This window comes from Lolium perenne, chromosome 4, assembly GCF_019359855.2.
Source record: "Lolium perenne isolate Kyuss_39 chromosome 4, Kyuss_2.0, whole genome shotgun sequence".
In the NCBI taxonomy this organism is placed as follows: domain Eukaryota; kingdom Viridiplantae; phylum Streptophyta; class Magnoliopsida; order Poales; family Poaceae; genus Lolium; species Lolium perenne.
The window spans coordinates 369,878,395-369,950,483 of NC_067247.2; the positions used below are offsets into that span (position 1 = coordinate 369,878,395).

The window sequence follows — 72,089 nt, forward strand, 5'->3', positions numbered from 1 at the left end:
GAGTTGACAATAACAAATGATATTATGATGAGAACATTAGATTTGCAAAAACTCGACGGAGCTCCCCCTACACATGTGCATATCATGAGTATGTATTTGAATACAAATACACATGTTATAGAGACATCACTCCCCCTAGTTTTTTTACAAACCAAGCACATATGCAACATAGATAGATGACATGTTCAAGAGGCATATGCACAATATGGAGGCAACATAAGATCATATGCGGAGATTTGGGTGAAGTTATCATATCATAGCCTTGAGAATACCCAAACTCACAATAGGATGCCTCCATAGGGTTGTTGATGTAGCCATAAGACAAGATAAGCCACTAGAACCAAACGACTACAAACAACAAAGGTCTCCATCCACCTAGGAACTTCTCCCCCTTTGGCATCGGAACACCAAAAAGGAGGGTACCGAAACTAGAGAGATGGAGAAAAAGAACATACAACCAAGCTTGCAAAAATCACGAGAAAACAAGCTTGATGGAGGTTCTTAAAACAAGAAGAAGAAAGCAAAGAAGAAAGACAAAACAAGGTCATGAAGAACCGAAAAACCCTCAAAGAGGGGGTGTTGGTGGCCGAAGCCACCGTGTAAGAGTAAAGTAGTTGTGAGGTCGCGTAGATGTATCTAGGACTCACGGACTACAACTCAACATGAAGCTCATAAGTCACTTAATTGACAAATAGCAAATGTTTTGGATTTCTTTATGCATTACGGGGGGAGTAATAGCTCAATGGATTTAAACCGCACTCCCCCTATGTCCATGCGTGCCTTTCATCTAGATATGACGGTAAGATTGGTATGTGCGCACGACGGTCAAGCAAAGTTCGACGGATCAATGATATTTAGCTCATGCCTCAACTCAATAAAGCGCTTCTCATCCAAGGGCTTCGTAAAGATGTCCGCCAATTGCTCCTTGGTGCCAATATAGGATAGTACAATATCTCCGCGAGCAATGTGGTCCCGGATGAAGTGGTTCCGTATCTCAATGTGCTTCATCTTGTCATGAAGAACCGGATTGTAGGCGATCTTGATTGCGCTCTCATTGTCACACAAAAGAGGCACCTTGCTATACTCGAGTCCATAATCCCGCAAGGTTTGCTTCATCCATAAGATTTGAGCACAACTACTTGCCGCGGCAATATACTCGGCTTCCGCGGTGGAGACGGAGACACAATTTTGCTTCTTCGAGGACCAACACACCAAAGATCTTCCAAGAAAGTGACATGCTCCGGAGGTAGACTTCCTATCAATCTTGTCACCCGCCCAATCGGAGTCGGTGAAACCAACCAAAGCAAAGTCCGTGTCCCTTGGGTACCATAGTCCGAAGTGTGGGGTATCAACTAAATATCGAAAGATCCTCTTGACCGCCACAAGGTGGCTTTCCTTCGGACTTGCTTGAAATCGTGCACACATACCAACGCTCAACATTATATCCGGGCGAGAGGCACAAAGGTAGAGAAGCGAACCTATCATCGAACGGTAGAGCTTGGTATCCACCGCCTTGCCGCCCTCGTCAAGAGTGAGTTGACACTTGAGTTGCATCGGAGTTCCAATCCCCTTGGCGTCCTTCATATCAAAGCGCTTGAGCATGTCTTGGAGGTACTTTGCTTGATTGATGAAGGTGCATTGTCGCATTTGCTTGACCTCGAACCCAAGAAAGTACTTGAGTTCACCCATCATTGACATCTCAAACCTATTTGTCATCAACATAGCAAACTCATCATTGAATTTTGTGTTAGTAGAGCCAAATATGATGTCATCTACATAGAGTTGGCATATGAAAAGCTCCCCATTGACCTTCCTTAGTAAAAAGAGTGGGATCGATTTTCCCCACTTCGAAACCATGGTCTTCAAGCAACTCCTTGAGATGCTCATACCAAGCTCTAGGAGCTTGTTTGAGACCATATAGGGCCTTTTTGAGCTTGAAGACATGGTCCGGGAAATGGGGGTCCTTGAACCCCGGGGGTTGCTTCACATATACTTCCTCATGTAGAGGACCATTAAGAAAAGCACTCTTAACATCCATTTGTTGCAACTTAAAGCCATGATGTGAGGCAAAGGACAAAAGGATACGGATGGACTCAAGCCTTGCAACGGGTGCAAAGGTTTCACCAAAGTCCACGCCTTCGACTTGAGAATAGCCTTGTGCCACCAATCTTGCTTTGTTGCGGATGACCGTGCCACTTTCATCTTGCTTGTTCTTGAAGATCCACTTGGTGCCGATAACATTGCGGCAACGATCGGGTCGCTTCATGAGAGTCCATACATCATTCCTCTTGAAGTTTTTGAGTTCCTCTTGCATTGCATTCAACCAATCGGGATCATTGAGAGCATCATCAACTTTGAGTGGTTCCACCCTAGAGACAAAGGCATGGTGCGCACAAAAGTTTGCGAGTTGCCTCCGAGTGGTGACATTTCTCTTTAGATCACCAATGATGTTTTGTAAGGAATGAGACTTGAGACGCAAGTGTCTTGTAGTAGGATCTTCACGGCGAGTGTCGGCTTGAGTAGATGGTTCTTGTGAGTCCTCTTGGCCTTCATCACGGTTTAGGTCCTCGCCTTGACCTCCATTGTCGTTGAAAGAGGCAACTTTGTCATGAGATCCGGACGGCTCGGGGGTATAGGGAATATCATTGTCCATGAAGATTGTCCCCGAACCATTCGGAGAAGAGCTTGAAGCTTGACCTTGGTCACTTGATGTTGGGTGTTGAGGTAGACGAGCTTGCGGTGTATGTTGTTCTTGAGCTTGTTGAGGTAAACTTGAACTTGATTGTTGTTGTAGATGTCGAGGTTGATCTTGAGGTTGAGGTTGAACTTGAGGTTGTTGTAGAGGTTGACTTGCATTTGTTAGATCATCGGAAGAAGCTTGGCCTTGTGGTGTAGATGGCTCCACTTGGGTGGAACTTGGTCCTTCCCCGGTACTCATAGAAGGTAGCGTTTGAGGTAGGCGAATGCCTACACCCATCCTTCCTATGGTATCCGGGGGAATTGCATCTCCTTTCTCACAAGAAGCACTTCGCTCCTCCAAAGATCTATCATCTTCATCGAACGTCACATCACAAGATTCTACAACACGTCCACTTGACTCGTTGAAGACTCTATAGGCGTGAGAATCCGTAGCATAGCCAACGAAAATTCCTTCTTGAGCTCTTGAATCAAACTAGGATAGGCGCGTGTCCTTGACAAGTATGTAGCATTTGCATCCAAAGACCTTGAAATATGACACATTAGGCTTGTTGCCGGTGAGGATCTCATATGGTGTCTTCTCAAGACCTTTGCGAAGGTAGAGGCGATTAGTAGCATGGCAAGCGGTAGAGATAGCTTCCACCCAAAAATTGTAGCTGGACTTGTATTCCATCATCATGGTTCGAGCGACTTCGATCAAGGTTCGATTCTTCCATTCGGCGACCCCATTTTGTTGGGGAGTATATGGCGTGGAGTATTGGTGTTCGATTCCTTCCTCGCCGAGGAAGTCATCCAATGTGTAGTTCTTAAACTATGTTCCATTGTCGCTCCTTATTGCGAGAATCTTGTTGTTGTACTTGCGTTGAACTTGGTTGGCAAACTCCACCATGGTCCGTTGAGTCTCACTCTTGTACTTGAAGAAGAATACCCAACAATAGCGTGAATAGTCATCAACGATGACGAGGCAATACTTCTTTCCTCCAAGACTTTCATGAGAAGGTGGACCAAAGAGATCAACATGTAGGAGCTCCAAGCATCTTGTGGTAGAAATGATAGTCTTGGCCTTGTGAGGATCTCCATGCATTTTTCCTTGTACGCAAGCCCTACAAACACGATCCTTGCAAAAAGAGACATCTTCTTTTAGTCCGAGTATGTGGCCACCCTTGTGGAGACTTTGCAAAGTCCTCATGTTGACATGGGCTAGTCGGCGATGCCATAACCAACCCTTGTCACCTTTGGCGAATAAGCAAAGAGCAAAAGATGTTGTCTTTCCGGAGAAATCGACAACATACAAATCGTTCTCTACATATCCAACAAAAGCTACATTGAGTGTCTTGCTCCACAAGAGGACCACCATATGTTCATCAAAGAATGTGCATAGTCCCATACGAGCAATTTGATGAACGGAGAGTAAGTTGTAACCAAGGGCCTCGACAAGGAGGACATTCACAAGTGAGATGTCGGGTGTTACCACCACCTTGCCAAGACCCAATACCTTAGAGCACATGTTGTCGCCATATGAGACGGTAGAGAGAGAAGGCACGAGGTCGACAACAATATCCTTGCTTCCGGTCATATGACTTGTGGCTCCACTATCAACCACCCATTTAGCGCCACCGGAAGCATAGTCCTACAAGGAATCAAGTCTTAGATTTAGGTACCCATTTTTCAATGGGTCCTAGCATGTTAGTAACAAGGGGTTTGGAAACCCAAATAGTCCAATCAACATTGTCCTTTTGAGGACCAATAAAGCGAGCACGAATATGTCCATAGTAATCGACAAAAAGAACATGAGAAGGGTTGTTAGAGCCGGCGAAACCCGTCGAGGCGGAGTTGGGTACTCCATCCCTTCTTGAGCTAGCATTGCTCCCTTCACGGTTGGTCTCCATGTTCTTCTTGTTCATCTTCTTCTTGGTCCTCCTCTTCCTCTTTCTCTTTGGCTTGGTAGCCACTCCTCCTTCATTGCACGAGCCCTCTTTGGCTCCATCTTTAGCTTCAATGATTCCTTCCAAGTACTTGGCTTGAACTTGGAGTCTATCAACCTTGGCCTTCAAGCGATTGACTTCATCTTCATGCTCCGGGTGTGGATGGAAAATATCAAACACTTGGACCTCCTTTGCCTTGTTCACCTGGAAGTGTTCCATCAAAGCTTCTTCTTGGAGAGCGTTCAACTTCATGAGCAAGCGCTTGTCATTTTCCATTTTGGCAATGTCGCTCTCATGAGTGCAACATGCACGGTCCTTGCTCAAAGGAAAGTACTCCTTCAATGTTTCTTCTTGCATGGAGTTGATCTCCATGAGCTTGGCTTCCCTTCTCTTCAAGGCGGCTATTTGCTCCTCATGATCACAACACGTATCCTTCTCCTTGCTCATGCGGAGACACTCCACCAATGACTCTTCTTGCTTGCTACTCAAACTCAATAGCTTGGCCTTGGTGATCTCAAGAGCGGCAATTTCTTCTTAATGGTTGCAACATGAGGTCTTCTCTTTGAACAAGCGGTAGTACTCATCCAAGGCTTCTTCTTGAAGAGCATTGACTTCCAAGAGGAGAGCATTGTGCCTCCTCAAGGAAGTAACTTGATCCACAAGCTCATCATGGGAAGAATCGGGGTCTTCATCGTCTTTTGCTTTGTTGGCTTCCTCGAGCGAGAGCATCTTCTTCTTGAGGTCACCAACCAACTCAAGAGCATGGTCTCGATCCTTGGTGAGACGTGAAACAATAGCTTCATTCTTGTCTTCAAGCACAATGACACTAGCTTCAAGAGACATGCGAAGATTCCTTTCATCATCAAGCTCCTCCTTGAGATTGGCAAGCTCAAAGGCCGTTTCCCTTTCCAACTTCTCCCTCTTCTCGATAAGATCTTGTGCCGCACCAAGTTGGGCTAAGAGAGCCCCAACATGAATCTTGGCGTCCCCCTTCATGTTAGTGAGAAAAGAATCCAAGGAATCCAAACCCATAATCTCACGTTTAACGGTGAGACTAGTGGCATCATCAATATATGAGGCATTAGTCGAAGATGATGGTTTGGAAGGGGATTTTACCTCCGTGGATACCTTTGCCATGAGGCACCGTGCATTGTTGGTGATGAGGTTCTCATTTGGAGAGTCGAAGAGGGAGGTAGAGGGAGTGGAAATGGCGATGGTGGCCACTCCCTCTACTTCCTTGTTGGAGCGCTTGTCCTCATGCTCCCCATCTTCATCGGAGGTGTACTCTTCACGGATGATGAAGGATCTAGGCTTCTTGTTGGAGGAGACCTTGTCGTCATCGGACCTTGGGGAGAACTTGGAGAATCCTTTGGAGAGTGGCTTGTACCTATCCTTTGGGATAAGCTTTCCACCATGATCTTCTCTTCCCTCAAACATACAATCCGCGACAAAATGATTCTTGTCACCGCAATTGTAGCATGTTCTTCCCCTTGTCCCTTCTCTTGGGCTCTTGGAGGGTCTTCTTGGAGAATCACGTGATCTTCTTGATCTTGTGTTTCGGGACATGTTTCCATCCCAAAACTTCTTGGCGGCGAGAGCCATGTGCTCATGGTAGTTGAGCTTGAGATCATCCGAGCCCCACTCAACGGGATCCTCATCACTTTCACTAGCGTCATGCACCTTCATCTTCAATGCAAGATTGGGCTTGCGGGAGTTGTGGGCACGAGCAACAAGATCCCCCGCATTCTTCTTGGAGATGTCCAAAGCGATGACTTCGCTAAGGACTTCATCGGATGTCATAGCACGGAAGGAGGCGTTTTGGCGGATGGCCGTCAACTTCACTTCCTTATAAGGGAGGAGAGCGTTGTAGAACTTGCGCTTGATCCAATGGTCATCCACGAACGTTGCTCCAAGATCTTGCATTTGTACGGCAAGAGCGATGAGGCACCGATACATCTCTTTGGGGGTCTCTCCTTCAACCATGACAAAATTGTCGGCCATGTTGTTCACTTCATCAAAACGAGAGCTTTGGATGCTTGCATTGCCGAGGAAGAGCTTCTCAAGTTTGTCCCATGCTTCCTTGGCGGTCTTGAGCGAGCAGATATGAGCGCGGTCCTTGGGGGTGATGGCCATGTGAATCATGTTGATGGCGGTGGCGTTGAGTTGGTCATCCACCACATCTCTTCTTGTCAATTTCTTGGGATCACGTGGTGAATAGCCCTCCTCAATGATACGCCAAAGCTCGGTAGAAGCGCTGCGCACATGTGAACGCATTAAGAATTGCCAATTCTCAAAGTTGTTTGACTCGAGTAACGGTGGTGAACCATGCGACAAGATATGCGGCATCAGTATCGGAACGTTGATGGTGTAATCATTTGGTGGTGGCACCGCATGATAACTCCCTTGACGTTCCTCAACCGGTGTGTCATCATCCTTCCCTTTTGTTGAAGTGCCGGTATCCCCAAGCCCTTCCTTTTGTGGATCTTTTGTCGCTTCCGCGACAAAATCAACAAGAGGAAGGGTGTTAGCTTTTGGTGGCGGATCCTCGGCACTTGCTTTTGGTGGAGGGTTTGGTTTTTGTACCACCAACTCCATCATCATTGCCTTCATTTGGGCAACGATGGATGACTCCAATTTCTTGAGGTCATCCAACGTAGCCATCGTGGAATCGATGGGCGATGATGGAGCGGGTGGTACAAGGGAAGGTGACCCATTCTTATCCGCCTCTTGTTCGGCCATTTCTTAGGCGGTAAAGCCCGAGCAAGAAAACCTTGCTCTGATACCACTTGAATGGATCGTAGAGAACAAGAGGGGGGAGGGTGAATGGCGCTACGGCAAGTTTTAGTCTTTTTCAAGTTTTATGCAACGGAAGGTAAAGGTGTGACTTTTAGCAATGGGGGTGATCGTACAATGATGCTAGAGCATGTGCAACAAGTAAAGGAATCAACAAGATAACAAAAGTAAGGAGCGAGACAACCGGGGGGGCGCGAGGCGAGTCGAGGTTTGTTTCCCGCAGTTCTTTCCACTAAAGGAAGTACGTCTGCGTTGAGGAGGTGCTAGTCTCACACAAGAGACTAGGCGGCCACACCACGAAGGAAGGCCTCACCCTCTTCCTCGAGAGAGCTCCACGGAGGTGCTCTCCCTCTTCCACTAAGGCACCGGTCGAGGCGGTGATTCCTTCACAAGGTTGGGGCGAGCTCCACACACAAGGATGCTCCCAACACCCTATGGATCTAGTACATCACCAAGCTAGACTCCATAGCTGCACATCTCCAATGCTCCACCATAGGAACCCATCACCAATGCTCCACCATAGGAACTCTTCCAATGCTCCACCAAAGGAACTCTTCTCCAAGATCCACCAAAGGAACCCTACCAATGCTCCACCAAAGGAACTCTTCTCCAAGATCCACCAAAGGAACCCTACCACCAAGATCCACTAAGGAATAGCTAGTATTTGTGAAATCTCTCTTGGTAGAACTATAGATCGGGGTCTCCTCCACATATCCTCAAAGTTTGGGCAAGATTGGTAGGAGGGGGAAGGAGATCCTCAAGGATTAAGCTCAGCAACAATGGAGGAGAGAGAGGGGGAAGAGATAAAATCGTGTTGGGGAAGAAGGGGCCCTTAAATAGGCTCCTCCAAATCGAACCGTTATGTCCATATTTGGCCTAAGCGGTACTACCGCTTTGTGGTAAGCGGTACTACCGCTCTGAGTTCGAATTCGATCCAGATCTGGTCAAAGGACGCAGAGCGGTACTACCGCTCGAGGTACCGCTCGAGGTACCGCAATAGGGTCCAGACCTTACTGGATCCAGAGCGGTACCAGGGCGGTACCAGGGCGGTACGACCGTAACTCGGTTACGGTACCTAAGCGGTACCTTGAGCGGTACTACCGCTCGTGAGCGGTACTACCGCTCCAGGTACTGCAGAGGTACCGCAGCGTGTTTCTGGAGGGCAACTCAGTACAGACTCAGAGCGGTACCGACAGCGGTACCTATAGGGGTAGCGGTACTACCGCTACAGGTACCGGTAGTACCGGCCTGGCTAAATCTGGTTTTCTTCCCATCTTCTCTCCAACTTTGTTACCTCACTAAACACACACAAAACCAGAAAACCTATCAACTACGCTTCAGTCTTCTGTTCTTGACGCGTCCGGCGAGGTCACCGTGTACTTGCAAATCTAACAATGATACTCAAGGCACACGGTGAGATTACTCAAGTGTTGTCATCAAACACACAAAACTTGGGGTGTGAATTTTGCTCTTACAGTATGTCACCACGAGGAGTCGACTGTCACAAGAGACTAGAAGCAAGCCCGACTCGCGTGGGTCTGCCTATCTTGGCGACTGGATCTGCTGAAGACCCATGAGAGTACCTAGATGGCCCAGTCGGCCGTATGGGGGAGTCCGGGTGGTAACCGACTCTCCCTGAACTTTGTAAACCCTATTCACGTGTGCTCATATAAACCCTCGGCATGGAACCCTAGAACCGTGCAGTCACCCATACGCACCTACGCTTTGCGCCTTGTGCTGGATCCCTAATTCATGTGAGCCGCCATAGCCGACTTATAGTACCCCATTGTAAACTCTCCATCAATAAAAATCTAGAAGGAGTAGGTATTCATGTAATTATGACGATTTATCTTAGCGTTATTGTCAATAACCTCCTCTTCTTGATATATATGTGTGAAGCGATCAATTGTCTTTCCTTACACCTTCCATCAACATCCCATTTTTCATCAGAGATGTTGGTTTATTGGGGTTCATTTTAAATTTCCTACCATCATGCATGCTTCTTTCCTGTAATTTCATGGACGCTTATATTAGGTAGCCAAATGACCAACTTTTACTTGTTTCAGGGATTATGCTCCTCGTATTCAGGGATTTCTCACAAACAAATGTGTAACTTCTAATTGTTGGACAGGTGCACTTGCTCATACATGTATTTTTACCACTCTGTATTGACTCATTGTTAATATTTGTTCTATGTATTGTCTCTTTTAAATATTTTATACTATGTGCACCTGTTTGTTTTTTAGTTCCAGCCAACACATGCATCTGGCTGCAGCTTTTTTATCTACAACAATACGCATTAGCGACCTACCTTTCGCTCTCACTACTCTGAAGAATCACAGCTTTTACACTAGACAACTTGGTGATACATGAAGAAAGAGCTACCTTGCAAGTTGCAACTATTCTTTTGGAGAACACTGGTTCCAATGGAAGTTTAATTAAATCAGCCCATATTTGTTATTTGGTTGTGTTATCTGGCTTATGTGCAACTGGTTGTAGCTAAAATTGTGAATTAGAAATTCTTTTCTTAGATGATTAGGCTTAATTGATATGTGAATTGGTTTGTTAGTACTCCCTCCGTCCCACTAAAGTTGTTTGGGATTTGTCTAAATTTGGAAGAATAGCATCTAGATACATCCAAATTTTAATAAATGTTAGACAAGTTTCATGAGAGGGAGTGACGAGCGATTAACTCGTCAATGCCTACAGATTGCAGACTTAGGGTTTCGTAAGAAATAAAGGGCAAGTAGATCTCAAAGGTTTCAGCTGACAAAGGTGTTCTACTAAAGATTATAGTGGTTTTGTTGACAAAAGATTCGATCTCTTGCTTCTCCCTCGGCTCCCCTTTATATAGGAGGTGGAGCCGAGGCTTTTCGTGACGTATAAGTTACAAACCGCGAGAGGCGTATTGGGCCTTTCCTATATTGCTACAATATTCCTACTACAACTCTACTTTCCTTATCCGAGGTTCTCTAGGCTTCTGGGCCTCCAAAACTTCGGATTCGTGGGCTTCATGTTCTTTCCATATAACCCGGGTACTTTATTCGGCATGCTTATTCGGCATACCTATGTCAGTAGCCCCCGAGATTTTGCTTGAATCGTAGAGTCGAGTAATCTCCATCATAAAATAGAGTCACATGTTTATTTAGTAGAACTTTCGAATCATAATGAATATTTTGCTCAACGTCTATTTTGTACAGGAATGATGGTAAATGAAGTTGATTCATCTGACGGATCAGGTACCAGTTAATTGCTCTCGTGGAAAATCCGCAAAGACCTACTTCAAGCTCGAGTCCCTGGACTCGAACTCAGGATACTGGCGTGATTCGACACGCGCTGTTTAAGGACTTACCATGAATCGAATCCTAGTTTTATTTTAGCGGATACCTAACGTGTCCGTCGGGATTTTTCTTCGCATCTGCTGATGCGCATAAAGTGGGAGAGCGCATTTGGGTGCGATGCCACGCCACGCAGGACGGATCCTGGGGTCTTACCTTCGCACTCTCTTTCGAGTCACGGCATTTAGAGTTTTTATCGCGGCAGACGCGCTCAGATAATATTTTGTCGGACATCTTTGTGCCGCTGCTGGAATTCTTTATTTTGTCGAGTTAACTCTGGTGACAATATATTTCCCTCCCGATGTTAGTACACGACGAGTTATATGTAAATGTACGAATGAAGTTCCTCAAGTGCAATTCTATATTGGCTTGTTACTTTCCCTTCTTTTTCTTTGCTATATTTCATCGGGTGCGCGACCAACGCTCCCGATGGGAGTAGCCCCCGAGGCTACAGCCGAGTGTGTGCACTTGGTTGTAGGCTCAACTTTTGTTATTTTGATCAACCCTGTATTTTTTCCTTCACCACGTCATCTTATCAGAAGTATGCACAATACTTCTGATAAGAGTAGCCCCCGAGCATATGAACAGGTGCTTGCATCTGGGCACAGGCTCCCGGATTTTCTTTCCAACCATGCAATACTTTATTCGTCAGCTCCACATATGTTCGTATGCTCCACAACACATAGGGCAACTCGCGACCCAGGTGTGTCTCGCTTTTTCAGGTGGTGTCAACAGGCGTTTCTTGATGCCATTGCAGATGAGACCGTTTTTTTACTTAACCATTGGGTTGCGGGTCGCTACCGAAGCAAACTGCAATTTGATGCCTACACCTTCACAATAGTCCTTGAATTCTCGGGAGGTGAAGTTGCTTCCGTTGTCCGTGACTATGTTGTTAGGGTTGCCAAACCGAAAAACTATCCCCTTGATAAAGTTTACCGCTGATGTTGCATTTGCCGAAGTTACTGGTACCGCTTCAATCCACTTGGTGAATCTGTCGACAGCCACAAGGAAATATGTGTGTCCTCCTGGCCAGGACTTGTGCAATTTTCCCACCATATCTAGTCTCCATTGTGCGAAAGGCCATGCCAAGGGTATTGCATTAATTCTGCTGCTAGAGAGTGAGGCTTAGATGCGAATCTTTGGCAAGCTTCGCACGTGCGCACGATTTCCTTTTCATCCTCTATTGTTGCCAGCCAATAAAATCCCGCTCGAAAAGCTTTGGCTGGTATTGCTCGACCGCTTGCGTGGTGGCCACATATCCCTTCGTGTATGTCCTTCAGTATGATTCGCCCTTCTTCAGGTGTAACACACCTCTGCAGCACACCCGATATGTTTCGCTCCTCGTCTTGCTTCGACCGGATCTTCGGGTATTTCTTTGTTCATGATATATGTCAAGTATACTTGCATCCAGGGGACTTGAATCATCATGACCTCCTCTGGTTCTTCCTCATCATCCGACATATTTGTTTCTAGAGCTGCTGGAGCCCCCAAATATTTATTGGGTTTCTCCTTTTTCTTCGGCTGTTTCAGTGCCTTCTTTGACTTGGTTGATCTTTCACTGATTTCCTCCAAGAAAAAAACGGGTGGTATGGGCAAACACTGCGAGCCGATGTTCACCCAAATGTCGGCCTCGTCATTGTTGAGCCTGCTCACGTGATTGACTTCACAACCATCGAAGGTTTTCTCGAGTTCATTGTACACCTCCTTGTATGCTACCATATGGTCATTGAATGCGCCACACTTGTTCATCACCTGTTGGGCGACCAACTGGGAGTCGCCAAAGATTTTTAGGCGAGTAGCACTGCACGCTTTTACCATCTTCATCCCGTGAATAAGGGATTCATATTCTGCTTCATTATTTGATGCATTGGGGAAGGTCATCCGCAATATATACTTCATCTTGTCGCTCTGAGGTGAAACAAGTACCACGCCTGCTCCAGCTCCTTCCAATCTCTAGGACCAGTCAAAGTTCATATGTCAGGTACTCGATAAATCTGGGGTCCCGTGTTTTGGAGTTCCATCCACTCTTCAACAAAGTCCGACAGAATCTGCAACTTGATTGCCTTTCTTTATTCGTATGTGATGTCTCGTGGGGAAAGCTCGATTCCCCAAAGGGAGACACGTCATGTAGCTTCTGCATTGTTCAAGATGTTCAAGAGAGGCGCCTCGTTGACCACTATTGTCGGATGTGCCAAAAAATAGTGTCTGAGCTTCCGTGTTGACATAAAGACTCCGTACACCAACTTCTAATAGGGCGGGTAGCGCTACTTAGATGGCGATAAGACTTCGCCGAGGAAATATATTGGCTGCTGAACCCCATGAATTTTTCCTTCTTCCTCTCATTCTACCACGAGAATCGTGCTAACAACTTGAGGTGTTGCCACAATGTATAACAACAGAGGCTCTTTTTCTCGTGGTGCCACCAACACTGTGTAGGATAACGTTGCATAGAAAACAAAAATTTTCCTACCGCGAACACGCAATCCAAGCTAAGATGCAATCTAGAAGACGGTAGCAACGAGGGGGTATCGAGTCTCACCCTTGAAGAGATTCCAAAGCCTACAAGATGAGGCTCTTGTTGCTGTGGTAGACGTTCACTTGCCGCTTGCAAAAGCGCGTAGAAGATCTTGATCACGATTGCTTCCGGCGCCACGAACGGGCAGCACCTCCGTACTCGGTCACACGTTCGGTTGTTGATGAAGACGATGTCCACCTCCCCGTTCCAGCGGGCAGCGGAAGTAGTAGCTCCTCTTGAATCCGACAGCACGACGGCGTAGTGTCGGTGGTGGTGGAGAAATCCGGCGGAGCTTCGCTTAAGCGTGCGAGATGTGGTGGAGGAGAGAGACCGCTAGGGAGAGAGGGGGGTTGGGCGCCGGCCCTCTAAGGGGTGCGGACAAGGCTGAGGCTTGAAGTGGTCAGCCCCCTCTCCTATGCCCCTCATTATATAGGTGGAAGCCCCAAGAGTTGTAGTCCAAGTCTTCGAATAAGACCCCAACACTAAAACCTCCCATATGTGGAAAACCTACTCAAGGAGGGAGTCCTACCCAAGGTGGGACTCCCACCTTTCCTTGAGGTGGGTTGGCCGGCCACCCTAGAGGAGTCCACCTTGGACTCCTCCCCTTTAGGGTTGGCTGGCCATGCAAGGTGGAGTCCCTCCGGGACTCTACTTTCCATGGTGATTTCTTCCAGACTTTTCTAGAACCTTCTAGAACCTGCCATAAATGCACCGGATCATTTCCAAACTTGGAATATGACTTCCTATATATGAATCTTATTCTCCGGACCATTCCGGAACTCCTCGTGATGTCCGGGATCTCATCCGGGACTCCGAACAAATATTCGAACTCCATTCCATATTCAAGTTCTACCATTTCAACATCAAACCTTAAGTGTGTCACCCTACGGTTCGCGAACTATGCGGACATGGTTGAGTACTCACTCCGACCAATAACCAATAGCGGGATCTGGAGATCCATAATGGCTCCCACATATTCAACGATGACTTTAGTGATCGAATGAACCATTCACATACGATACCAATTCCCTTTGTCACGCGATATTTTACTTGTCCGAGGTTTGATCTTCAGTATCACTCTATACTTTGTTCAACCTCGTCTCCTGACAAGTACTCTTTACTCGTACCGTGGTATGTGGTCTCTTATGAACTTATTCATATGCTTGCAAGACATTAGACGACATTCCACCGAGAGGGCCCAGAGTATATCTATCCGTCATCGGGATGGACAAATCCCACTGTTGATCCATATGCCTCAACTCATACTTTCCGGATACTTAATCCCACCTTTATAACCACCCATTTACGCAGTGGCGTTTGGTGTAATCAAAGTACCTTTCCGGTATAAGTGATTTACATGATCTCATGGTCATAAGGACTAGGTAACTATGTATCGAAAGCTTATAGCAAATAACTTAATGACGAGATCTTATGCTACGCTTAATTGGGTGTGTCCATTACATCATTCATACAATGATATAACCTTGTTATTAATAACATCCAATGTTCATGATTATGAAACTAATCATCCATTAATCAACAAGCTAGTTAAGAGGCATACTAGGGACTTCTTTGTTTGTCTACATATCACACATGTACTAATGTTTCGGTTAGTACAATTATAGCATGATATATAAACATTTATCATAAACATAAAGATATAAATAATAACCACTTTATTATTGCCTCTAGGGCATATCTCCTTCACACTGGGGGTGTCAAAATTGTGCGCTTCAGATGCCCAAAAGCTTTGTCTTCCTCCTGTTCCATAAGAACTTTTCTCCTTGCTTCATAAGCGCGTAAAAGGGCAGCGTTTTTTCTCCTAACCTTGCGATGAACCTGCTCAGAGCTGCGACTCGTCCAGTTAACTATTGTACTTCTTTGAGCTTGGTTGGTTTTCTCGTCGTCAAGATAGCTTGTATTTTCTATGGATTGGCCTCGATTCCTCTGGCTGACACCAAGTATCCGAGGAGTTCTCCCGCAGGAACACCAAAGGAACACTTTGTCGGGTTCAACTTGAGATGGAACTTGTGGAGGTTGTCGAAGGTTTCCCTCAGATCATCAATGAGGGATGACCCTTTCTTTGTTGTTATGACTATGTCGTCGATGTATACTTGGACATTTTTTCCGATCTGCGTGGCGAGACACTTCTGCATCATCCTTTGATATGTGGCTCCCGTGTTTTTTTAACCCGAAAGGCATTGTTCTGTAGCAGAATACGCCATAAGGGGTTATGAAAGTTGTTTTGACTTCATCTTCTTCTTTCAAGTGGATCTGATTGTACCCAGAATACGTGTCGAGGAAGGAAAGACGTTTGAACATGCCGTGGAATCGATAATTTGATCGATCCTCGGGAGGGGAAAATGATCCTTTGGACAATATTTGTTGAGACACGTGGAATCGACGCACATGCGAAGAACCTCAGTGTTTTTCTTCGGGACCAGCACTGGATTAGCGACCCACGTGGCCTCAGTGTGTAGTTCCTTGATAAAACCCGCTTCTTTAAGTCGACGGATCTCAGATAGCATAGCTTTGCGATTTGGTTCGGAGAATCGTCTTAAAGGTTGTCGAATTGGTCTAGCTCTTGGATCTAAATTGAGAGGGTGCTCGGCAAGTTCCCTGGGTACTCCTGGCATGTCAGCTGGACACCATGCGAAGATTTCCCAGCGCTCACGGAGGAACTCGACGAGCGAGCTTTCCTATGCGATGTCCAAGTTGGAAGCGATGGACGTTGTATTTTTAGGATCTGTCGGGTGGATCTGCACTTCTTTAGAATTCTTGGAGGCGTCGAAAGCTTTCTCTTGCAAGGATCTACCTCCGTCAGGCAAAACATCGTAGTTCGTGGTAGCCTCATATTCAGCCTGCATCTCGAATGTTTTGGAAAGCTTGTGGAAATCCTTGTCGCACTTATCTGCCAAAGCAAAACTTCCTTTGACTATTATTGGTCCCTTAGGTCCAGGGATTCTCCAGAGAAGGTACGTGTAGTGCGGCACATCCATGAATCTGGCATATGTGGGTTGTCCCAAGAGGGCGTGATACTGCGACGGCCAGTCGATGACTTCGAACTCCAGCTTCTCTTTCCTGAAATTTTCTCGTGTTCCAAACTGTACGTCAAGTGCAATCTTGCACAAAGGTTAATTTGGCTTTTCGGGTGCGAAGCCATGAAAACGCGTATCCGTTGGTGTCAAGTTTGCCAGAGAGATGTTCATCTTCTTCAATGTGTCCGCGTATATGAGATTTAGACTGCTTCCACCATCTATGAATATTCGGGAAACGTCATATCCCTCGATGACCGCTGGTAGTATCATGGATGACTGTCCTGGCCGTGGCACTTGAGGTGGATGATCCACTTGTGTGAATCCTACTGGCTGTCCCGAAAAATTGAGGTACTCGGTGGTTAGTGGAGGTGATGTTACTGCCATGTACACTTGTCGAGAAATTAACTTCTGCAACCTATTTGAAGGTCTACCCTTTTGTATCATCGAAGTGCTCCTCTTGTGTTTATAAAGTCGTCTTTGTTGCCTGGAGGTGCCACAAGTTGCAACTGATGCCGATTCACACTAGTAATTGCGGGTGGTGGTGGCAGGGGTGCATGAATTTCGCTCCTTGGTCCCTGCACATATCCCTTGTTTGCTGCTTGCGCGTTTGCACTTATTGTATATCTTCGCAGAGCCTGGAAAGTTTGGCAGTTCTTCTGAAGATGACCTGACTGTCTCCTTCCATCGTTGTTGAGGTAGAAATGCATCTCGCACGGTTCATTCAGCAGATCTTCGGGTGACACATTGTATGGTCTTGGAAACCTCGGCCGATTATTATGTCTGTTGGAGCTTGGTGCATCCATGTGATCATTGCTCCTCTGGTAATCATCACGATGATTTCCTCCACTGTTTCCTCGGAAGCTAGCCGCTACTTGGTTGGGGCCGTCATAATCTGTGAAGCTGCGAAAACGTCATCTATTTTGATTGTTGTTTCTATTATGATCCTCTACGGGTGACCTCTGTCGTTTGTTATGAACATCATCTTCTCCGTCAGCCCAGCGATTTGCTATTTCCATGAGGTCTGCTATCGTTCTAGGGTTGGACCTCCCCAACTCTTCGACTAGATCTCTTCTTCGGATTCCTGCGACGAATGCATCGATCGCTTTTTCATCAGATACGTGCTCAGCCGAGTTTTTTATGATACTCCACCGCTGAATGTACATCTTGATCGATTCATCCGAGTTCTACTTGCAAGTCCTTAGTTGCTCTATCGATGCTGTTTTTTTGCACGTGGAACGGAAGTTCCTCACGAACAAGTCCTCGAAAGTTTCCCAACTATCGTTGGATCCTTCCGGTAGCTTCTTCATCCAGGATCTTGTAGCTCCACTGAGGTGAACCTGAATGCTCAGCATGGCCGTTGCTCTGGTTCCGCCCATCAGTTTCACTATCTCCAGATGATCAACTAACCAATCATATAGATCTTGTAGCGCCCGTCGAACTTTTTATAGTTGTTAGGTAACTTGAAACTAGTGGGCACTCGAGTTTTGTGAACCCGTCGGGTAAAGCAAGGGAGTCAACACAAGTCATCGTCGCTATCTTCTGGAGTGTGTCGATGATCACATGTTCTATTTTCGTGATTCCTCTCTTCTCGTGCTCTGTCGACTCGAGCTTGAGTCACCGTGTTCCTTGCGTCGCCTTCTCTTGGAGCGTCTTGTGCTACCACCACAGTGAGTCGGGGACTATTTTGCCTTGGATTGTCCCTTCGTGTAGCACTTTCGAGTTGTGGTGCAACTTCTCTTCCTGCTATTGCTGCACCCATATTACCAACTCCTTCCATAGCCATCTGGTACAGTTATGACATGGGATCTCCTTGAGGTGGCTTGGATGCCATTAGGAAGGCATGTGTCGCCATATAGCCTGCCTCCGGAGTTTTTGGGATGATGTGCCCTCTCGTGTCAATTGGCATAAAGTACATGTCAAGGTTTTGAATCAGGTTCTCTCGATCTTGCTCGGGTATTCCTGCCAATCGAGATCTTGCTCTTGAGTGGTTGTTCCTGCGACTATCTTCTGAAGTCCTCGAGTGTCGACTCGGGTTATTTCTGCGCTCACTTGACGCATCAGTTGCAGCCCTTCTTTCGTCGAGTGTTTGCCGTAATATTTCTAATTCTCGTCGAGAACTAGCAATTTTATATTGATATGCTTGCAGCGCTTGCGGCGTGGTTGTCGTGGTCATCGGCTCTCTGAGCTCTATCCCACGCTTCCTGCGGCAGCTGCACTTTTTCCGCAGCGTGGTTCCGATGTACTTGTTGCCACTTCCACGTGTGAGATCTGCGGGATCGACATAGGGGTTACCCAAATCGTCGAAAGCCTCAGACGCTTCATCTGCTTGACGGCTTGCTCTCGCGATTACGTAGATCTGATGGTATATGACAATCGTGCTTTTATCAGCCTCAGGGTCGGTGACACCGTCGTATGGATCGGTGAAGACCTCCCTACTAGCAGTAGAGTTGTTGGTGAAGTCGAAGTTCTTGAAGTCGTAGTTGTTGAAGCTTTCCGAGTCTCTTTCCAGATCAGAATCTATGAACAACCCGAAAGTCATGTCACCGAACAAATCAGTGAGTTCCCCGCCGTCGGCGGGCTTGGTGAAGTATGGCGACGAAACTTCCGCGTCGCCTGACTCGACAAATGATATTGACGATCCCGAGGAATCAGATCCGATCGCTAACGGTCCCGAAATAATCGGTGCCGCGAGACGATGCGATCCTTCTTTCCTGACGAGGAAGAGGAAGCTCCCGAACGTCATCTCCGTCGACTCCTCCAGATCGGCATATGCATGCAAACGGGCGGGAGGGTGAGGAAAAAATTGGCGAGATCAGGTTGGACTCGTTTACCTCCATCCATCACATTGCTTGCATTTGATGATGATGTTGATGATGCCATCGAGATCAGGACCTTGCGACCTCCAATTCCCACAGACGGTGCCAATTGACGAGGGATTAATTTGGCAATGCCTACAAATTGCAGACTTAGGGTTTCGTAAGAAGTAAAGGGCAAGTAGATCTCGAAGGTTTCAGCCGACAAAGGTGTTCGACTAAATATTGCGGTGGTTTTGTCGACAAAAGATTCAATCCCTTGCTTCTCCCTCGGCTCCCCTTTATATAGGAGGTGGAGCCGAGGCTTTTTGTGTCGTATAAGTTACAAACTGCGAGAGGCGTATCGGGCCTTTCCTATATTGCTACAATATTCCTACTACAACTCTACTTTCCTTATCTGAGGTTCTCTGGGCTTCTGGGCCTCCAAAACTTTGGATCTGTGGGCTTCGTGTTCTTTCCATATAACCCGAGTACTTTATTCGGCATGCCTATTCGGCATACCCATGTCAGGGAGAGAGTACTTGCCGTCGTACTAATGTAATTGAAAGTGCATAGAGCCCCCATGTGTGGTTTTGGTAATTAATAACAATCCCTATGGACTAATGGTTGCATTGAGTTATACTTGTAGGAGTTGTCCATAGGCAATGCTTGGACCATATGGTTGCTTCAAGGTTGCAATAAGAAGCAATAAAGTGCAAGTTCAAGATGATCCAACTCGAAGAGATCATATGCTTGAAGCTTGCCTTTCATATGGTGATCATGGATATATGAAGATGAGCCGAACAAGAAGCTCTCCCATAGTGGAGTATGGGGGAGCAACTAGCAAAACTTCATCAAGCAAGCAAAATCAAGAAAGGCGTTTCATCTTGTTGTTGTAAAGATTGTCATCACCGAGCTCAAGTGGAATGTGCAAGGTTAAAGTTTTATCTTTATAGGGTTTCTTTTTACCGATCTCATGATTTAGTTGGGAGACCGGGTTATAGGTTAGTTGCCGCACTATCAAGGGGCTCTCGAGTGAGTAACTTGATCGTATAGTTCGGAGAGAGTTCAAACCTTTGCATCCTTGCATAATCTTTCTTAATTGTTATTTGGATCTTATCCATATGGTGTTTTAGAACTTGTGCTTATTCTCATGACAATCTCCAGTTCATCGAAAACGGATTCCACATGAAATACTTGTTGCGTTTTCGATAATGGAGTTTTTCCCGGTTCTTCATTTTGAGAGGTTTCATCTCTAAATGCATGGAAAATCTACCCCACTTATTCTTTATATTTTCACTCTTTGTGGGCTAGCTCTTGTCATCCTCTTTCCAACTAAATTGGTTTCACCTAAATCCGAGTTTCCTAACTCAAGTTGTTGCATTTTCCTTATTGAAGGTGTTACCGATTTAGCTCTTATAGATAGGTTAAAACTTTCCCCATTTGATCTTATTCTCCATGGTTGTACTATTATGGTTCTCTGCATTATCTTGTAGATCTTTTTTTATTTCAACGAGCCCAAGTTTCTCTAAATCGGAGTTCGTATGTGAAAATGATGATGTTTTTGGTGTCCGGTGCGCTGCCGGCCGGAGTGGTCCGGCCACGGGCCAGACTCAGTCCGGACGGATTACTGCGAGCACGAAAATTGTGCCCGAAATGGTTCGGACATGGTCGGACAAGTCCGGACGGCCAAAGTGGTCCGGCCAAGCCCGAAAGGTCCGGCTGGGGGTGTTTTTGGGTGCGTTTTAAACGGTTAGATTCCATTTTGGAGGCCATATATAACCCCCTTCTTCCCCATTGAGTTGGTTGCTTCTCCTACTCCTCTCTACTCCATTGTTGACCTTGAGAAGCTTCCTCTCACTCTAATCCCTCCATGATTCTTGCTTATATTTGAGGAAAATATATAGGAGATCTAGATCTACATCTTGACCAAACAAATTCCACTCTTTGTGAGGGAAATCCACTAGATCTAGATCTTGGAGAAATTTGGTGTTCCTCCTCCTATTTGTTCTTCCTCTCTTATTCCCCCAATAGCTTTTTTAGCTTTGTTGGAATTTGAGAGAGAAGGACTTGAGCATCTTTGTGGTGTTCTTGACATTGCATTTCGTGCATCGGTTTGACTTCTCCGCGGTGATACGTGGAGGTGAAAGTTCGTGAGACATACACTTCGGGAGCTTGTTCCTCTTGGGTCTTTGGACCCTAGACGGCTTAGTGGTTTTTGTGATGTTTTTGGGACCTCCAATTAAGTTGTGGAGATTACCTCAAGCTTTGTGCTTTGTGGTTTAGTGATGTTCTTGGGCATCCAATTAAGTTGTGGAGATTCCTCAAGGGCAAGGCCTTTGTGGCGATTTATTGGGAGCCTCCAATTAAGTTGTGGAGATAGCCCAAGCTTTGTGAGGGTTCAGTGACCACCCTAAGGTTCCATAGTGGATCGAGGACATCCATTTTTGTGGGAATTCTCGAGGAGAATATAGTGGCCTTCGTGCATTTGGAGTGAATTGTCCTCCACACCGCTCTAACGGAGAGTAGCACTCGCAAAAGTATGAACTTGGGGATACATCATTTTCTCCGCGTCACTTCGGTTATTCCTATACACGAGCTCTTTACTTATGCACTTTACATTGTGATAGCCTTCATGCTTGAAGTTATATATCTTGCTATCAGATAGTTACTTGTATTGCTTAGCATAAGTTTTTGGTGCACATAGGTGAACCCTAGGTGTATAGGTTTTGTGCTTGACAAATTAAACACTAGTTTTATTCCGCATTTGTTAAGCCATATTCATAAAAAAAAATTAACCGCCTATTCACCCCTCTCTAGGCGGCATCTGTATCCTTTCAGTAATGTGTTCTTTATATAACATGCAACTATTTTTCCTCTTTCATTCTTAGTTAGTGTTGGTTAAGGCCAGGAAGTCAAGAATTGTTAGGTAAGATGTGCATTTGTGATTAAGATACATTACAATAGAGTATAATGTATGCCTTCGATATAGTACCATCTTCTAAGTGCTCATCATCCATGATGCATGTTTAGTTTCTTTTGGCTACTCTAGTTGTTTTTCCCAAATCCGTATGGACATGCCTTAAATTAGCAATGTATGCCTTGCTTTTAGATTCTACTATTCAAATATATATATATATTATTATTTAGTTGTGATAGACCGACATTTTTCTTGGGGTTTGCTTTATTTTTAGCGAAAAATACATGCATGTTTCAGATCGAAACAAGAGCGATCAGGTCATCTAGAGGCGGAGCTTATGGTATGCCTCTGGTGGATAAACATATTGACACGAAATCCACTGGTATTTCATCTATGCTCCTCTCACATGCCTCCAGTTTATCCTTTTGTTGGGACTTCATTAGAAATCAATCTCTGGTTAGATATTGCATGTAAAGTAAATTGAATCAGTTGTCACATATTAAGCCTTCATTATCGCTTAATCTTGGTCTTGTGGCTATTTTTCATCCTTCCTGATTGATTTCTAATTTCACACCCATAGAAAGCAAACATGTAGCTAGGTTTCTACATCTAAAACTAGGAAATATGGTCGTGCAAGGTCCCACTTCCTTGGTACTGGCATTTTAATGGCAAAACCCAATATTTATTGTTCTATCTTTTTCCAACTATTTGCCACTATATTTCTTATGTTTTCCGAGTTTAAAACTTTATATTCCTTTGGCCCGTACTAACATTTGAGTGTCTTATGCTTGAAGGTTGCTCATATGAATCAGTAATATCTTATGCTTATAGTTATAGGTTTTTCATATGTATCATTGATGAATATTAGGTCCATGATATAGTTGAGGATGGATTCTAACCTTTTTCATGTTGGATAAAACATAAATGTGTTATGGTTCAGATTTGAGCTAGAAAAGTAGTTAGTGTTGGGTATTCAGTTTCAAAATTATGTTGTTCGGATCTTTGCGGTCAACTACAGTTGAAGATATCATGTAGTATTTATTTTTATGATTTAGTTATAGTAACAATGGCTAATCATTGACATATCCGTTGATAAGATGCACCTTCTCATAGGCTTTCTGTATTTTTATCACGCGCAACGACAAGATGCACCATTAATTGTACCACGGTACTCTTTTGTTGATTAGATAGGAGCGTAATTTGATGAAGGGATGAATTATGATAGATGCACATTGTTGTCTGTCTCGGGTCATTTAGTCGCCCCCTAGATATTAAATTAATTCTCCCATTTTAGTGCAAAATTAGAATTTCTTGTAGTCCTACAACTGGATGATAAATCTCCCTATGTACTGTTATAAACGCGATGAAGCAAATAATGAAGAACGATAAAATAAAACGCAGCGGAGACACAAGATTTAACGTGAAAAACCCCTTCCAACACAAAAGGGGAAAAACCACGGGCGCCAGCCAACAAAAACTTCACTATATCGGGAGTATTTACAAACGCCGTGGGTTATCTTATGATCCGATAAACCATAGCCGGCGGCTTACAAGATGTATATATAGACGGTGACAATGATCCGTACCGCAGGGTGCTACCGGCGACGGGCCTCGCTTCGCTCGTCAGAAGTTAGCCTCCCTTGAGTATATGAATTTGGATCACAATATAACAAACTCCACCTCGAGACAAATTCCATCTTGTAGCATGAACTTCAACAATCTTCTGAACAAGAAAGAAAAAGACTTGCTGGCGCCAACAGTCATTTGGGCTAAACAGTTATACCAACCAAGCTTGAGCAAAGCTTAAACTTGGAAACATGAACTGACTTTTTCATTATATCAGCATGATTATAATGAGTACTTATCTTCCATACCTTTAGTTTATCTTGAGCAACAATGTCGCGAACATAATAGTACTTGATAGCATGTGCTTTGTCCTCTCATGGAACATTTGATCTTTACTAAGGTATAAAGATATTGCACTTTGACTATCAGAAAACAAGTTAATGCAATAATCATCTCCACAAAGTTCAGCATACAAACCTTTCAACCAAACAAACTCTTTGCAAGCTTCAACAATTGCCATATATTCTGCTTCGGTCGTATATTGGGCAACAACAGGTTGTAACGTTGCCTTTGAACTCCCAGCACATCCACCAACATTGAACACATAACTTATTCTCTTATCCAAATCGGCAGCAAAATCTGAATCCACATAGCTTGCGAGTCCCTCACCGATCTTGCCAAACTTCAAGCAAGCTTTGGATGTGCCACGGAGGTACCTGAAAATCCACTGAATAGTTTTCCAATGTTCTATACCAGGATTAACCATGTATGGACTGACCAAACTCATAGCAAATGACAAATCAGGGCGAGAACAAATCATGACATACATCAAGGAACTAACAACACTAGAATATGGAACTCGTGACATGTACTCAATATCTCCATCAGTACTAGGACATTGCAATGATGACAATTTAAAGTGAGAAGGAATAGGTGTACTAACAGACTTTGCATCATGCATATTAAAGCGATGAAGAACTTTCTGAATGTAAGTTTGCTGACTAAGAAATAACACACTTGATTTTCTGTCTCTTTTAATTTCCATAGCTAGTATTTTCTTAGCAACACCAAGATCCTTCATCTCAAACTCACTACTTAATTGTAACTTTAAAGTAGTGATCTCTTTCTTGCTCTTGGCAGCGATCAACATATCATCAACATATAATAGCAAGTATATTGGTGATCCATTAACAAACTTGATATAAACACAACTATCATACTGAGATCTCTTAAACTCATGTGCAAGCATAAATGAATCAAATATTTTATACCACTGTCTTGGAGACTGTTTCAAACCATAAAGGGACCTCTTCAACTTGCAAACAAGATCCTCCTTACCAGGCACAACATAACCTTCAGGTTGGTCCATGTATATCTCCTTCTCAAGCTCACCATGCAGAAAAGCAGTCTTTACATCTAGCTGCTCAAACTCAAGATCATGCATAGCCACAATACCAAAGAATGCACGAACGGAACTATGCTTCACAACCGGAGAGAATACATCATTATAATCAATGCCTGGAATTTAGTTGAAACCTTTTGCTACTAACCTTGCCTTACACCTCGGAGGCTCATTAGGAGACAAACCTTCCTTTCTTTTAAATATCCAGTTACAGCGGAGAACCTTCGTTTGTTTAGGCAAGCACATATCATCCCATGTGACATTCTTGTCAAGAGATTGCATCTCCTCTTGCATAGCAGAAATCCACTTCACGCGGTCAACGGATGCAACAACCTCAACATATGTAGCAGGTTCAGTATCATGCTCCACCTATTCAGGACAACTCAAAGCATGATGAACAAGATTATACTCTCCAATTAAACGTGGACGTGGACCTTTGTTAGGCCTCGGTCTATCAGCAACAATTGAACTATTTGTTTGCTGCAAAACAGGTAGTGAGTGCTGAAAAACAGTATTCTGATTCTCAGCAACATAAATTTCTTTCTCCTCCACGTGCTCCACCTGCACGCTAATCCTTTGTTGCTCATCATCAGAAACATCAGAAAAATCAATATCATGAGAAACATCTGTAGATGAACTCTTATAAACATGACAGCCTCATTAAAGACAACATTTCTGCTATGCAAAACTTTCTCAGTTTCAGGATTTCATAACTTATATGCCTTAACTCCTAAATAAACACACACTTAACAACCCTTGACTCCAGCTGTCCATTATCAACATGAGCATAAGCAATGCAACCGAAAACTCTCAAATGTGAATAATCAACAGGTGAACCAGACCATACCTCAATAGAAGTTTTCTTATCAAGCGGAATTCAAGGTGACATGTTTATCAAGTAACAAGCAGTGGAGGCTGCTTCAGCCAAAAAAACGTCTTTGCATACCAGCATTGGACAACATGCAGTGAGCCTTGGAGATGATGGTTCTGTTCATCCTCTCCGCCACACCATTCTGATGAGGAGTATATGGGATGGTGTGGTGTCTAACAATGCCTTCGTCGCTGCAATAATCATTGAAAACAGTAGAACAAAACTCTATGCCATTGTAAGACACCACACCATCGGCCCAAACCTACCGGCGACGGGCCTCGCTCCGCTCATCAGAAGTTAGCCTCTTTTTAGTATATGAATCTGGATCACAATATAACATGTACATCCAACAATAAGGATCATTGTTGTTGTTACTATTTTTAGTCTGATTTGCACCCTTTATATAGAGACTATCAATTATGAATCGTATCGTACTGTGTGGGACGCCGCCTTGATGTCGCACACATCAACAAGTGCGATGCTGAGCGTGCCATACGTGCCGGTCGCACCCTAGGGGACAATGTTTGTGGCAGCTGCGATGGCCTCGTAGATGTCGCTCGGTGGCTAACTACATCGATCACGAACGCCATGACCAACAACTGGGCAGAAGGAGGAAAGAGCATTGCGCGGGGATGAGGGTGAGAAGTGGAGAGGTGGGTGTAGTTTTGCGGTTTGGTTTGGTTTGCGTAGAAAAGAGTTTGGTGTGGTCTATATATACATGGTGAAACTTTACTTGAGAGTAGGCTAAGATATTTTTTTCTAGATAAAAAGCCCAAGCCCGGCTTCATAGATAAATAAATCACCAAGGAACCGAAGTTAACAAAGTATGATAAACTATCACTTCAATGATAACACAGATCTAGGACGGAGCGGTTTTAACACAACCATTGATGATTTCCACTCGCTCTCGATGTACATGATTGCACAACAGTGAATAATCTCCTATTTATGAGATTCCGACCAGATAAGCTCTAAGATGCGCCGCCCTGGAGGAAATCCCCCGTACGCGCGAACCTTAAGATACGTGTAAATCCAAGCCGTAATCTCCAATCCTAGCAGCTGCTAAGTGCTAACATGATCAACACGATCTCTCTGCTCGCGCGCTCCGAGCCTCCGACCCGGAGGCCCCTCCTCAAGTCCCGTCGCGCCATCGGGAATATGGACGGCGTGATCGGCACCCGCTCCGGCGATCCTCGGTACGACCGCACCATCGTACCCGCGCGCGCACGGCTGGAGAACCATTCCTTCCCGGGCAGAAAGCCGAACCACGGCCCACGGCGGGCGTAGATAGCCCCCCACGGAGGAGCCACGCCCTTGAACGGAATCGCCAGGTTGAACCGTGTACCAGAAAGCGGGGACACCCGCAGCGCGGCGCAGATCGCCGTGCTCGCAAATGCTTTTCGGCTCCTAGCTACTTGCAGGCCGCTGGTCGCAACCTCGATCGCAAAGCTTCCTTCACTCGCCAATCGCCATGGTAGGACACACACAGTAGAGGGATTTGGCCTAGTTTATGGAGGCCTACGACGGGAAGCTTAAGGGATAGACAGACAGATTCTTCCTGCTGCAACCAGCAAGCAGTGCGGCGTGGTGCCCTAAACTCTCCCTTTGGGGTGGGCTTTTCTTTCTTTCTTTACGGGAGACTGATGGGCATTGCATTCCGTCTCGGTGGGTGCACTTGCATGTGTGAAGCACCGATATCTCCTCGATCGATCGCGCGCGGCGCCTTTGTTCCTGCCTTACTCTAACCTGTCAGAACCATATACCAGGGCCCTGTTCATCGTCTACTCCATGCTACCTTTTGCTCCCTGAATCATTGTCCTGGATTATCTCAGTGGTACATTTCAGAGGACGGACGGCACCGGCAACCGGTAACCATTGCCTGCAACATTTTATTCCACCTCGAGCCTAGCCATCTCTATAGCTGCTTGACCACGGAAAGCACCTGTACCTGTCAGGTGTCTGGACCGCTTAGGGCGTACGCTTGCCGCTTTGACTGTACCGCGGGCAAACAGTGACCGTCTTTTGTAGATACATGACACTGACGCTGTCTTCGCTCCAAGTAGAAATAAACAGTGTGAGCTAAACGCAAAAATGCTACTCCTCCTAGATCAGAATCCAACCTCTGTGCGCTAGCTACCGCCACACCTGTCGACCAACCGTTGCATGAACACACGCCCAACAACGTCGATCGATCGGGAGACGGACACCAAGGTTAGCACGTACGACGCGAATTGTAGTACGGACTGTACAGTGATGCTACATTCGCCACATACAAGCAGACTACAGTCGCCCTGCTGCTCCTATCCATATCCATGTTCTGGTTCGTTCTACCCGGAAACAAGATAGAGGTTATGGACAACACAGCCTATCTTTTCCTTCTCCCAGTAGTACCTAGTAAGAAATATGAATGCTGAGATGACTATAATTTTGCCTGATTTACATACAAGTTCCAGTTATGCCTCGCCAGTTGACTGACAAAATCAAAGAATTCTCCCTTCTAACACATTCGGCTACCCTTTCGTGCTAAGAGTTTAGGGATTTTAGCTAAATAAATCCATGCAACCTTTTTTTTAGGGAACTTCATGCAACCTAATACTGAGTACTATTTTCTAGATCAACATGCAATCTGAACTTATACTAGTGCTCCAAACTAGCTAGCTAGGCAAGGCTTAGTTCCAGTGTTGGACGTTCGATCTGCATGCACTGCTGAGATCAAGAGATCTCCGGCCCTCGGCGCGAGATCGATGAATCGGAATCATCTGTCATGCTAAGTTCATGATGATAATTCGATGCCGATATGTTGGGATCCGGTACTGGCTCCGGCCGCAAACTGCAAAGGCCGGCTCTATGGCTAGCTACCTAAGCTAAGCATACCTCCGTACGATCTCGCGGTTCTACGGTCGCCTGATGGATCGGCCTTAATAAGTGGTAGAAGAAGCATCCGCAGCAGCGGCGGTGAAAAGGCTCGATGATCCTTAAAACTCAAGATACATATGTCGAGACATTTTCACTACGTAGCTAAGTAGGTATAGTACTAGCTAGGTACATAGGCTGACATGAGGTGACCCAAAGGAGACAGCCCCTCGACCAGATTCTATTCGGCGAGAGCTACGCTGTCGCTGTTAACCCTCGACGCTGCGTTTCGATACCTTTTTCCCAGACTCTCACGCGTAATCGCAACAGTAATCAACTGAAACTCAGCAGCGATGTCACTGCACCCCGCCACGGCGCCACCCCTTATGCGGTTATGCCCATCGTGCAGATCATTCAACTGCGGACGCTCCGCCCCCAACCCTCCCTAACCCTAACCCTCCGCCCCCAACCCTCCGCCGCCGCCGCCGGTAGCGCCGCCGGGGCAAAGTCCCTCGGGGCGTGGCGGCGGCGGGGGCCCTTCCTCGTCGCCGCGTGGAGATCGGCGGCCGGATCCCCACCTCCTCGATGCTTGGCGGAGCAGACGCGCGTGGGATGGGCGATGGCGGCGGCGGCCCTCCTCCCGCCAGCTGTCCCCTGGCGGACCGGTCGGCGCGGGTGGGATGGGCGGCGCTGCGGTCTCCCTCTTCTCGTCGGCTTCCCGCAGCACTCCGGCAGGGGTTGATGGTGGGCGGCGGCCAGACCCTCGGTCTGCGCCATGCCATCCACCCCCGCCTCTCGTTGGTGCGTGGAGGCGATCTCGGGCATCTTCCGCGACACGAGGGCGCCCGGGGCAGCAGCCTTGGGTTTGACGGAGGAGGTGGCCTCTTCTTCGCCGGAGAGGGTCGGCCTGCGGTTGGTGGTGGTGGATTTTTGATCTATCATCGCCATCCGGCGGTGAGATGGAGGTGCATGGAAGCCGGCGATGGTGTCGCCGGTGGAGGGTTGGGTTGGCCAGCCCGGGATGGTCGCCGACGTGGGGTCCGGCCTGAATAAAGGCGGCGGTCCTAGGGCCTCTCTTGCGTGAAGAGGAGGACCTACCGGAGGCCTGGACTCGTGATCTGGCCGGAGGGTTGAGTTCCGGAAGGCTCCGCCGGCGAATGTAACAGTGCTTTGCCTGGAGTTTGCTGGATCGGAGGTATTCGGTCGTGCGCACCCATACGTTTATTCCGACCGTTTGGTTCTGGAGGGAGCGGCGCGAAGCTCTTTTTCTGTGTTGACATCAAGTGACTATGGATCCATGATGAAAGTCGGAAGAAGAGAATTTCATGAAGGCCGGAGGGGAGGACTAGCTAAGGGAGGTTCAAGTCTCCGCGCTTTTGAGGGGCTTGCTTGGTGTCCGGGCTTCACAGCAGCGGTATGAAAGTGGGGGCGACAACATATGTGAAGCGTAGAGTCCTACCTTTCAGGGTGAAAACCCAAGGTCTGGCCTTAACTGGTTGTGCCTGGCAGTGACCTTGGTGGAGGCATTGTTTTGAGAGTGGGGACTATCTTCAGGGTGAAAACCTAAGATCTTTGATCGGGCGACGACGGTGTTGGAGCACTGTTCCCTTCTTGGAGACGTCGTTTTTTGGAGAGTCTGCAATTCAGGTGTTGTCATGGTGGTGGATGTATTGCTGTTGTTAGGTCTGATACTGTAGCGGGACTTTTGTTTCTTAGTTTTCTTTTCCTTTTTTTGGTTGTGTGCATCCATAGTGCCATTAGGGTGGTGCGTTGTTGCAGAGGCTGGGTGTAATTGGTATCTCTCGATATTAATATATTCCCTTTATCGAAAAAGATCATTCAACTGCAAAAAGGTCGATCATCCTCGGATAGTCTCCTGATTAGGCTCAGCCTAGCAAAGGCAGCCTCGATCGGGAGTCTAATTTGACAGCGATTAGTTAGCAGCTAACCTCCATATGTTAGTTAGCTTGATCATCGCACTGGAGCTAGCTAGCTAAGGCGCCAAATATAGGAGGCGGTTTGATCCCGCTCCGTGCCTGGTCTCCTACCTATAAATAAAGGGGCCGGTGCCTTGCCCATGGTTAGTACGTAGGCGACTTCCTTTTGACCTTTCTTCTTCTTCCTCCCTAGCTCGCCTATATATACACAGCAGGTCGCGCTTTCCTAGCTAGCTTCAGTTCATCACTAACCGTCGTCTCCGGCCGTCCATATACACCTGACACTTCGGCCTCCGGCGGCGGGTAGACGGTGCTAGCTAGAGATGATGATGATCTTCGAGGATGATGCGGCCGGGGCGGCGGACAAGCTATGCATTGTACGCCTCTATTTCAAACCTTGCTCTCTGTTTGATATCAATTTCTTTACTCGAGGAATCGAAGCTGTTTGATCACTTTCTGTGTTGCGCATAGGCATGATCCTGTCTGCGTTGCTTCCTGATTCCTTCAGTTTTGTCCTGCTTCCTTCAGTTTTGTCATTTGCATCATCTAGTGTGGAAACCTTAACAAATGATGTAGGAGCAGTACACCGAATTGATCTATGCAATTCTTGTTTGGATTTTAAATTTTATTTCAGTTTTTGAAAATTCCGATGTTTGTTTGGGTCTGCTTATCCTGACGCAAACGAAGCAAACATACCTTGAGAACTGAGAGATACTTGCTAAAGATTCTGCATTCTATATTGGAAACATCCCACAGCTCTAGACATAATTTGCCATCTTTATCCTCACCAGTAGAGCCTTTTTCGAATGTCACAACAGTTCAAGCAATAGATGTACATTTACAGTCGATGATATGTCACACTCCAAATTACGCTCCACCTCAAGACAGGACGTCCACATCATATCTTGCACTTTGTTCACCAGTACATATCTCTCGTTGGTCCGTGCATGACACAACCAACGGAATAGGATACTTCGAGATCATCCAATATATAATTATTCTATAATACACGCATATAATAAAAAGATGATGACATTCACCAATCATATATACAGAAGTATATAGTGTATATGTACGAGTCTCGGCCATCTTTGGTAAGCATAGTTTTGCATGACAAGGATGCATGAATCATACGGTCAAATGACTAAAATCAGACAACCACCATGCAAAGTTCATCAATTGTCGACATATAACCAATACTATCCCAGCCGTTTTTCCAGAAATAAGACACCCCGCACAAGAATAGCATCTGTAGCACAGAAATCTCCGGAGTCTGACCTGCATGGACGCCACCTTATAAAAGGTCATCACCGCATCTGCATGGGTAAACAGACTTCTGTCTCCTCTTCTCATAACCCATCTTCCTCACCTTCGCGTGATCCCAAGCTTTCACAGCCCCGGCCAGAATCATTTCGCTAATCAAGGACCAAGAACACCTTGGAGAAACTGTGTGCAGCAAGCCAAGGTGCAAAGCAATCCGATCATCGCTGTTCAGGACGGATCATGCTGCCCGACGACGATTGCATTACCGTAATTAATTCTGCAACACAATACATTGCTTGATTTTTCTTTTGTGCAGCAAGAATGCTCCGAGTCAAAATGTTCTTGTCTTTGATTCTTCTGAAAATGCTTCATGCTGTCATCTTCCTGGTATGTTGTTGATACTTGCTCTTTGGATTGTAACTGAGATGGCATTGCTTCATAGGCCATTTGTGCCTACCTGCAGATACCATGCAATAATCATTAGGTCTGTGTCATGCTAAAGCACGACCGATGAAGAAAAAAACATTCAAGCACCAAATATAGATGGAAATTTCTCAACTCTTGGACCTGTAGAAGTACCAGATAACAGATGCCCAAATTTGATTCCTTTTGCTTCTTGATCTCCCTTCTTCTTTTTTAGGATACTATTTCTTCTTAATCTAGAGTTGTCGACAAAATTTTGCATCCATACCTTTTAGTTGCCTTTGCTTACAATATTCCTTGACGAATTCTCTCAAACAGAACATTAACTATATCCAAAGAGGGTAGATAGGCATATATGATGTGATTCTTGATCCTATCTTTTCTTTTTGTAATACTGTTTTATTAGTTAACTATGTAAGAAAAACAATTCTAGCATAGCGACCAGTATGATTGTCAATTGTAGTATACACTACTGATAGAGACTGATGCTTCTGCAAAGTTCAACAGAAGTTGTGTGATAAATATACTTACATGTTCTTTTCCCTCTGAAATTTGCAGGAGGGCATCTCAAGCCCCATAGCTGCTCACATACTTGACTTCTGTGACGACGGCCTGGATGATAATCTCTTTGCTGCAGTTGCCTCTACCTCCGATCCATTTGGAGCCTCCTCTGAGGATGTTTCGTCCTCCTCCACTGCCACCCCTCCTCTCTGCAGCTACAGCGATGACATCACAGCTGCTGCCGCAACGACCTTCTCCCCATTACCCTGCTTTGACTCCACTCTCTCAGCCCTACTTGAGGAAGAGCAAAACCCTGACCCTGATACTGAGCTCGTTCCCCCAATCAATGAGACACTTGTAGCACCAGGATGCTATCAAGCTACGACCGGAGAGGCCAGTGTAGAGCAATTCAGCCATATACAGTTTCCCGAGAGTATAGCTGAACCCTTGCCAACAATGCAAATGGGCATGACTGCACCTATGTTAGGGTTCAATGAAGAGTGCTTCACGGCTGCACTAGCTGCAGGTTACATGAGCCTGGATGGTGCCATATATCAGCAAACAGGAACAATGATCCCGAGTTGCAATGCGGAGGCATCACAAGTAGGATTCTTCAATGGTAGTAGTGCTAATAGCAATGGTATGGTGGTGCTGGATATGAATGAGATTGGTGAGTACCAGAGGATGATGGAAGGTGAAGGACTGACCAGAACATATGCCGGCACAGATTCCATGCAAGGAACATATAATAACACTTTGGAGATGCAGGTAATACCGGGAACCTAACAATTAACTAATTGAACTGCTTAACCACCCACAGTAGTACTAAATAAGCAAATATACTTTCATGCAACCCTCGTAAATATAGCGCTTAAGTCAAGAATTAGATTACAAAATGATACTCCCTCCATCCATAAAAGGATGTCGGAGTACACTAAAGAGTGTCTAGACACATCTAAATGTAGACAAACTTGCAACATCCTTTTGTGGACAAAGGTAGCATTTGAAATCTCTTCGGCCTCTAACCCTATAATTTAATTAAACAGATGGAAGAAAACAACCAGCACCTGGTAAGCGGATGCAACGGAAGCCCACCAACATTACCTCCAACTGAAGTTTCAGGCTTAGAAGATTCCACATTCAAAGTTGTGCGTTTATCAGCTGAACAGAGAAAGGAGAAGATCGACAGGTACATAAAGAAAAGGAACGAGAGGAATTTCAACAAAAAGATAAAGGTAATACAAAGCATTCTGGACAAAGCACTACTTCCATAGGCATCTTACCAATTCAATTCTAATGACACGCAACAAAATGCAGTATGCTTGCAGAAAAACTTTAGCAGATAGCAGGCCCCGTGTCCGTGGAAGGTTTGCAAAGAACGAGGAACTTTGTGAAGCAACAAGATCAAGCTATCAAAATCACGAACAGTATGAGCAGAGTGTAAGTTTTCCAGTTTATTACAGTCCAATCAGGAGCACCCCAATTTAGGCGAAAACAGCTTCAGCCAATAAATGTTAAGGGAAACGATACTACATGATCGAACAATGCATAAAATTAAAATATGATCATATACTCATCTAGTCATATTTTACATTACTTAAGTGCAGAACCCTTGTCTGTTGATTAGCTAGTCTTAGGGACAAGATGAGATTTATTAAAAAATGTATCATAATTCTATGTATAAGAAATCATGTACTTTCCTAAATCAAGTTATCTGCTTGCATTTTTCAGGGGGGTGCAGATGAAGAAGACATACTTGATTCATCCGATATTCTGGCTCATTTGAGTGGGATAAACTCCTACAGCTACAAGTATAATAACTGTACAATTGAATCATGGATATGATTACCACAGCCGCACAAACAAAAGTTCATGTTTTGTTTTCAGTTGTGAACCATAGTCCACAGTTTTCCTTTCCCTTGATCCCAGTAAAATAAGACTACAGCTTTAGAAGTTCTGTCACGGAAGAAATGCTTTTAGTTCAAGTTATCAAAGACTTGGTGTTGTATCAATCTATTCTCACTTTTTGCAATTCTTACCAGTGAACGTGATAGTTAGAGTCTCCAGAACAGTGGTTTGAATGGAACTGTGTCCTCTTCATAATCAAGAGTTACCCAAATTATTCATCATACTAAGGTCTTCCCAATTGGTCTACATAAAGTATATGCGGGCCATAAAGATGAGTAAGGAAATTTTGCAAATAGACAGCATGTTATCTTAAAGCTGAATGGTAAATGAAAATCTACAAAATGAGAATTACACTCCAGTACTAACTACTAAGAGATTTCTAACATTTGGCCCAGCGTTAAGAAGATTCACAAATTAGAATCCAGTAGACCGGTGCTGCCTCCGTCCCATGATATAAGATGCTATTACAAACAATATGCTCCTATATTGGTTGTAATAACATCTTATATTATGGGACAGAGGGAGTACCAAACATCAGTAATATAAATGAGAATAGCAGGTCACAAACTTCTGGTATTTCAACTGGTGTAATCATATATGTATAGTTATAAACAGAGATATGTTACTGGAGGTAGGCAAGAGCAAGACATTTCAGGGGTTTGCATAAGGTCAACCAGACCACAATGCAACAAGATTATGTTGCTCACAATTGGTACATCACAGACCATTTGCACGCCGAATGTGGGTGCCGAAGCAACGTAACCGCTGGATAGCAGAAATGCAGGACACACACAGTACTTTTTGATTCGCCTGATTTATAAGTAGAAGTTAAAATTGGTGTAGAACCATACAGTTTTTAATTACTAGAGAAAATGGCCAATTCCATTCTAACCACCAAGAGCACTGCACAAAATGAGAAAAATACCAGGCGGCGGAAAAATTATCTATGAACGCTGGAAACATACACAAATGTATAACTTCCCAGGAATTTCAATTGCGCTTATATCCATCACTGTAGGACTTGGGTTCAAGCTATCCCCGAGCGATAGGAATGAAGTCGGATTAGAACAACCTTGAAGGCTTTTGCCAGTTCTCAACTTCTTTTCTTACCAACACAAGGGTCACCGCCTTCATCCTAGACCCCCGTTATACATGGCATATTGCACAGTCCCAAACTAAAAGTAGATTGTTAAACATTTGGATATTGCAGTTATGATTACAGAAACATGTCCTAGCTAGAAAACAGTGCTAACTGATTTCAAGGGTGGCATAAAGAACACACAACAATGTGCATTATTTATGCACGGTTTTAACTATTTGCCATACATAAAGTATGAACGTGCATCTAAAAGAGAGCCTGAATCAGTGGATCAATTCGCCAAGCCAAACTTTGACTTCCTACAGAATGTACATATATGGTAAACAATGAATGTGTGCTGAGAAATCCTAGCCAATCCAAAGTTCCAAACATAAGAGTTTCACTTGGTTGGTTTCTACAGATGTTAAAAGGGAAAATCGTAATGCAAATGTTCAATAGTTGTTCCATTCTGACAGAAAGTTCCAGACTGAAGAATAAAGAAATCGGATACCTAAAGCTGAAGTGAAGTACCATGAGCACCAAATAAATTTGACATACGGAATCTGGTAGCATTGGCACAATCAACACCAAATTCCCAAACTAGGGCTTACTAAACCTGAAAACCCATGAAGTCGCAGCTACCTGGAATCCAGAGTACATGGAGACAAGGAGTAAGACTATGATGATGCACACCAGTTTTATTTACTTTTGGTTGATGAGAGGGTACTACATGTGCATAAGTGCATTATCCCACTTTATGAGTTCCATACAGTGGAATCCAGATAGTGCTTACAATTCCTTGCACCAACAAACTCTACTGAAATACTGCATGAGCAACTAAAGGCAAAACTGAAAAGCGTGCCTACATACATACAAAGCAATTGTACTAGGTACAACAGGTGCGTGTGTGCGTGTGCTAGAGTAGTAAATTGCTAGTAACTCACTAGTTTTGCCATGTCAGGCAGGGGCACCGCGAGGCACAGCAATCCCGAGGGCTCCTCCTGTGGGTAGTCGTCGTCGAACCAGCAGTCCTCTTCATGGATGTCGATGGTTCCAGGATCGAAGAGCACAACCTGGTGTTGATGAGTTGATGATGATGTGGAGCAGACTAGGACGAGGCTACCGGGCGGCCTGGCGAGGCCAAGGAAACGAACGCAGGGGCCGCGTCCATCGCCGGTCCAGAATCGGGCGCCGACCCATACGGCGAGCTCGGAGGCGATGACGGCGACCTTGACGACGACCCCGAGCGCGTCGACCCCGTTGCGGAAGCCCTTGTGGACCTGGAGGCCGAGGAAGCCCTCGACGACCTTGGCGGAGTTCTTGGAGAGCTTGTACCCTGACTTGAGGACCGCGAGGGCCGCGAAGGCGGTGGGGGAGGGGGCGGCGGCGAGGAGCGGCGCGGCGGCGGCGAGGCGGAGGAGGGACGCGGCGGCGAAGGCGGCCTTGACGCGCTTGGAGGAGGGCAGGCGCGGGAGGCGCGCGGCCGGGTCGAGCGCGCGCGCCGCCTTGTAGGACTTGGAGGCGGCCTTGGAGGCCGCGAGGAGGGCCGCGAGCGGGGAGGAGGCGGCCGCGAGGAGGCGCGGGGTTCTGAGGGCGGCCGCGGCGGCGGAGGTGGTGGCGGCGAGCGGCTTGAGCGCGCGCGAGCGGGAGAGGAGGAGCAGCAGGCGGATGCTGAGCGCTACGCCGACGGCCGCCGAGGTGGCTGCGGCGGCCGCGAGGGGCAGGTGCGGGGGAGACATGGGGCCGGGGCGTTGGGGAGGAGGGCGGCAGCGGCACAGGCCATAGGACGGAGAGCGTGGAAGACGACGGAGGCCGGCCGGCCGCCCGTGAGGGATTGGGGAAAAAGGCGGTGGCCGTGGGACATGGGGAGGGGTGACGTGGACGCGGCCGCCATCGCCCGTTCGCCGTTCGGTTGGTTCGGGTCGATTCTTGGATCCGGTCCGGCCGATGCTGATTCCGAGTAGCCGAGAGGGATATGCAGGTAGGTTGAGGTGCTGATTCCCCCTTGCTTGTGGGATATGCTTGCTACTATACCAAAAAAAGTTCCAAAAGATCAAACCATCTATCGATTAGTCATTTATAATAATAAAACATATAAATTGGTCTTTATTACACTACCCACGACTATAAAAACTAGCTCGCGAGCTAAAGAGACGTAGTTGTTCTCGCCTTTTCCATCACCGGTGTCGTGCAAAGCTTGTTGTAGCATAGAGACACGAAAAATCATCGCGCTAAGGCCACAAAAGATCAGCGCACCATAGCAGTAACCATCAACAAAGATGAGATACACAGATCCAAAGACACAGATCTAAAACCACACCAACGAACACAGAAGCTGTCGGAAGCCGACGAGATCCACGAGACGCACACCCTCCACCAGCGCTTGATGCACCAGCGAAGCGAGGATAAGAAGGAGAGGACCTTATTCTCACTTTGGAGATACAGCCGTTCAGTGGAGAAGGACGGAAAAAAGTTAAGGTCGGGCGAAATTTAAAACATAAAAAATTGATGCATATAAAATTGTCTTCACACATTAATATTTTATATGATGTTCACAGTCCCCTGGTCACTCAGTACTAGGGTAACAACAACATATCAAATATAAGTAGAATTGTAGAACCTAGAAATGTACCGGCAATGAAGCTTTAATGTCGTTTAGAAGTTCTTCGCAATGATAAAGCTCTACCTTTCTTCTGAAAATCTTTTAAAATTTCACCAAAATCAAAACTTTTGAATATCCCCGCCCGATGTAGCTCACCATCAAATCATTAAGCCAACCATCGAATATCCTGTTGTGCAACTATGTCTTGATAAACTTTATAGCTAATAATGCCTTTCCACTGTTGTCGTCCCCATCGATAACATTTGCAGTTTCATCATGGGAGTTTGGCATAGATCCACTGCCACTAGCAAGGGGCATAAAATATCGCTTCAAATCTACAATCAAAAACATTAAATACATTAATACTTTGCCTATTTTGTCAACAATTTATAAATTTAAATTTCATCCAATTGACAAAAACTCCTAGAATTATACCTTCCCCTTAGGTTCAGGGTTTTCCCCCTTCTTGTCCATCTAATTCTTCTGGAATCAATCGGCCAAGACGTCCGCACAAAAAAACTCGAGGCTATAAGATGGAAGAGAAGAAGCAGACAGGGGGCATGGGCCAAGGGCCGAAGGGCGTACGGATAACGGGCACCAATCGCCAGGTGATCTGCGGCCGGTGGCAAGGAGTCGGGAGGATGAGAGAGTCGGGCTGCCGGCGGCCGGGCGGCGCAAAAGGCAGCGGAACCGTCGAGCGAGTCCTGCTCCCATTGCGTCGCAGATACGAAGACGAAGGGCAGGGGAGTCATGATATGATCCGTGCAATCGAGGGGTGGAGTGATTCACGGACTTGGTTCCGCTGACGTTTGGCTTTACCACGTGCGGCCCAATAAGCAACATCCAGCAAGCCAAGTTCTCTCCTCAGCGGCTCAGCGACGCTATTTTTTCTGTTTTTCTTTCATAACCATTTAGAAACTATGCAAACTATTTGTATGTCTAGGGAAGCATATATAGATACCATTTTTTGCCAAAAATCAAGGTAGGGCAGCTGCCACACCTTGCCCAAAGGGGAGCTTCGCCCCTGCAGCCGTTGCCTTACCATCTTGAAGTATAAAGTGAAACGAAAAAACAAAAGAGCGAAAACTCTCCCGACGGCGAGGGGGTGTGGTCGGCCATGCCTCAAAGGTTTTGACTAACTAACTCGCCTTTGTTGAAAGGGCTGATGAAAATCAAGGAGAACCTTTTCTCTAGAGGTTAATTCAAGGATGGGAACTGCCTAGACACACATGTTTTGGGAGGATAGTAGGCTAGGGGCAAGTGAAAGGATCGTATGCCGCACCTAGAGGGGGGGTGAATAGGTGCTAACCAATTTTTAGTTCTTTTTCAAATTAGGCTTGACTCAATGGTAAATTCTCTAGATATGCAACTAAGTGAATTTACCTATATGACAAGGTTATCAACTAAACAAGATATAACTACGCAATATATAGGAGATAGAATGGGATAGAGGTAACCGAGAGTGGAGCACGCGATGACACGGAGATGATTCCCGTAGTTCCCTTCCTTTGCAAGAAGGTACGTCTACGTTTGGAGGAGTGTGGTTGCTACGCAAGCCAAACCAACAGCCACGAAGGCTTTACTCAGATCTCCTGTGAGCAACGCCACAAAGGCCTAGCCCACTTCCACTAAGGGATTTCCTCGAGGTGGAAACCGGGCCTTTACAAGGTTCTTGGGGCACACATCCACAACTGAATTGGAGGCTCCCAAATCTGTAACAATACAACAATCAACAACAACACATCAACAACAAATCAACTAGGGAACCAAATAGGAACACTAGCATGAGATCCCTCAAACAAATGAGGGGGAAATGAAGAACGCTTCGGTGAGGATGTAGATCGGTGTCTTCTCCTTCGAATCTCCAAAGATCAAGAGCTTTGGTTGGGGGAGGAAGGAGATCTTGCAAATCTTGTGTTCTTGAGGTGGCTCTAATGGTGGTGAAGCTTGGCAGATTTTTCTTGCAATGATTGAGCAACTTGTCCCGTTGGAGAAGAGAGCTATTTATATGATTGGAGCTCTCAGATCTGACCGTTGTGGCGAAATCCACTAACACCGGAAGTTCTGGCCAGGATGGCCGGAAGTTCCGGCTGGCACCGGAAGTACCGGCCAGGCGGGCCGGAACTTCTGCCAGGAAAATTCCTCGTCAGATGACCTGGTCAACAAAAGATTGGGCGGAACTAGGGCGGAACTTCCGGTGACCGGAAGTTCCGGCCAAGTTCCGGAATTGCCCGAAAACCTTACTGGACTATACTGAGCCACAATTCCACATTTCCGGAACTTGCCCGGAAGTTGGGCGGAAGTTCTGCTGACCGGAACTTCCGGCCACAAGCGCCGGAACTTCCGGCCAGGGAACAAAAACAGCAAACGCAAACTGCACTGACAGGGCTTCTGCGGAACATACCAGGGCGGAAGTTCCGCCAGCTGGGGCCGGAACTTCCGCCAAGAAGAAAAACCCTGCAGATCATCAGAACTGGCAGACCATCTCGCTGAACAAAAATATATTCCGAACACTTGTACCTGTCCACATCAACACACATAAAAATATACCTAGTGTTGACATCAAACACACAAAACCCAAAAGGGCGGGAAATGTTCTTTCAATCTCCCCCTTTTTGGTGTTTGATGACAACACAAGTATTTGCAAGGAATGAAGTATGTAAACCAATAATGTGCAAGATGTAGAGGAGCTCCCCCTAGATATGAGCATTGGTACATAAGAAGCTCCCCCTATATCTTGCACCTATCTTCCATGGGTTAGCAATAAGATCATGCACAATACACAATAGTGATAAGCATAAGGATAATAAGATCATGCACACATAGATAACCATGGAAGACTCACATACGGAGTTTACCATACACATAGATAAGGTTCCAAACACATAGATAGAGTTTACAATCCAAATAAACTAGAACATAGTTCGACACAACGAGATAAATAGAATCACAAGCGATAAAAATCAAAGCCAACACGAGCTTGTGACTCCCCCATGCAAATACCCAACGGAGAGGAACCTAATAAGGTTCTCGCTCTCCCCCTTTGGCACCAAGGCACCAAAAAGGGAAAGGAGAAACTACACGTCCCAAGGTTCGGCGTTAGCCCAGCCGGGAGGGAGGTTCGATGTAGCGCCGGGGTAGGGAGGAGTGTGCGGAGGAGACTCGATCTCAAGACCATCTGGAGGGAGAGGCATGCCATGCTGAGAGACCCACTCCGCCTCCGGAGTGATGCTCTCCTCGGAGCCGGGAGGAGACACGTCCACCGCAAGAGCCCTCATGATGCTCTTCTGACGAACCCGAGACTTCTTGGCTTCTGCATGCTGCTGATACTGACGGTGGTTGACTGCAGAGGTGAGGCAAAAAATCTGTCTCATGCGGCGAGCAAGCTTAGAAGCCCAGCTTGGTGGCTTCTCATCCATGGGTGTAACATCTTCTATCGGAGAGTTGTGGCGCTTGGTCCTCAAAACCTTCACTTCATGGGATGTGATACTGAGAGGAATAGAGTGAATGAGGGTGCTCTCATAACTATCAACCCAAGTATCCTCAATGAGCTTCATAATGTATGGAGCAAACGCGGGAAGCTTCTTCTCCATCACACATGACCACATCTCATGATAGATGTAGTCCATCACATCAAGCCTCTCACCAGTGCCTGATACGTCTCCGACGTATCGATAATTTCTTATGTTCCATGCCACATTATTGATGTTATCTACATGTTTTATGCACACTTTATGTCATATTCGTGCATTTTCTGGAACTAACCTATTAACAAGATGCCGAAGTGCCAGTTCACATTTCTGCTGTTTTTGGTTTCGAAATCCTAGTAACGAAATATTCTCGGAATTGGACGAAATCAACGCCTGTGTTCCTATTTTGCCCGGAAGCATCCGTAACACCCGAGAGTCGCGAGTGGACCCACGGGGGCGGACCATAGGCCGGCGCGGCCCAGGCCCCGGCCGCGCCGCCCTATGGTGTCGTCGCCCCTTCGACCCTCTGCGCCGCCTCTTCGCCTATATAAAGCCCCTGGATCGAAAACCCCGAGACGTTCGACGAAAACCACGAAACCTTCCGCAGCCGCCGCCATCGTGAAGCCAAGATCTCGGGGACAGAGTCTCTCGTTCGGCACCCTGCCGGAACGGGGAAGTGCCCCCGGAAGGCTTCTCCATCGACACCGCTACCATCTCCACCGCCATCTTCATCACCGCTGCTGCTCCCATGAGGAGGGAGTAGTTCTCCATCGAGGCTCGGGGCTGTACCGGTAGCTATGTGGTTAATCTCTCTCCATGTACTTCAATACAATGATCTCATGAGCTGCTTTACATGATTGAGATTCATATGAGTTTGTATCACAATTTATCTATGTGCTACTCTAGCAATGTTATTAAAGTAGTTTTATTCCTCCTGCACGTGTGTAAAGGTGACAGTGTGTGCACCGTGTTAGTACTTGGTTTATGCTATGATCATGATCTCTTGTAGATTGCGAAGTTAACTATTGCTATGATAATATTGATGTGATCTATTCCTCCTACATATGCTTGCAGGTGACAGTGTGCATGCTATGCTAGTACTTGGTTTAGTCTTTTGATCTATCTTACACTATAAGGTTACTTAAATATGAACAAATTGTGGAGCTTGTTAACTCCGGCATTGAGGGTTCGTGTAATCCTACGCAATGTGTTCATCATCCAACAAGAGTGTAGAGTATGCATTTATCTATTCTGTTATGTGATCAATGTTGAGAGTGTCCACTAGTGAAAGTGTAATCCCTAGGCCTTGTTCCTAAATACTGCTATCGCTGCTTGTTTCTTGTTTCTTTGCGTTACTACTGCTGCAATACTACCACCATCAACTACACGCCAGCAAGCTATTTTCTGGCACCGTTGCTACTGCTCATACTTATTCATACCACCTGTATTTCACTATCTCTTCGCCGAACTAGTACACCTATTAGGTGTGTTGGGGATACAAGAGACTTCTTGCTTTGTGGTTGCAGGGTTGCATGAGAGGGATATCTTTGACCTCTTCCTCCCTGAGTTCGATAAACCTTGGGTGATCCACTTAAGGGAAAACTTGCTGCTGTTCTACAAACCTCTGCTCTTGGAGGCCCAACACTGTCTACAGGAAAAGGAGGGGGAAGTAGACATCAAGCACTTTTCTGGCGCCGTTGCCGGGGACCAGAAAGCTACACAACGGGATTTCCTCCCTCGTCAACCACGCGCCAGTCCTGGACAGCATCAAGCCACTTTTCTGGCGCCGTTGCCGGGGAGGAAAGGTAAAAGGTACTCACACTCCGGATCTCGGCTACTAAGCTATTTCCCGGCGCCGTAAGTACTCGAAGCTATTTCCTTTAGATCCTGCAATTGCAACTTTTTGTTTCTTGTTTACACTAGTAAGGCATAATGGACAACAATGAGCTTTTTACTCTATTTCCTGATTTAAGACATGGATGGTTTGATCCGAAAATTAAAAAACCCATGGAACATGTTAGCATGAATACTTTGAACACCGTTGTTGCTAATGATATGGAAAATTCTAAGCTTGGGGAAGCTGGCTTTGATGAGCATGATCTTTTTAGTCCCCCAAGCATTGAGGAGAAAATTTTCCTTGATGATACTTTGCCTCCCATATATGATGATTATAATGATATTGGTCTTTTAGTGCCGCCTACTATGGAGAGTAATTTTTATGATGATAATACTATGCCTCCTACACTTGATGAGAATAATAATGATAGCTACTTTGTTGAATTTGCTCCTACTACAATTAATAAGAATAACTATGCTTATGTTGGGAGTAGTAATAATTTTATGCATGAGACTCATGATAAGAATGCTTTATGTGATAGTTATATTGTTGAGTTTGCTCATGACACTACTGAAAGTTATTATGAGAGAGGAAAATATGGTTGTATAAATTTTCATGTTACTAAAATACCTCTCTATGTGCTGAAATTTTTGAAGCTACACTTGTTTTATCTTCCTATGCTTGTTACTTTGCTCTTCATGAACTTGTTTATTTACAAGATTCCTATGCATAGGAAGCATGTTAGACTTAAATGTATTTTGAATTTGCTTCTTGATGCTCTCTTTCGCTTCAACTACTATTTCTTATGAGTGCATCATTAAAACTGCTGAGCCCATCTTAATGGCTATAAAGAAAGAACTTCTTGGGAGATAACCCATGTGTTATTTTGCTACAGTATTTTGTTTTATATTTGTGTCTTGGAAGTTGTTTACTACTGTAGCAACCTCTCCTTATCTTAGTTTTGTGTTTTGTTGTGCCAAGTGAAGCCTCTAATCGAAGGTTGATACTAGATTTGGATTTCTGCGCAGAAACAGATTTCTATCTGTCACGAATCTGGGCTGTTTTCTCTGTAGAAAAATCAGAAAAATATGCCAATTTACGTGCGTGTTCCTCAGATATGTACGCAACTTTCATTAGTTTTGAGTTTTCTGATCTGAGAACGGAAGTATTTATTAGAAATTCGTCTTTACGGACTGTTCTGTTTTGACAGATTCTGCCTTTTATTTCGCATTGCCTATTTTGCTATGTGGGATGGATTTCTTTATTCCATTAAACTCCAGTAGCTTTGAGCAATGTCCAGAAGTGTTAAGAATGATTGTGTCACCTCTGAACATGTGAGTTTTTGATTATGTACTAACCCCTCTAATGAAGTTTATGAGAAGTTTGGTGTGAAGGAAGTTTTCAAGGGTCAAGAGAGGAGGATGATATACTATGATCAAGAAGAGTGAAAGCTCTAAGCTTGGGGATGCCCCGGTGGTTCACCCCTGCATATATCAAGAAGACTCAAGCGTCTAAGCTTGGGGATGCCCAAGGCATCCCCTTCTTCATCGACAACATTATCAGGTTCCTCCCCTGAAACTATATTTTTATTCCATCACATCTTATGTGCTTTTTCTTGGAGCGTCGGTTTGTTTTTGTTTTTGTTTTGTTTGAATAAAATGGATCCTAGCATTCACTTTATGGGAGAGAGACACGCTCCGCTGTAGCATATGGACAAGTATGTCCTTGGTTTCTACTCATAGTATTCATGGCGAAGTTTCTCCTTCGTTAAATTGTTATATGGTTGGAATTGGAAAATGATACATGTAGTAATTGCTATAAATGTCTTGGGTAATGTGATACTTGGCAATTGTTGTGCTCATGTTTAAGCTCTTGCATCATATGCTTTGCACCCATTAATGAAGAAATACACAGAGCATGCTAAAATTTGGTTTGCATATTTGGTTTCTCTAAGGTCTAGATAATTTCTAGTATTGAGTTTGAACAACAAGGAAGACGGTGTAGAGTCCTATAATGTTTTCAATATGTCTTTTATGTGAGTTTTGCTGCACCGGTTCATCCTTGTGTTTGTTTCAAATAACCTTGCTAGCCTAAACCTTGTATCGAGAGGGAATACTTCTCATGCATCCAAAATACTTGAGCCAACCACTATGCCATTTGTGTCCACCATACCTACCTACTACATGGTATTTTCCGCCATTCCAAAGTAAATTGCTTGAGTGCTACCTTTAAAATTCCATCATTCACCTATGCAATATATAGCTCATGGGACAAATAGCTTAAAAACTATTGTGGTATTGAATATGTCATTATGCACTTTATCTCTTATTAAGTTGCTTGTTGTGCGATAACCATGTTTACTGGGGACGCCATCAACTTTTCATTGGTTGAATTTCATGTGAGTTGCTATGCATGTTCGTCTTGTCTGAAGTAAGAGAGATCTACCACCATATGGTTAAGCATGCATATGTTAGAGAAGAACATTGGGCCGCTAACCGAAGCCATGTTCCATGGTGGAAGTTTCAGTTTTGGACAACAATCCTCAAATCTCAAATGAGAAAATTATTAATTGTTGTTATATGCTTATGCATAAAAGAGGAGTCCATTATCTGTTGTTTATGTTGTCCCAGTATGGATGTCTAAGTTGAAGAATAATCAATAGCGAGAAATCCAATGCGAGCTTTCTCCTTAGACCTTTGTACAGGCGGCATAGAGGTACCCCTTTGTGACACTTGGTAAAAACAATGCATTGTGATGATCCGGTAGTCCAAGCTAATTAGGACAAGGTGCGGGCACTATTAGTACGCTATGCATGAGGCTTGCAACTTATAAGATATAATTTACATGATGCATATGCTTTATTACTACCGTTGACAAAATTGTTTCATGTTTTCAAAATCAAAGCTCTAGCACAAATATAGCAATCGATGCTTTTTCCTCTATGGAGGACCATTCTTTTACTTTCAATGTTGAGTCAGTTCACCTATTTCTCTCCACCTCAAGAAGCAAACACTTGTGTGAACTGTGCATTGATTCCTACATACTTGCTTATTGCACTTATTATATTACTCTATGTTGACAATATCCATGAGATATACATGTTACAAGTTGAAAGCAACCGCTGAAACTTAATCTTCCTTTGTGTTGCTTCAATGCCTTTACTTTGAATTATTGCTTTATGAGTTAACTCTTATGCAAGACTTAATTGATGCTTGTCTTGAAGTGCTATTCATGAAAAGTCTTTGCTTTATGATTCACTTGTTTACCCATGTCATATACATTGTTTTGATCGCTGCATTCACTACATATGCTTTACAAATAGTATGATCAAGGTTATGATGGCATGTCACTTCAGAAATTATCTTTGTTATCGTTTTACCTGCTCGGGACGAGCAGAACTAAGCTTGGGGATGCTGATACGTCTCCGACGTATCGATAATTTCTTATGTTCCATGCCACATTATTGATGTTATCTACATGTTTTATGCACACTTTATGTCATATTCGTGCATTTTACGGAACTAACCTATTAACAAGATGCCGAAGTGCCGGTTCTGTTTCTGCTGTTTTTGGTTTCAGAAATCCTAGTAACGAAATATTCTCGGAATTGGACGAAATCAACGCCCAGGTTCCTATTTTGCCCGGAAGCATCCAGAACACCCGAGAGTCGCCAGAGTGGACCCACAGGGGGCCCAGACCATAGGCCGGCGCGGCCCAGGCCCTGGCCGTGCCGCCCTATGGTGTCGTCGCCCCTTCGACCCTCCTGCGCCGCCTCTTCGCCTATATAAAGCCCCTGGATCGAAAACCCTGAGACGTTCGACGAAAACCACAGAAACCTTCCAGAGCCGCCGCCATCGTGAAGCCAAGATCTGGGGGACAGGAGTCTCTGTTCCGGCACCCTGCCGGAACGGGGAAGTGCCCCCGGAAGGCTTCTCCATCGACACCGCTACCATCTCCACCGCCATCTTCATCACCGCTGCTGCTCCCATGAGGAGGGAGTAGTTCTCCATCGAGGCTCGGGGCTGTACCGGTAGCTATGTGGTTAATCTCTCTCCATGTACTTCAATACAATGATCTCATGAGCTGCTTTACATGATTGAGATTCATATGAGTTTGTATCACAATTTATCTATGTGCTACTCTAGCAATGTTATTAAAGTAGTTTTATTCCTCCTGCACGTGTGTAAAGGTGACAGTGTGTGCACCGTGTTAGTACTTGGTTTATGCTATGATCATGATCTCTTGTAGATTGCGAAGTTAACTATTGCTATGATAATATTGATGTGATCTATTCCTCCTACATATGCATGAAGGTGACAGTGTGCATGCTATGCTAGTACTTGGTTTAGTCTTTTGATCTATCTTACACTATAAGGTTACTTAAATATGAACAAATTGTGGAGCTTGTTAACTCCGGCATTGAGGGTTCGTGTAATCCTACGCAATGCGTTCATCATCCAACAAAAGTGTAGAGTATGCATTTATCTATTCTGTTATGTGATCAATGTTGAGAGTGTCCACTAGTGAAAGTGTAATCCCTAGGCCTTGTTCCTAAATACTGCTATCGCTGCTTGTTTCTTGTTTCTTGCGTTACTGCTGCAATACTACCACCATCAACTACACGCCAGCAAGCTATTTTCTGGCACCGTTGCTACTGCTCATACTTATTCATACCACCTGTATTTCACTATCTCTTCGCCGAACTAGTGCACCTGTTAGGTGTGTTGGGGACACAAGAGACTTCTTGCTTTGTGGTTGCAGGGTTGCATAAGAGGGATATCTTTGACCTCTTCCTCCCTGAGTTCGATAAACCTTGGGTGATCCACTTAAGGGAAAACTTGCTGCTGTTCTACAAACCTCTGCTCTTGGAGGCCCAACACTGTCTACAGGAAAGGAGGGGGAACGTAGACATCAGTGCCCCTCTTAGCAAAGGAGTTTGCCATTAGATCCACTTCATAGAGATGTAGCTCATCAAGGTTGCCACCCTTTGGTCCAATGGTTTCCCGGTAGACTCTAAGCATAATGTCCCAAGTAGGGAGAAGATCCGCACTCTTGCACGGAATACCCCAACCTTTGATGTAGAGGGGCTCCAAGACTTCCCTTGTTTGAGCAAAGGAGCTATCATGGCACCTCCAACCATTTTCATCTATGCCCGGGAAGCGAGGGTATCCAAGGGCACTTCCAAACTTACCCAAGTTAGACTCAAGTAGCCTTTCATGAGACATCCACCGGAATGTTTTAGCTTCATCCGACTGAAAGTGTACGGTGGCATAGAATTGTTGGATCAATCCGACATCATAATCCTTGTTGAGCTCCATAATGGGGTAGAGCCCAAACTCACCACACATAGCATAGGCTTCTTGAAAGTATGTAGAAGCGGCCATCTTCCCGGTGTCAATGGCATGTTGAGGGGCTACCCCCTTCTTGAACGGCACATACACCTCATAGAAAATTTCTTCTTGGGTCTTGTTGTGGAACCTCTTATCCGTAACCCTATTGTTCCGAGGGGTAAGGTAAGGGTTCACGTCACGGAGCTCCTTGTACTCAAGATATTGCATGTTCTTCACGGACACATGGATATTCTTTCCTCTCACTGCGGGTGTCTTTTGCCTTTGGCTGGATTGCTGACGAGCGGTGAGCTTGGATGGTCTTGTTTGCTCAAACTCTTCCTCAATCTCATCCACATGACCTTTGCCTCTCTTCTTGGATGAACCTGGGATGGAATCAACAAGATAGGAATGATAAATGAGTGCACACTAGCAAGGAGGCCAAAACCAGAACCAGCACAGGATATTGAGTAACAGCAGAAAAAATCGCCAGGCCGGAAGTTCCGGTGAGAACCGGCGGAAGTTCCGCCCGGGGCGGAAGTTCCGGCCTGTGGAGCCGGAACTTCCGGCTGTTCGAAAACAGCGGCAGTTTCTCACCAGATCTGAGGCATTGGCTCGAAGATCCGCATCACAACAACATCCTAAGCAAGTTCTAGTAAGGGGAAGGCATCTAGAGGTGTTCTACCATAGCTTTGCCTAGAGTATGCCCTATAGTTCATCTAGTGAGGTCTACCCACACATAGAGAGGGAGAGGGCACAAACCGGGGGGAGTCATGGAGGAGGAGAGGGAGAGGATGCCGATCCATGGAGCCGATCCGGTGGAGGTCGCCGGAGGAGGGAGATCCGGCCGGAGAGAGAGGAGCAGCCACCACAAGGAGAGAGAGCACGTGAATAGCTCTTGGGTGGGGGAAAGTGAGGAGGCAGGAACTGCCTCCCCGTTCCCGGCCGGATATGAAGTGGTTCCGTAAGGGCGGAAGTTCCGCTCGTTGGAGCCGGAACTTCCGGTCCCCCAGAAACCAATCCAACTGAACAGCAACAGCGGCAGGAGCTGGCAGAAAAATTCCAGCCGGAAGTACCGGTCAGAACGACCGGAACTTCCGGTGAAACGAGAAAAACTGTGCCAGGAGCAAGTTTTGACAGGATGTTGGTGCACTCGGAGAAAGAAGAGGATATGGCTTAGATGAGATAGGCTTAGGATAGATTCGCCAAACTGTGAGATGGTACATGATCACTCAATTTTGCAAATATGCAAATGAAGGCCAAAAGTGAGTGATTTCCCATAAACAAGGAGATGTCAATAAAACTCAATGAAGATCCAAATAACTCCAACTCTTCACAAAGAAGAGTGTGGTGGCCTAGGCCACCATATATGAGTGTTATGGTATGGCACCGCGAAGATATATCTTGGGTCCAAACCAATACTCATTATTGAAGCTCACATATCAACATATGATATAAAGAGAATGATTTCTTAATGTTGGCATTATGGGGGGGAGGGATAGCTCAATAATTTAAACCGCACTCCCCCTATATCCATGCCCACATCTAAACCAAATAAAGTTTTGAGACAAAGGTGTGTTTGCAAGATGGTCAAGCTATACTCCTTGAATCAATGATATTTAGCTCATTCCTCAAATAAGAGAACCTTGCTTCATCAAGAGGCTTCGTGAATATATCGGAAGTTGATCTTTGGTTGGAACATAGATAAGCTCAATATCACCACGGGCAACATGATCCCTAATGAAATGATTCCGGATCTCAATGTGCTTCGTTCTTGAATGTTGCACCGGATTATAGGCAATCTTGATGGCACTTTCATTGTCACACAATAGAGGCACTTTGTCACAAATGACACCGTATTCCTTTAAAGTTTGCCTCATCCATAACAATTGAGTGCATCCACTTGCGGCGGCAACATATTCGGCTTCGGCGGTGGAGAGAGATATGCAATTTTGCTTCTTAGAAGACCAACACACCAAGGACCTACCAAGGAATTGGCAAGCCCCGGAAGTTGATTTCCTATCATCCTTGTCACCCGCCCAATCCGCATCGGTATAACCATTGAGAATAAAGCTTGAGCCTTTGGGGTACCAAATACCATATCTTGGGGTATCAACCAAATATCGAAAGATTCTTTTGAGAGCCATCATGTGGCTCTCCTTAGGAGAAGCTTGATACCTTGCACACACACCAACACTCAACACTATGTCCGGTCTAGATGCACAAAGGTAAAACAAGGATCCAATCATGGAGCGATATACCTTTTGATCCACCTCTTTACCATTGGGATCTAGTGCAAGATGACATTTGGTAACCATAGGAGTGGCCACACCCTTCATCTCGGTCATCTTGAACCTCTTGAGCATGTCTAGGAGATATTTTGCTTGGTTGATGAAGGTTCCTTCCCTCAATTGCTTGATCTCAAAACCAAGGAAGAACTTCATCTCTCCCATCATAGACATCTCAAACCTATCGGTCATAAGCTTTGAGAATTCATCATTGAAAGCTTTGTTAGTAGAGCCAAATATAATATCATCAACATATAATTGGCAAACGAAAAGCTCCCCATTGACCCTCTTAGTAAAAAGAGTGGGGTCGATTAGCCCAACATCAAACCCACGGTCTACCAACAATTCCTTAAGGTGCTCGTACCAAGCTCTAGGAGCTTGTTTGAGACCATAAAGTGCTTTATCAAGCTTGTAGACATGGTTAGGAAAGTTGAGATCCTCGAACCCCGGGGGTTGCTTAACATAAACCTCTTCATGCAAAGGACCATTAAGAAAAGCACTTTTCACATCCATTTGTTGTAACTTAAAGTTATGATGCGAAGCATAAGCAAGAAGGATACGGATGGACTCAAGGCGAGCCACGGGAGCATAGGTTTCTCCAAAGTCAATTCCCTCAACTTGAGAGAACCCTTGAGCCACCAATCTTGCCTTGTTCCTCACAACATTTCCAAACTCATCTTGCTTGTTCTTGAAAATCCATTTAGTGCCTATAACATTGCGGCACTCCTTTGGCTTCTTTACTAAAGTCCACACTTTGTTGCGCTTGAAGTTGTTGAGTTCTTCATGCATAGCTTCCAACCAATCCGAATCTTCAAGAGCTTCAAATACTTTCTTGGGTTCCACTAAGGAGATATATGCATGATGATGGCTAAAGTTCGCCAATTGCCTTCTTGTGGAAACCTTTGCCCTTACATCACCAAGAACCTTGTCATGAGTGTGTCCACGAAGTTCGAGGTTCCTTTCTCTTCTTGCTAGACGACGGGCCTCGATCTCCTCCTTGGTCTTTCTAGGCCTTGGAGGTGTCACTTGATCAACTTGATCATTTGGGTCCCCGTCTTGACCTTGAACTTGAGCTTCCTCAATTGCTTGGGGTTGCTCAATCTCATGTGCTTGATCTTGAACAATATTCGGAGAAGGGCAAGAGTTGATTGGATCCTCATTGGAGCCATTATGAATGCTTGGTTGATCTTGACCTTGATCTTGTCCTTGATCTTGCACACAAGAGGGAGGGTCTTGTTCTTGTTCTTGGGTTGGTGCATCATTTGCTTCACTAGGTAGGGTTTGTTGATGTTGAGAAGATGAGGGCTCCACCGTGGTAGAGCATAGTTCTTCCCGAGACGCCACACCGTGTCCCTCAATGGGGCGGAAAAATCCCACACCCATTCTTACTATGGCATCTTGAGGTATTTCATCACCTGCACAAACATCAACTTGCCCCACTTGGGAGCCATCATTTTCTTCGAACCTCACACTACAAGATTCAATGATAATCCCGAAGGCTATATCAAAGACTCTATAAGTGTGAGATTCGGCACCGTAACCAACAAATATACCCTCCAAAGCTTTAGGAGCAAATTTAGATAAACGAACTCCTTTGATTTTGTAGAAACACTTACACCCGAACACCTTGAAGTATGAGATATTAGGCTTGTTCCCGGTGAGTATTTCATATGGAGTCTTGTTCAAGCCCTTGCGGAGATAGAGCCGGTTAGAGGAGTGGCAAGCGGTGGAGATGGCTTCCGCCCAAAAGTTATAGCGGGATTTATACTCCGCCATCATAGATCTTGCCATATCCATAAGAGTCCGGTTCTTCCTCTCCGCAACACTATTTTGTTGAGGGGTGTAAGCAGCGGAATATTGATGTCGAATCCCCTCATCACTAAGGAAATCATTGAGTGTATAGTTCTTGAACTCGGAGCCGTTGTCACTTCTTATTGCCATAATGAGGAGGTTGTGTTGGCGTTGCACCTTGGTAGCAAAGTCAATGAATATTTTTTGAGTCTCATCTTTCGTCTTGAGAAAGTAGACCCAAGTGTATCTTGAGTAATCATCAACAATCACCAAGCAATGTTTCTTCGCACCAAGACTTGCATGAGTAACGGGACCAAAGAGATCCACATGAAGGAGCTCCAAGATCCTCTTGGAAGAGATGATAGTCTTGCTTGGATGCGGAGAGTCATGCATTTTGCCTTCAACACAAGCCCTACAAACACGATCTTTGGCAAACGACACGTTTTCCATTAGTCCCACAATATGGTTCCCCTTGTGAAGACTTTGCAAAGTTCTCATGTTGACATGGGCTAGGCGGCGATGCCACAACCAACCCACGTCCGCCTTTCCGAATAGGCACATCGCACTTGTCGTGGTGGTCCCCGAAAAGTCCACCACATACAAGTTGTGTTCGCGATACCCAACGAAAGCGACTTTTAGAGTCTTGCTCCACAAGAGGACCACAATATCATTATCAATAAAGACGGCGAAACCCATCTTGCCAAGGGCGGAAACGGAAAGCAAATTGTAACCAAGGGTTTTGACAAGCATGACATCCACAAGAGTAATGTTGTGTGCAACCACAACCTTGCCAAAACCCATTACCTCGGATGTAGAATTATCGCCAAAGGAGACGGTGATATTATTTATATTGGGCCTCAACTCCTTGACGAGGTTCTTGCCGCCGGTCATATGACTTGTACATCCACTATCAAGTACCCATTTTGACCCTCCGGCGGCATAGTCCTACATGAGATCAATTCTTGGATTTAGGTACCCATTTCACAATGGGTCCTCTTTTGTTAGCAACAAGGGTCTTTGGGACCCAAATAGACCAAGCAACATAACCATCATATGGGCCAACATATTTAGCATAAACATCACCATAATAATCTTTAAATAAAACATAGTGAGGGTTAGCAATTCCCGCATCATCATCATTCATGGTTTTGCCCTTGGAGGCTTCACCATTAGTGACGGCTTTCTTCTTCTCTTGTGCGGGCTTGGCCTTTTGCTTATTTGCCTTCTTTGCCTTGGCATTATAACCAAGGCCCTCCTTCCCATTGTTTGATCTTTGCTTACTCAAAAGATCATCCAATTAAAGTTTACTTTGGGGAGAGGAGGCCTTAGCAAGTTCATCCTTCAACCTAGCATTTTCCTCAATAACATTTGCATGATCACATGAAGGAGTAGAGGAACTAGGCACATCATATGAAGCAAGCCTAATTTGAATTTGCTCATAAGACTTGGATAGGAGAGTGTATTTACTCTTCAAAGCTTTGTGAGCTTTGTCTAGTTCATCTAGATCTTTCACAAGTTTCTCATGATCAACCTCAAATTGGGCCATTTCCTTTTTAAGCACTTTAGTTTTAGCCCTAGCAAGATCTCTAGCTTTTGTGAGCTTGTTAATTTTATCTTGAGGCTCTTCAAGAGTTTCTAGCCTCTCCTCAAGAGAAGCTATAGTTTCTTGACTTTCCTCAAGAGCATTTTTAAGAGCATGGATTTCAAGAGAGTCTTCTCTCTCTATTTGACCCTTTTTCTCAAGAATATCACTTTGTTGAGCTATACGAACCATGAGATTTGAAACATGCTTTTTAGTGTTACCTTGTAGGTTGAGAATGAAATCATCAAACTCTAGCATTTCTTGTTTCACTTTTAGACTAGCATCATCAACCCCTAGATCACTAGATATGTTAGGCATAGAGGGGTTAGGGGATGATACCTCGGAGGATTTAGCCATGAGGCAACTTTCTTCCTCCACATGAATGACCTCATCGGGGGATTCACTTGGTGATGAAGAGTTAGTGGAGAGGGAGGCAAGGGCGACCAATCCATTAGAGGTAGCATCTTCTTCATCATCAACATCATCATCTCCGGAGGTATACTCTTCTTGAGTTGATAGCACAATAGATGTGTCCAAGGAGGACCTTGCCATGAAGCAATGTGCATTCTTGATATGAGGGTTCTCATTGGGAGAGTCAAAGAGAGATGAAGAGGGAATGTTGGTGGTGACGATGGCGGCCAATTCCTTTGAGCTTTCTTCATCTTCCTCACTACTAGAGCTTTCCACTTCATCGGAAGAATATTCTTCCCTTGTTACTAGCACAACTCTTGAGGGCCTCTTGCCCTTCTTGGTCTTGTTGTTGTAGAATTTCTTGTTGGAGGCTTTTGAATATTTGCCCTTTGTGTCTTTGCTCTTGTCCTTGGGAATGAGCCTCCCATTATGAAGCTCTCTATTCTCATAGGGGCATTCGGCAATGAAGTGGCGCTTGTCATCACAATTGTAGCATGATCTTGTCTTTGGACCAAAGCTAGTAAACCCACTTTTGTTGTTTCTCTTGATGTTGTCTTCCTTGGCCTTGGAGGGATCAACCCAAAAAGACTTTGCATGGAAGGCCATGTGATCATGGTAGTGGCATTGCAAATCTTCCGGATAGGACATACTCCAAGATGCCCTATAAGATTCTTGAGGAATCACTTCTTCAACGGAGTTGACCGCCAAGGCAAGGTTGGAACCTTTTGCCATCCCAAGAGCTCGATTGTGAGAATCATGAGAGGTTTCCTCAAGCATTTTAGAGCTTGCATCTCGTGCACGACTTGTTGAGAGGTGAGAGAGGAATAGCATTCCCTCCCCACAAGAGTCTTGACATCGATGGGTACAAATGGCATCATGCATTCAATGTACTTCTCCTTGATCCAAAGTCATTGATGTGGGTGGCACCAATAAGCCGGAAGGCATCGGCAACGGTGAGAAGTCTTCCATACATGACTTCATGATCTTCATCTGGTAGCCTCATGAACCCTTCGGCTTTATTCTTAAGAGCATTATACTTGTTCCTCCTTGTGTTCTCACTTCCAATGCAACTCGCGGCCAAACCATCCCAAGCTTCCTTGGCGGTGGTGTAGTTCCGAACACGATGCAAGTCCTTTGTCCCCACACTAGTTTGAATCATGTGCAAGGCGGTGTTGTTGAGTTGACTATCAACTGCTTCTCTTCTAGTCAACTTGTCGGGGTTGTATGGCTTGAAACCTTCCAAGATAATTCTCCAAAGTTCATTGGAGGCACTGCAAACATGAGAGCGAAACTCAAATTGCCAAGTATCAAAATTATCAATGGAAAACTTAGGTGGGTCACCCCGAATGTTCAAATGGGGATGGGGAACCGGTATATCGGGAGATAGAAAAGGTGGAGCTACTCGATTGTAGCTATCACCTCCACTAGATGCCCTAGGAGATGCAATGGGATTTTTTATAGTGTTTAAGTTATCACCTTCCACGGGTTTGGTAGAGGAGGGTAATTCCGAAGCTTCACCCTCTTCTAACGCACCCGTGTCCTTTACCTCTACACTAGGAGCCTTGGGAAGGGCCGGAGCCAAAAGCTCGGCAATCATATTTTTCATGCTTTCCATTTGGACTTCCATGAAGGACTTCAACGAATTGAAGTCTTCCATGGAGACCGTCTTGGCGGCCCCTTCCGAGGACTCCTCGTTCGGCATACTCTTAGGCGGTTAAGCCCGAAATAAGAGCCGAGGCTCTGATACCAATTGAAAGGATCGTATGCCGCACCTAGAGGGGGGGGGTGAATAGGTGCTAACCAATTTTTAGTTCTTTTTCAAATTAGGCTTGACTCAATGGTAAATTCTCTAGATATGCAACTAAGTGAATTTACCTATATGACAAGGTTATCAACTAAACAAGATATAACTACGCAATATATAGGAGATAGAATGGGATAGAGGTAACCAAGAGTGGAGCACGCGATGACACGGAGATGATTCCCGTAGTTCCCTTCCTTTGCAAGAAGGTACGTCTACGTTTGGAGGAGTGTGGTTGCTACGCAAGCCAAACCAACAGCCACGAAGGCTTCACTCAGATCTCCTGTGAGCAACGCCACAAAGGCCTAGCCCACTTCCACTAAGGGATTTCCTCGAGGCGGAAACCGGGCCTTTACAAGGTTCTTGGGGCACACATCCACAACTGAATTGGAGGCTCCCAAATCTGTAACAATACAACAATCAACAACAACACATCAACAACAAATCAACTAGGGAACCAAATAGGAACACTAGCATGAGATCCCTCAAACAAATGAGGGGGAAATGAAGAACGCTTCGGTGAGGATGTAGATCGGTGTCTTCTCCTTCGAATCTCCAAAGATCAAGAGCTTTGGTTGGGGGAGGAAGGAGATCTTGCAAATCTTGTGTTCTTGAGGTGGCTCTAATGGTGGTGAAGCTTGGCAGATTTTTCTTGCAATGATTGAGCAACTTGTCCCGTTGAAGAAGAGAGCTATTTATATGATTGGAGCTCTCAGATCTGACCGTTGTGGCGAAATCCACTAACACCGGAAGTTCCGGCCAGGATGGCCGGAAGTTCCGGCTGGCACCGGAAGTACCGGCCAGGCGGGCCGGAACTTCCGCCAGGAAAATTCCTCGTCAGATGACCTGGTCAACAAAAGATTGGGCGGAACTAGGGCGGAACTTCCGGTGACCGGAAGTTCCGGCCAAGTTCCGGAATTGCCCGAAAACCTTACTGGACTATACTGAGCCACAATTCCACATTTCCGGAACTTGCCCGGAAGTTGGACGGAAGTTCCGCTGACCGGAACTTCCGGCCACAAGCGCCGGAACTTCCGGCCAGGGAACAAAAACAGCAAACGCAAACTGCACTGACAGGGCTTCCGCGGAACATACCAGGGCGGAAGTTCCGCCAGCTGGGGCCGGAACTTCCACCAAGAAGAAAAACCCTGCAGATCATCAGAACTGGCAGACCATCTCGCTGAACAAAAATATATTCCGAACACTTGTACCTGTCCACATCAACACACATAAAAATATACCTAGTGTTGACATCAAACACACAAAACCCAAAAGGGCGGGAAATGTTCTTTCAGCAAGCCATTGGCTCTAGTATACATCTATGGAATATTGCTCAACAAAAGAAAGTTCGAGTGAAAAATGTGTTGTCGCGGTTTCTCTAAATATAGCTTTTAGAATAACTCTTGCTCCTGACAAATAGCCGAGATGGTTACATTGTATATTGGACAGAGCGGTTGATGGAAGTTAGTTTGACATTAGATACTTGAAATTTAACTGCACAGTTAAATCATGTATCTTGACCTTCTAAATAAGTGTACTAGGTATTTACACAAATACATATAAAAAATTGAAGTACCGTTGAAATCATGATTTTTATGTGCTTCTTGCACAAGAAAGTGTTTTGACTAAAGATAACCTTGTTAAAAAGAATTGGAAAGGTAATAAATAATGTTATTTTTAAGACAAAGATGAAACAATACGATATATGTTTATTGAATATACCTTGCTGAAATTAATTGACGCATTGTTCATATGTCCTTTGAATATCACCACCCAAAAAGATTATTAACTTGTTTGGGAATTGGGTACATGGACTAAAAAAAAAATTAAAAGACATATTAGAGTTGTGTGTTTGTCCTTTATTATGGGTAATGTGGCATGCAGCACATGGATTTTCGGTGCAACCGGTGCGGGTGTTAGGTTGATCGCAGGCTCACATGTTGATTCACTGGTGCATTTTTTGTTACTTCGTATCTCTTTTTAGATGACTGATCCAAAATGTATCGACCTTAAGTGACCCATGAGTTATAATCCACTTTTGTTTCTATCACTTGGAGAATTGATATTTAATAAAGTTGCTAAAGGTCATGCATCAATTCCATGCAGAGGTCGTGGATGTGTTTCCCCTTTTCGAAAAAAGTGTAAATTTTTATTGAATCTCAAAGTACATTTTTTTGTGTAAAAGGTGTCTTTGTATGGTGCGCATTAAATAAACATGAAAATTTTATGGGAATGGGGAGAGTGTGTGTGTACAATGCATTGGGTTTTTCAATGGATAAAATAATATAAGGATTAAGCTCATGTTGAGATTCTTGTCGAACAGGAGGCACAAGAATAGAATTCCGTAAAAAAAATAGTGGCCTCAATCCTTGGTCCAAATGCCTTCTATATAGGAAAAGTCATATGGTATAGAATTCTCCAAAATTTCCACGAAATCTCTCTGATCCAATGAGGCCCTATACAAACACAGTACCACATTTGATTTTGGCAATCGATCGCTCCATATATTGTGCAACATGTTAGCTTGGACTTTCTGAAATACTAGCATGAACATGCGTAGCAGCATGCCGCACCCTCGAGGTAACCGGAAGTTGAGAATAGCAAAGGATATGTACTATTATAAATCATGACTATGTGGAGGTGTGGTATAAAACGGAGCGTAAGCAACTTTTAAAATATATAGAAGTGAAAACACTATTGTTTTACTGGGGAAAATTCCAAGGCACAAAACTGATCATTTTATTGTTACCATAGTTGGAGGACACCATGAACCAAACATACATGATCAAGGAAAATCTATTTTATCAGTTATCTTTATTTGTGCTTTCGGCGGTGATTCTCATTACAGAAAAGGAGATTACTCGAGCACCATTGTTAGAATCAACTAGCTCAAATGTCAAGGCATCAAGGTGCATGGTTGCTAATGATATATGTTTGAAGGCAAACATAACCAAAGTCAATGCCATTAGCTTTGAATTGGGCATTCCTCGAGGAAATACCAAGCTTTACTACAAAATTGAAAGAAGTCCAAATGACCCCCCTATGTATTGGGTTTGGGACACTAGACCCCCCTAAGTATTAACTGGGACACATAACCCCCCTAAGTATGTGATACCAGGCAAATTACCCCCTCACGACGGTTATGGCTGTTTTGGTAGTGGTTTTGGTCCACGTGGACACTGGTGTTTTTGGTCCATGCTCCTCTCTCCCGCGCAGAGAGCGCCACTCCGGTTGGCACCTCTCTCCGCTACTCCAATCTCTCTGATTCATCCTGGACTTGGAGAGAGATTAGACCTTCTCGTCGGTCCGTCTTTGCGCCAGGGAGCGAGAGGCCGTGAGGCGCTGCAAGCGCAAGTGGGGAAACGAGCCGGAGACGGATGACATGGCTGCGGTGCAAGCAAGCGTCGTCGAAGTGCCAGACAAAGCGGGAGCACGAGCTCTACTCCACCAAGCTCCTCGATATATGCGCTACGCCTTGTGTGCGCCGGGAGCGTCATCCCGTCCGCCGCCATGCATGAGGCTCGCGTCATGGCCGGCCGACCGACACAGCCGACCGAGCGCTCGCCGTCGCAGCGCGCGGCAGCCCGCGATGGAGTCGCGCCATTCTCCTTGGCTCCTGCAGCTGCGCCCGCCGCGCGCACGGCGTGCGCATCCGCCATAGGCCCTCCCGCACCACGGTGCCCATCGACGGGCGCTTCCTCCTCCAGCTCGACCTCTGCGCGCGCCGGCGCTGGCGAGGAAGGCGAAGGAGCTGGGGCGGCTGGTGCCTGGCCGACGGAAGCTTCCCTTCCCAATGCTGAAGCGTAGAACTGCCCCGCCGCGCTCCAGATGCAGGTGCACGCGCAGCACGCCATGGCCGCGTTCGCGCAGGCCCTCTCCTCTGTCTCACCCTCGCTGTGAGCTGTGGCCGTTGTGATTAATCCAAGCCCACCAAGATTCCCGAAGCACATGTAATTTTTTCCCGGAGTTGGCTTGCATGTGCCCATAGCGTGCGCCCATCCGTGCAAAAAAACCTTGCCAAGCATGCGCGTCCATGCCGCCATGCCGGTGGCCGCGAGCTCGGGTTTATCGAGAACCTTGACGACCACAGCTACTCCGCCTTGACGAAGGTGCCGCCGCCGAGAAGGCCGCCAAGCTCGTACTTGCCGAAGAGCGAGCAGTGGTGCCGCCCCGTGCTTCAGGTTGCTTTGCTCTTGGCGACGACACCAAGGCAAGAGGCTGAGCGGCTCCCTTGCAGACGGAAAGAACAACTGGTTCTGCTGTTGCTTGATCCAAGCGTGTCACCCCGCTTCTAAATTCCGACGAATTCGCGGCGATCGTACATGCAGCGGCCACCTGACCCAGGTCTGCCTCCTAGAGGTGGTTGGTGAACGCACGCGGTAATACCAGTGTCCACGTGGACCAAAACCACTACCAAAACAGCTATAACCAGCGTGAGGGGGTAATTTGCCTGGTATCACATACTTAGAGGGGTTATGTGTCCCAGTTAATACTTAGGGGGGTCTAGTGTCCCAAACCCAATACATAGGGGGGTCATTTGGACTTCTTTCCTACAAAATTTGATATAGTCTAGCCGTATCACTAGTCAAATCCAAACCTTTACCATCCTTTTGGTACATGGTTTCCTTATATAAAATATTACTATTGAAAAAGTAAACGGCGTATTCTAGCTATACTAGCCAATTCACGCATTGCTTCATTCATAAACATCGAAAGGAAATTTTAAAAAAAAGTCATTATGTGAAAGATGCATGTTAGATCAAGCTCGCTAGGTGAAAACACACCATACAATCCATGTATATATAAATAAGAAACCCAAAAGGCAAGTTTATTATAATCCTCGTTATTCTCTGCGTGATTTATTATTGGTAGCCAACCCTCGTATCGTTCATGATTCATCATTGATTCATTGTCCCCGAACTGTGGGGATCACGTACCCCAAATCGATTGATCGGTCGAGAGATGTATATCCCTGCCGTTTCATACTTTTGACAACCGTCGTCTCTCGACCCCCATTCCCATACCTCGTTCTCACCGGTCTGAAAGCTTGGCAACTATGGTGATGACCTATCAGAACCACATTAGTTCACAGCAGGCCTCAAAATTTTAAGAAAAAAGAGAAGACTTTAGTCTTAATATATTGTACATTCATGATTCATCCCTGATTCATCGTCCCCGAACTGTGGGGATCACGCCCACCAAATCGATTGATCGATCCATAGATCTATACCCCTGTCGTTCCATACTTTTGACAACCGTCATTTCTCGACCCCTGTTTCCATACCTTGTTCCCACCGGTCTGAAAACTTGGCAACTATGGTGATGACTTTTAGAACCACATTAGTTCACAACAGGCCTCAAAATTCTAAGAAAAAAGAGAAGCAGTCTTAACATATTGTACATATGAAGCAACGCAGCCGGCAAGTTCGATTCATTTCGGATCGACGCGGAGAGAGACGTCGCGGAATACGTTGTCAGTCACCGCGATTGGCCAACTGAAGATGACAGGGCAGAAGTGTGCAGCGACGAGTCGACGTTCTTGTTTACGTCGTGGCTTCGAGACGCTGGTCGATCGCTTGGACCCGGAGAGAGACATTATTCAGAAACACGAATGTCAAGTGTAAATCTCTGCTCCCACGTACACTTGGCCGTGCACTGTATAATCGATCGCTTGATTGCTCTTCGACCGTTTGTGGAATGATGGAAACAAGCAACAAATCAACTGAAGCACATTTGCTCCCTCTCTAGAAGCCACGAGATCGTTTTACTAGTAATACGGTGCAACTGAATATCTGTGGTTTTCCTCCGAATACTCGTCGTTTGCTTTTACCGGCTCGCTACTTCGTGGTTCAGAAACCCGGCCAAATGGATCACAGGGGCCACACGGTTGCGTAACACGACCGGACAAGCTAGCCATCCCGAAATCAAGACAGATCGATCGTCAGATGCAACGTTTCTTTCCGAATACCACCAAGCACCAGCTATACACACGTACCTCTACGGGAAAACCGGGTGAACACGTACGCGAGACCTGAGTTGCGGCCGGCTGGCTAATTTTTTTTTTTTAACCTGGACTACGGCGGGCTTACGCCAGCCTAAACTTTTCATATCATCAAAACAAAAACGTACAGGGGAACATTACATGTATAGGAGGCATGGGATGGGGAGGGGCCAAGATAGAGGAGAGGCGGAGGGTCTCAGGGAGGATCATAGCCATTACACTAAGAATTAAGAAGATGAGAGGAAGCAGGGGTAGTGCATCTAAAAGCCCATAGCCTAATGTCCTCGAGGCAGCGCTGTACAACCGTGGTGATGTCCTCAATAACGCCGTTGAAGGTGAGGGTGTTCCTTCGCTTCCAAATGCTCCAAGCAATGGCGGTGTTGATGGTAGTCTCCTCGTAGGTGCGGCAGCGCAGGAGCCAGAAGTCGGGGAAGGTGGCGTAGTCATGGTCGTCGAACTCGCGGTGGAAGAACCTCCAGACCTCACTGGCCCGAGGGCAGTGAAGCAAGAGGTGATCGATGTCTTCATCACGGGGGCATGAGAGGCAGGTAGCGGAGCTGGCAAGGTGGTGACGGAAGCGCCGTTCATTGGTGGGAAGACGCTTTTTCCTAGCGAGCCAGCAGAAGATCTTGCACTTTAGGGGGGCTGCACTCCGCCAAACCTTTGTCGCAATGTCGTCCATCTGCAGGTTGCTGAAAAAACTGGAATAGAAATTCTTGTTTGTAAGCAGGTTGTTAGTAAGGCGGCTAACACGTAAATCCGGGATGTCGAGGCGAAGCACCACAGAGCTTAGGGCGGTGGTGAGGGTACGAAGCTCGATCATAGCAACCTCAGTAAGGCGTGGCACAAGGGAGAGGTTAAGGCTAGAGGAGAGAGCAGTAGCCACACTAATATTGGGACGGGTGGTGTGGGAGAAAAGGTGGGGGAAACGAAGGTTGAGGGGGGATGACTCAAACCAAAGATCAGACCAAAAGGCCGTAGCATGCCCGTTACCAAGCCGGCTGGCTATTGCTTCCAGGATACGTTTGGCACGTAGTGCTCTTGTTGATAGTAAAAGAGCTAACACGAGTTCTCAACGTATTGTAAAAAGAAAAAGAGTTCTCAACGTATAAAACGCAAGATATGTTGACTCATGCGTACGTGGAGGCACAAGGTCGGTTTACGAAAGGAAGAAAGGTCCATTTTAAAACCTAAAGTCGTAGAAGCTAGACAAATCGAGCACCGAAGTCGAAATCCATGTCGTTTGCATCCTCAAGCTCAAGTACCGAAATAAATAACGAAATCCCGGTCTAAATCAAACCCCGGGGAGACACACAAGTTAGATGGATCTATGCTCTCCTAGATCCACACCGTTCTCCATCGCGCGGCCTAAAGCATCGCCATCGTGTCGAGAAGCTCTGCAACGTTGCCCTTGCCCTCCTTGCAGCTGTAATCGGCTGGCAGCTACTTGACCTTTTGATTGATGCATCATCCTCCTCCATGCCCTTGCCAACGGAATTGCACACACCACCAGATCTCATGCGTGCAACTATTTGCCTCGATCCAGCAGACAAAAGGAGTCACACGTAAATGCCCGACTGCAGTGCACCAGCTGAAGCCGGTGTGCTGCCGTCAAGCTCGTGCAGCACAAGCACGCCGGTGCTAGCTCGGATGTGCGTCCAATTGCACGTGCGTCGGTCGGCTGGCACTTGTCCACCGCTCTAGCCCCCGCTCTACCCGCCATTCGGAAGCATATAATAATACGTGGAAATAACTTGTAGAAGAAGATGAATATAGGTAGCCTATAGTCAGGGGCGGAGACAGGGGGGCGAGCAGGGGCTAGACCCCCCCCCCCCCCCCCCCCCAATGCGTCGCCCCCCTCAATGTCGTGCAGTAGTTTCTTGTACTGGTATACTAGTATATGGGCGCTAATGGCTGGAGTTAGTGCATGATTAATCAGCCCATGATGAGTCTAAAAAAAAAATCAGCCCATGCTTAATTGTTACAGATTAGTGCAGCGAACTAGAGCCCATTAGCCCGTCTGATCCTCATCTCCCCCATACGACTTTGTTTTCCTGGATGCAAACTCGCTTCGTACCTAGCCTTACAGATCGATCGTGGGTTCATTGAACCGTACATCCCCTTAATTAGGGTGCCTCTCGCTGCAACCAGCCGCTGCCTGCCGCCGCCCAACACTCGCCGCGGCGCCGTCTACATACACCACCGGGACAGGAGATCGGACCGAAATACAGCCCCTCCGCCTAGATGTGATCGAGCTGCTCCGGCACTTTCGCGCAGCGGCGGCTACCGATGGGTGGATGGGCAACCTGGGATACTGCCTCGTCTATCACACATAAGGTTAAATTGTCCATTCCTATGGTATGTCGTCTATTACTGTCATAATTCAATTCATACATAGCACTGGTAGGTGTAATTAGATCGAATATAAATTATATATATTCTATACTTCCATAGAGTTGAAAACAAAAGAAAGTGAAGAATTGAAAGTGCAAATCATCTTTCAAAAATGTTGTTATTCATAAATGAAGAAAAGCACAAATACTTTGTCACATTGTCATATTTTTCTAATGATTGTATGTTAAGATATATGTCGTTCAGTCCTCGGAAAAAAAATCTTATACGCCATTCATTGGCCATTATCTTCCTCGTCCCCCCTATAGTCAAATCCTGGCTCCGCCCCTGCCTATAATTCTGGTTTATAATGTTGTTGTTTCCGCAGTGCACCTCGGGATTCCATACTTCAGGGCAGTGGCAGAGCTCGATAGGAAATGCAGGGGTAAAAAGGCCAAAAAATCGTTCTAATTAGCTCACCTTCAGAGTTTTGAACAAAGCTGGTGAGGGAGGAGGGGGGGGGGGGGGGGTGTGCAAACGGCATGGGTTTCAAATTCAGGGATCGATTTGTGTAAGCTCTACTTTTTTGTTTTCCTTCTCTCAAAGTACGTTTGCTACCAAACAAATGCATGCAAGGTCAATCAGAACGCAGATAGATGGCAACTGATCATTACCAGTTCTGGTTGTTCGTAATGGAATGTACGGTGCCGATATGGTTAATTTGACCTAATAAAGCATTCGGAACCACCATAACATGCTCGTACTATTGGTTGCAGCGCCGTCTTATCCTACTACTACAGTTGGCACGCAACGAGTCAACAATCGGCGCATGGTATACGTAACAAAAGGCAACTCTCGGTACAGTTGTCTCTGAAGAAGCCGCAAGCAGCTAGCCAACGTCCACTTCCCCGGACAACTGCTTGGATGTCCAACATGCACCAACTGTACGTGCTAGAGAGCTCGATCGTGTATGTTTGACAGAGATGCACGCACGGAATTATTCAGTGGATAACCCCTCTCTGCTTGACCCAAAAAGAAAAATCTCTGTCTTGCCGGAAATTACGGAATCACGCACGAGCTAGCGAGACTGCGAGGAGTGCAAGCTTCCAGCAGCTCCGGCCGATCGACGGTCTATTTCACTCAGGTTGCTTTCACGAGATGATTTTGAAATAAAAAAAGTTTGACTCAAAATAAAATTATCTAAAACAATAATTTCGAAATGGGGAGTGCTGAGCGTCCCCCGGGGGATTAGAATTCTAATCCCCTGGTCCCCAACCGTCCGATCAACAGATCTGGAACGTTTCCGGCCGTCCGATCAAACCAACCAGCCCTCTCTCCCACTTTTGCTACCATAATGCACCAAAGTAGCAAAAAACGGTTTAATTGTAGCGAACTCTATTTTCACCTAATAACACAGACCTCGCCGGAGACCCGCCGGAGACTCGCCGGAGACTCGCCGGATACTCGCCGGAGATGTCGCCGGAGACTCGCCGGAGATGTCGCCGGAGACCCACAGGTAACCTCACCGGAGACTTAGTAGCAAAAAAAATATGCTATAGTAGCAAAAACACACAAAAATTGTAGCAACCTTTTTTTGCTATTGTAGCAAAACCAACATCGTCGGAGACTCGCCGGAGACCTCGCCGGAGAATTTGTAGCAGAAAAATATACTATTGTAGCAAACACCTATAACAAATGTAGCAAAACCTAGTTTCAATGGATTCTCACCGGAGAGATTGTAGCAAAAAAAACAGAATATTGTAGCGAAACCACAAAACCAAAGTAGCAATAAAAATATTGGTATGTAGCTCGCGGAGGCGCGATCTGCTGAGGGGGAAGCTCGGGGATGGAGCTCCATGGCGCGGCGGCAGGACTCCAGCGGCGCGCGGCGGTGCGAATCCAGGGCGCGGCGGCCGGACTCCAGTGGCGCCGGGCGCGCGGCGGACTCCGGTGGCTCGCCGCGGTGAGAATCCGAGCGCGGAGGCCGGACTCCGGTGGCGCGGGCGGTGAGAATCAGGAGCGGCGGCCGAACTCCGGTGGCGCACGGCGGTGCAAATCCGGTGGCGCGCGATGGAGATAGGCGGCGGCGCGGAAAACCGGCCACGATTCCGGCCGCGCCTCCATGGATGCACGGGGAAAAGCGGCGGCGTTCGCGGAGGAGGATCCGCTCGGTAGAGCAGCTAGGCGGGGCGCCGGAAGCAGGCGAGGCGAGCGAGGCGGCGACGGCGGCGCCTGCTGTGGCGTTGAGCCACGGCGGCGTGTGCGGATGCGGCGCGGCCCGTGCGGAGTGGAGCTCGCACGGAACAGCGGTGGAGAAGAAGATGGGGATTTTTCTGTCTTGGTTCGGTGGGACCCACCCATGTGTGTGCGTGGACCACGACAAAGGCAGGCAGTGCGTGAGTGTCTGGAACCGGACGATTTGATCGCTAATCCCCCGGGTGATCCCCAGCCTTTTCCTTTCGAAATAGAGCATGACTCCCTAAGAAAACCAATTTTGAAACCGGCCGGGCTATTTTGTGCTTTGGAACTAGATCATTTGGGTCGTTTTCGTCCTAGCTTCCACGAGAGCTAGCTAGCTCTGCATGCACACGTATCGTCCCATTTGTATACTAACCCAGGCTTGAAATTCGTGTGCGCCTATGATTAGACGCAATTACCTAACACAAGCTGCCATGCATCTAGGCATCGACGCAATTACCTAACAGGGCGGATCGAGTAGGCGAGCTGCTGAAGCTGCCAAGAGATTTACGTCATGCTTACGAACGGGAAGAGCAGATGGAGAACAGGTACAGTTTACAGTCGAATTTTGACAGAGCCACCACACGTACCGCCACCGGGCGGTTGCTAATGCGACTGAACCATCGATAATGCACTCTTGGATTAACCACCATCCGTGGCCGCGCATCAAGTGAAAAAGACTCGATAACTCTCACACAGTCACACGACACGACACCACCACCGCTATCTAATTTCGTGGGGCTAAATGCGAAGTCCCTTGGTCGTCGTCACGTCGGTAATGCTTGTCACCGTCGTAACTCGATTCGGTCCACTCGATAAAACGGATCTCCCACTAGCTCGAAGGTGTGGCTTCCCGTCAATGCCACCAAGGTTAAGTCTCGTGGTCAAATTGAAGCGTAATTACCCCGCCTTTCAAAGAACTTTGAGCTGCTCACCGCGTCATCCCATTGCCGTGCCAAGTCGCCATCTGCCACCGCCGCAAGGACGCACCGCCTTTTCCTTCGTCATACTCATACCCTTGCACTAGTGACCGTTGGCTGGTTTCCACATTTGAATGTCTCCAGATCAAGATGTGGTGCATGCATCACCATCCCTTATCCCCTGTTGCATCCGATGCATGCCCTACGGTTACCTACCGTTCATCTCAGACCACGGCTTGAGGCGATTTTTGTGAGGGGAAACAATCGGAAAAGTCTGCGCAAAATGATCATGTTTTGAAATCAATTTCACTAAATAATGTGTTTGCATAGCCCCACATATCACGGAGTCATGCACAACAACATGATGCCGCCATGGACGGACTCAAAAAAAAAATTTACTAGGACTATGAGCATTTCATTTGAGTGGGTGCACTTTTTCAATAAATATCCATAATTTGAGTAATTCTCCTTCAAAATATGTACAAATACTAAGAAAAAATTCAAAGTTTTGAGTAGGGGCCTAGGCCACCACTTGGTTGTACCTGGGTCCACCTGTGGCAGTGGCGGAACTAGGATTTTACCAATGGGTAAGCCGCACAAAAAACTTTAACGGTAATTCTTCCACCGCAATTTCAAAATTGAAGCAGCGACATCATTTTTTGTTGTGCCTCTCTCGAAAAGAGATGCAATGTCTCTACTTTTCTTAATAACAGAAAATTTCAAGAAAACACAAGATGAGTATGAAATTTGGCATTACGTATATGCACGTTTGCTAGAATCAAAATTCATATATTACCATGCCGCAGCCTGCTTTATTGTTCACGAAACATGGTTTCCAGATTAGGTCGTTCTCGTTAGTTTTTGTTGTTTGACACCTTAAATAATTATATCATATCCACCTTATAAGTTGTAAACGCCATCAAGATCATCCTACGGACTACACAATACTTGAAGTAGGCTATTTTCGTAGAAGTCTAGCATTTTTTCGCATCCAGAGCTAGGACGGCACGGCAGGTTTGAAGCATGAACAACATCCAAGTAAAGCAGCAAACATGCATGACAAACCTGAAGCTGCCCTGAAACCACCGTTGTTGTCCCGCCGATGATAACACAAGGAGACGAGCACAGACAAAATCCACGTTGCCAGCATTTTGTTGGGCCGACGCGGATTGACCCGCAGTGAAAAACGCACGGTGTGTGGTGCACGACTGACGTCACGGAAGCTACAGTCACAGTGGTGGCCGTTAGCGTCGCGTTGGTGCGCGCGCCGCGCCGCGACGAGGAAGAGCCGGGAAGCGAATGACTGGACACGTCTGCCGCTCCTCTCTGTTCAGACATTTCCTGCATGAAACCCTACAGTCGTCTAGAACTGCAGCCATGTGCTCCTTCAGAGAATCACTGTTCAAGGGGGATGTGCACATACCTCTGCCGCGCGGCTTGTTGCTGTTCTGTCTGTAGAGATCGAACGAAGCATCAATCTGAGAACGAGCAATAGCTCGATGGTTGGTGTTGGCAGTGGCCATCCAACCCATCCCAGGTTCGAGTCCCGTTGTGGCCGAATTTCTTGGGATGTCTCACCGGGGCTCTGGGTCCCAAATAAAATCCCCTCCACACATATGTGCCACAACTACTAGCTCCTAGGGACACCCAAATTATGTGTGCTGTGTGTATAGTTCTAGGGTCTAACTTGTGCACTAGTGGTGTGCGTGTGCGTGTGTGTGGTGTGAGTGTGGTGTTGAGTTAGTGCATAAGTTCAGATACTACAGCTGTATCACAGATCGAGGGGTCTCAAAAAAAAAAAAAAAAAAAAAAAAAAAACGAAGCATCAATCTCGCGCAAGGAGTACACATATCTTGTTAATTTTGTAGCCCGACGTGTATCCGCAATTTCTGGAGCGAATGAACAGGTCGTCCACGGTTATTCTTGTTCCGTATCAGCAAAGCTAGGGGCTCCTTTGATTCATAGAATTGACATAGGAATTACGTAGAATTTGGTTCCTATGAAAAAAATTTCTATACAAGTCATTTGATTCATAGGAACATATCTTATAGGAATCTTGTAATGCAAATCCTATAGGAAAAAAAAATATTAGCTCATACCTCATGAAAAATTCATTTACCACAATCAAAGAAGATCATAATATACACGTATAGTCTAACACTATATTTCAACAGCCGTCCGCCCCCCCCCCCCCTCGCTCTCAGTGAGCTACAGTTCTTGACCGTTCCTTCCTCCCCTCCGGGCTGCTCCTTCCTCCTCTCCGCCGGAATAGCCGGTCGGAGATGGAGAGGAGAAGGCGTCGGCTGTAGATATTTAGGTTCTTCTTCTTGTTTTCGTCCCTTTGTGGCGTCTTGGAGCTGCACCTCGGATCTAGGCGGCAAGATCTGGAGGTTAGGATTCTTCCTCTCGCTGCTATGGTTCCGGTGGTTGGACCATGGAGTCGAGGAGGAAGCCACAGTCTCCGCAAATAAAGTAGGGGCCGCAGATCTTCTGTTGCTGCGGAAGTGCTGTGAAGCAGAGCCTCCCCTGGTCGGCCATGGAGGCGAGGGGGAGGGGCGATGCTTCCTGCGGCACACGACGGCGCTTCTTCTGGCCGGACGTGGAGGCGAGGAGGAGAGGCGAAGCGGTGTGCTCTCCCCGACGGAGCAGAGATCCAAGTACTTCTCTCTGACTCCAGGTTTGGTGAATTTCTGGGCAGCTCTTCCTCCTCCTTGTGGTAGTGGAGATAGACAGGAGGGTGTGAGCCCCAGAGTTCATCGATCTGGAATTAGGAGGCACACTGGTGAGCGTGCGGTGCTCACCACGACTGAAGCTCTCAATCGGCGGCAGATCTCAAGCGTCGGCGTCTTCAGTCGTCGCTATTGATACGTCTCCGACGTATCGATAATTTCTTGTGTTCCATGCCACATTATTGATGATATCTACCTGTTTTATGCACACTTTATGTCATATTCGTGCATTTTCTGGAACTAACCTATTAACAAGATGCCGAAGAGCCGATTCTTTGTTTCTGCTGTTTTTGGTTTCAGAAATCCTAGTAACGAAATATTCTCGGAATTGGACGAAATCAACGCCCAGGGACCTATTTTGCCACGAAGCTTCCAGAGGACCGAAGAGGAGACGAAGTGGGGCCACGAGGCGGCCAAACCCTAGGGCGGCGCGGCCTGGCCCTTGGCCGCGCCGACCTGTGGTGTGGGGCCCTCGTGTGGCCCCCTGACCTGCCCTTCCGCCTACTTAAAGCCTCCATCGCGAAACCCCCAGTATCGAGAGCCACGATACGGAAAACCTTCCAGAGACGCCGCCGCCGCCGCCAATCCCATCTCGGGGGATTCAGGAGATCGCCTCCGGCACCCTGCCGGAGAGGGGAATCATCTCCCGGAGGACTCTACGCTGCAATGGTCGCCTCCGGAGTGATGTGTGAGTAGTCTACCTGTAACAACCCAAAAATTTCAAAACAAACAAAATGAATTTCCCTAGTTCCAAATTTTGGAACCAACAAAAACTTTTGTTAAAATAAGATTGATACATATAGATCTTGTTCAAATCTTGTGTCTTGCCATGATGAGTGTTATTATGCTTATGTGCTAAACCCTAAAACCCCAAAGTGATCAAGTGAAGATCACCAACCCAATAAAACAAAGGAGAAAGAAATCAAATAAGAAAAAAAAAA

The 72,089-nt window shown here is 46.0% G+C and overlaps 2 protein-coding genes across 4 annotated transcripts; one reads left to right on the forward strand and one right to left on the reverse strand.

Annotated features, from left to right (window-relative positions):
* Positions 1-30,823: 30,823 nt before the first annotated feature.
* LOC127326911 (uncharacterized) lies at positions 30,824-34,866 on the forward strand. Of its 2 annotated transcripts, none has more exons than XM_051353692.2 (5): positions 30,824-31,024; positions 32,892-33,602; positions 33,881-34,069; positions 34,152-34,274; positions 34,566-34,866. In XM_051353692.2, exons 1-5 carry the CDS (start codon positions 30,971-30,973, stop codon positions 34,677-34,679), a joined length of 1,191 nt encoding a protein of 396 aa, XP_051209652.1. In that variant the 5' UTR covers positions 30,824-30,970; the 3' UTR covers positions 34,680-34,866. The 2 variants fall into 2 exon arrangements, with proteins under 2 accessions (XP_051209652.1, XP_051209653.1); XM_051353693.2 differs by lacking the exon at positions 30,824-31,024 and adding an exon at positions 32,095-32,177.
* LOC127326912 (uncharacterized) lies at positions 31,664-37,771 on the reverse strand. Of its 2 annotated transcripts, XM_051353697.2 has the most exons (4): positions 36,765-37,771; positions 34,874-36,462; positions 32,865-34,790; positions 31,664-32,367 (listed from the first exon to the last, which is right to left on the reverse strand). In XM_051353697.2, the coding sequence occupies exons 1-2, from the start codon at positions 37,557-37,559 to the stop codon at positions 36,421-36,423; spliced, it is 837 nt and encodes a 278-aa protein (XP_051209657.1). In that variant the 5' UTR covers positions 37,560-37,771; the 3' UTR covers positions 31,664-32,367; positions 32,865-34,790; positions 34,874-36,420. The 2 variants fall into 2 exon arrangements, with proteins under 2 accessions (XP_051209657.1, XP_051209656.1); XM_051353696.2 differs by having other exon boundaries at positions 32,865-36,462.
* Between the last annotated feature and the right edge of the window lie 34,318 nt (positions 37,772-72,089).

What these genes read in the sequence shown, in the direction of transcription:
- LOC127326911 (XM_051353692.2), top strand. Translation starts at nt 30,971, where the DNA reads ATGATGATGATCTTCGAGGATGATGCGGCCGGGGCGGCGGACAAGCTA. An exon ending in ATAACACTTTGGAGATGCAG is followed by an intron (nt 33,603 to 33,880) that starts GTAATACCGGGA and finishes TTAATTAAACAG; the next exon opens with ATGGAAGAAAACAACCAGCA. An exon ending in ACGAACAGTATGAGCAGAGT is followed by an intron (nt 34,275 to 34,565) that starts GTAAGTTTTCCA and finishes TGCATTTTTCAG; the next exon opens with GGGGGTGCAGATGAAGAAGA.
- LOC127326912 (XM_051353697.2), bottom strand. Translation starts at nt 37,559, where the DNA reads ATGTCTCCCCCGCACCTGCCCCTCGCGGCCGCCGCAGCCACCTCGGCG. An exon ending in TGCCTGACATGGCAAAACTA is followed by an intron (nt 36,463 to 36,764) that starts GTGAGTTACTAG and finishes TCTGGATTCCAG; the next exon opens with GTAGCTGCGACTTCATGGGT.